Genomic DNA, 56,330 nt, shown 5'->3' on the forward strand with positions numbered 1-56,330 from the left:
GAGTAGCTGGAGAGCGCAGTTAAAAGTGATGGAAACAGAAGGTAGGAGAGCCCTGCTCAATGGAGCGAACAATCTAAAGGGAGGGGAAGACAGACAGACACATGGATGTGACGGAGAGACGGGGGAGACGGAGACGGAGTCGAGGAAGGGGGAGAAGGGAAGAAGGGATGAGAAAGAGAGGTAGCCGACCGGTGGGAGTTTAGGCATGAGACTGGAAGGCTTTAAGGAAAAGGTGGGTTTTTAATGTTCGTTTGAAAGAGGACAGATTAGGGGAAGTTCTGATGGAGCGGGGGAGCTTGTTCCAATGGAGGGGAGCGGCGCGGGAGAATTCTTGGATACGTGCGTGAGAGGAGGTAATCAGAGGGGAAGAGAGGCGACGATCGTTGGACGATCGCAGTGAGCTATTGGTCCTCTATGATTCACAAAAGAGAGGTTGGCCTGTATCTAAGCAGACTATTGCTAGGTTGCTTGCCTCTGTAATTGCACAGTCATATATTGGAGGAGGGAAACTTGTTCCTAAAAATGTGAGGGCACATTCTACCAGGTCAGTGAGTGCCTCCTTGGTAGCACAACTCTGGGCCTCGGTTGAGTAGTTGTGACCCTACATTCACAAAATTTTCCATGTTCAATCTGTTTGCATCCTAAGAGGATAGATTTGGACTGAAGGATTTGTGCACAACAACTTCAGAGTGTATCCTCCAGTAGGGGCAGCTTCAGTATGTCCCCATGATTCCAGTGTTCCCCAATAGGATGTATGATAAATCAGGATTTTCATACCTAAATTAAATCTTTTCTCTTGAATTCATTAGGGGACACTAGATGCCCACTCTTTATGCTCTTGTTCTCCCCTTTCAAGTTCACTGTTGTAGGAGGACATGGTCTTCCTATCTTTTTGTTTGTCCCTGTATCTCTTCCCTTTCCTTTGGGGTTTGTTTAGTAAAGTAACTGATTCCCAGCAGTCTTGGAAATATAGAGGGAGAGGAGTTCAGACTTTGTGTGGTTTATTCTTAAAGTGCTCAACTCCTGGCTGAGCTTACATGGTTCCAATATTCCGCAATGTATTCATAGAAAGGGATTTAATGTAAGTATAATATCCTTTTGTTTTGGTGTTAATACAGTTCTTGCATTTTTCTAGTTGGCCTCGGGCAAATAAGAAGGAATTTGTTTGTTATATGGTTCAATATTAATATATTGTTCATATGTGTGTCTGTGTGTGTGTGTCCTGATACTAGAAGAGAACAAGCTGTTATTGCAACTAGTTAATTAGTTTCATTGTTTTAGTGAAAGTCTGACCATCCCCAACCATATAACCCCATATAGAAGCATTTATCAATAGAACTTTGATCCTGAAGTATGTAAATATAACAATAAAGAACAACACAACGCTTTATTACACTAGTTAAGATTTATTTCCCAAAGCTTGCGTGCTAGAAGTTGCAGTAGAGTTTCAGAGAGTACATTCTTCAGAGTCCAGTATAGTCTTGTGACTGTTTATTCTTATTCTTCTTCACGAACCTATATGTAAAATACACACTATGAAAACTTTGAGTACGTTTAAATGGCAGAAGACTTCTAGCACTTTTACATGTTCACTGGAGATCACATTACATTAATTTGTATAATGCATAGCCTATTAATAATAAAGATTAGACAAAATGTATGCCTGTGGCAGTATATTGTCAAGCTGCCAACAACAACATGTGAGGTAGGAGGCAAACATAAGATTGTAAAATTGTTTTGTGTTGGAAACAAACTTTATAAATTGATCAAATGTACCAATTTAATTGTAACCGCAAAGAGGAGTTGTCTGAAAAGTCAGGTATCCATATTTTTTTTTTAAACTATGGGCTATAACACAAAAAAACTGACACCATCTACTCTAACTAGTTATACTATACAGAAGGCATGTTACTGCTTTTTCTCAAGACTAAACAATTCATAGCTTTTAATGGTTTTAAAGTTTAAACCACTGTGAAAAGAAACTTTATGGGTACTAAATGTAAGAGAGGTCTGAGAAATACATATGATCTTAACTTTTATAGCTATGATGGTTTGAGGATGAAATCATGGTTAAAGTATTTTATTTGTATGAAACTACTTGATGAAATCTTAAATGATGAGATAATAAAAATAATGGTCTGATTTAGAGTTTAACATAAAGATGCTCCTTTTGAGTATGAGCAAATTAACATATAGCAAATAGATGTGCTTGGAGCAAAGAAGGCACAATCAACATAATCAATGCATCTCAAGGGGGCGTACTTAACTTGCGTCTGCGCCTCTTTACTGTACTGTACCTGTACAATGCCCATGATCCCCTTCTCCAAGACAAAGGGGTCATAAGTGCAAGATAAGTGAAACTCTTAATATAAACAAAAGCTGTGCACATGTGCAGAATATAAATTTTGCACCAAGACATTCTTTACATTGCACAAATGCAATTATGTGCAACTCTAAATCAGACTCTTTGTGGGCAATACATTGAAATTGACAATGGTATGACTTAGTAATGGTTCAGTGTGAGTTCTCATCCCTGGTCCTTTGTGGCAATTAACAACCCAGATTTGAGGTCAATTCCGAATTGTGCTGTATAGAATTTGTGACCTGTAATATCTGTTGAGCTGAAAATAGGGGGATACTTAAAATCTGGCTTGTTTGTGAAAACCACTTAGAGCCATTTTTGCTGTTTACATCTACATTTCTGTTTTTTTCATGTGAATACTTCTGAAAGCAACCACATAAAAATGCATCAAGTGAAATTTGTGTTTTATTAAATTAATTTAAAATGTGTGTTACCAGATACAAATTCACCACTTTTAAGTTAACACCACACACATTATACTATAAATGCAAGACTACCGCTAAAGAAACATGTTCAATGTTTCATGTAGGTTTAATACAAAACAGGTGGCAGTGATATATATATATATATATATATAAGTGAAACAAGTATTGAACACATCAACATTTTTCTCAGTAAATATATATTTAATGTGGCTATTCTAATGAAATTTACTCCAAATGTCAGCAACAACCCTTGCAATCCACACATGCAAAGAAATCAAACTATAGATGACCACAGTTTAAGTTCTGTGTAATAATGTGAAATGACACAGAGAAAAAGTATTGAACACGCTTCCTAAAATTTATTTAATACTTTGTACAAAAGCCTTTGTTGGTAATGACAGCTTCAAGATGGCTCCTGTATGGAGAAACTAGTCGCATGCATAGCTTAGGTGTGATTTTGCCCTATTCTTCAACGCGAATAGTCTCAAATCTTGAAGGTTCCGTGGGCTTCTTCTATGAACTCTGATTTTTAGTTCTTTCCATAGATATTCAATTGGATTCAAGTCAGGTGATTGGCTGGACCATTCTAGCAGCTTTATTTTCTTTCTCTGAAACCAATTGAGAGTGTCCTTGGCTGTGTGTTTGGGATCATTGTCTTGCTGAAATGTCCACCCTCGTTTCATCTTCAGCATCCTGGTAAATGGCAGTAGATTTTTATCAAGAATATATTGGTACATTTTTCCATTCTTCCTTCCTTCAATGATATGCAATATGCCAGTACTACGTGCAGAAAAAAAGCCCCACACCATGATGTTCCCACCTCCAAACTTCACTGTTGGTATGGTGTTTTTGGGGTGATGTGCAGTGCCATTTTTCCTCCAAACATGGTATGTGTTATGGCATCTAAATTGTTCAATTTTGTTTTCATCTAACCACACTATATTCTCCCAGTATTTCACAGGCTTGTCCAAATGTTGTGCAGCAAACTTTAAACGAGCTTCAACATGTTTTTTCTTCAGCAAAAGAGTTTTGCGTGGTGAGCATGCATACAGGCCATGGCGGTTGAGTGCATTACTTATTGTTTTCTTTGAAACAATTGTACCTGCTAATTCCAGGTATTTTTGAAGCTCTTCACAAGTGGTCCTTAGTTCTTGGACAACTCTTCTGATAATTCTTTTCACTCCTTTGTCAGAAATCTTGCGAGGTGCACCTGGCCATGTCTGGTTTATGGTGAAATGATGTTCTTTCCACTTCCGGATTATGGTCCTAACAGTGCTCACTGAAACATTCAGCAGTTTAGAGATTCTTCTGTAACCAATGCCATCAGTATGTTTTGCAACATTAAGGTAGCGAAGGTCTTGAGAGAGCTCTTTGCTTTTACCCATCATGAGATGTTTCTTGTGTGACACCTTCGTAATGAGACACTTGTTTATAGATCATCAGTTGTGGCTGAACCAGCTGGAAGGATTGCTTTCTAATTACTGATAGATTTCAGCTGGTGTCTTGGCTTTCCGTTCCTTTTTGCACCTCCCTTTCTTCATGTGTTCAATACTTTTCCCCTGTGTCATTTCACATTATTACACAAAACTTAAATTATGGACATCTATGGTTTGATTTCTTTGCATGTTTGGACTGCAAGGGTTATTGCTGACATTTGGCGTAACTTTCATTAATATATATACATTATATATATAATGTATATACAAGCACAAACAAATGCCAACTTATATTAAATTCAATATCCTATATCCACAAATATGGATTATCTCAAAAGTTATGGATGCGTATTTTAATCACATTTTCCATGGTGCTTTCATACGTTGCACTTTTACAACTACAATCTGTAATCTGGAAGCACACATGACGGTAGGAATGATGTGCTGCATTTTAAAAGCAACATTAATATTTTAGAACACAATGGTGTGAACAGAACCATTGACTCTTATTTGGCCTTATTGTAAAGTGCTTTTCATGCATTTATTAGTGTGTGAAAAGCACAATAAATATAAATGTGAATGAGCTCTTAATCTAGACATACTACAGAGTTTGAAAGTATACTGAAGTAATAGGCCACAAGACAATGTTCTCCTACCTTCCCACCATCTCTTGTTTTGCTCCGTAACTTGTTCACTTGAGATTCAGCAATATCAGCCCTTTCATGGGCATCATCAAGTTCATGCTGCAATTTCTTGTATTTTGTTAAGTACTGATTGGCTTGTTCCTCCTGTGGAAGACAGCAGATTGCTCAACTTCATAATATTTATCAAATACAAAGAAAAACATTTTTGCTCATTTGCATGAATAACTTATGACTAAATATCCATGGTCCAAGATGAAGGCTATAAACTGCTGACAGCTGTTTTACCTCTTGAGCAAAATTGTCTACAGCGATTGCTCTCTACCTCCATATTTCCAAATTCCCTAAATTAGTTATTTTATTTTTTCCTGAATTGTACTTCAATAATTACTTTTCTAACACATTAACTGCCATTTGTGGTAAGTCTGTTAAAACTGCACACACCCAACCTCACCTGTGGACCCTGGAAAAGGAATATTAAAGGGTTAAAACAACTAGATGATCACATTACTTTATCAATTAATCCCACCCCAAATCAACATTTTAACTAGCATCCCCCTCCCCCCAGACTAGCTGTACTCTGGGGTACGAACCAGTAAGCGTTACAAATCAAGAGACTTTACGCCAATCGATTATTCTCCCCCACAGATGAGAGGTGCCAAGAGCGCTGTTAGCGTCTAACACAGACATTAACTGCGCAGAGCCACTCTTCTGTCCAAACAACTCCTATTCCAGAAGCTAATACAGTGTGCCAGGGCAAAATATGTTGCAGTGCTAGCGGGATGAGTATTACTGAACTGCAGGAGTCCTGGATATGGATTACATACAATTCTGCTAGATGGGGGTATAGAGATGTTAATTAAAAATGTGTTTATGGATGGGATTAGTCTCTTATATATATAATATATGTGTGTGTGTGGCCTTTTTATTAGTCTTAAGTGCAGAAATTTGATTATATATAGACATTGTAAAACACTCACAGCTTCTTCAGCTTGATGCTTATAACTCTTGACTTTCATTTGCAACTTATCGATCAAGTCTTGCATTCGAATCAGATTTTTCTTGTCTTCTTCTGCCTTTAGAAATAAGAGAAAAATAGCATATTGCAGAAAATACTTAAATATTTCAAGCTAGAGCAGAATAGTTTCCACAATTTAGCTAATAAATGATACACTACATTGGGTTTCTGCATAGTATACTGGTTATTTAAATAGTGTTCCACATTGTATTTTGGTGATCAGACATGGGCTCTCTATTGTTTGCTGATTTTCAGAATGGAAATTCCTTTTTTATACTGGTCACCAGTAGGTCAATCATCCAGATCTAGATTTCTGTCTGACCAATCTAATTCTAACTAAATAAACAACAACTAAGGATTTTAGTTGGCTCTTCTTTTATATCCTTTAACATTATACATTTCATAAATCCGCCTAACAATTTTAGTATATTTAGCCTCTTTCCTTATATTCACCAAAATACCTGATACGTTAGCTCCTTGATGCGCCGTTCAAACTTGCGGACTCCCTTCAGTGACTCTGAATTGCGACGCTGCTCTCCTTCCAATTCATTTTCCAATTCACGCACCTACAGCCAAATCATTTTTATTAATATAGAATATCACGGAAAACAGAATACTGAATTTATAATGGTTAGATGTTTGAATGCATAGATATTATAAGGTATTGTTCCATGCATGTTGTATCTACAGTCAGCAGACTGAAAGTCTCCAGTTCAGAGTATGTTTTTTGTTATCTTACAGTCGGTTTTGTTTGTTACCTCTCATGTTTCATAGAAATGTAGTATATTAAATGAGCATGTATTAATAGACTAAAATACAGTACCCTGGACTCCAGCTTTTGAATCTGCTTTTTGCCTCCTTTTAGTGCAATCTGCTCTGCTTCGTCCAGCCTCTTCTGTAGGTCTTTAATGGTCTGCTCCATATTCTTTTTCATTCTCTCCAAGTGAGAACTGGTATCTTGCTCTTTCTTTAGCTCCTCTGCCATCATGGCAGCCTTAAATTAAATAAAATATCATTGCTCGCTTAGTGCACAATGCAAGCAATATGGCAGTTCCCACTAAAATATTCAGAAAAGCATAGTTGTCTGTAAAATAGTGTGCGATCCTAAATATTTTACATAAATAAAAGGTGACAATTAATTTCACGATTAAAATGAGAAAATAATATAAATAGTAATTCAAGAGCAATTGCTTACTGATTAATGGGAAAAGCTACCCAGAAATATTTTTTTTTTTTTTGCTGCTCTTAAAATAACTGCTCCAAACATGCCTTCTGGTTTATGAAGTTACTGAGCTGTCTTAAGAGGTTTGAATTCTCTTTATGAGGATGGGCAATGTTTGCAGGTAACACATCACCAGTGCCAGTTTACTAGATCCCCTTTTGCATTAAATAGGAAAAGTGAGGTTCATTACAAGTAGATTTTTGTTTGGCTTCTCATTTCTTGTGACTCAACCCTGTGTTGCAATAGTTTCATTTTTATTTTTTCCTTGTTTACTTGTGCTGTGTTTATGATTTGCCTACAAATCAGATCCAAGTGTAAGTAACTTTTAATGAGTAATTTATACAGATATTTGTTTTAGGATTTTAGTTATTTTTGCTCTATCTAGAAATACATTTATTTGAAACCACAAAGCACATGGGGCTAGATTTACTAAACTGCGGGTTTGAAAAAGTGGAGATGTTGCCTATAGCAACCAATCAGATTGTAGTTATCATTTATTCAGCACATTCTACAAAATGACAGCTAGAATCTGATTGGTTGCTACAGGCATCATCTCCACTTTCTCAAACCAGCAGTTTAGTAAATATACCTAATGACTCCTATTCAAAAGACAAGAGAAAATAATGTGCTTGTGCCATTTGCATGAAGAAAGCAATAACCTTGATGTCAGCTAGAACTATATAAGAAAAAAGCAGAGTCTGAAAAGAAAAAGTGTACAAAAAAGGTGGATAAAGATTATATACAGTATCAGTGATCGAAGTGTAAATTGAGAAGTGGTGGTATGAAAATTGCCATGGCAATGTAAATGAAAGGAATGTGATAGTTTTACAATTAAGTCAGTAGAAGAAGTGGCAGTATGGCACACCAACGTATACACCCCCACTTCCACCACTGTGCAGTATTATCTACTGAAACTGTTGTCGTTAGATTAACAGACAAATCTTATTTTACTGGGTGACCTGTTTCTTGTGCATTCCTGAATAAAAGTCTACATTTGCTAATATTGAAAACTTCTTGACAATATAGGGCTATAGGGCTGAACCACTCTTCCATAGACATAAATCATAGGGAGTTCATATGTCTATTAAGCAAGAAAGGTGCTCCAAGACAATGTGAAAGATGAAAAACGCTGATGTAAACAATCTACATGTCTCTAGCAATCTCTAGCATGTGGCCCAGACTCACATCTGTGATGGCTTTCTTAGCTTTATCTTCTGCATTTCGGCACTCCTGAATGGCCTCCTCTACTTCATTCTGCATATGTGACAAGTCACTCTCCAACTTCTTCTTCTGGTTGATTAGGCTTGTGTTCTGTGCAGAGATGAAAACCATAATGTATTGTACCAATGCAGTAGTTTTTCAATTGTACAAAGCTAGGCGTAATGCTAAAGTCTTACAAATAATTTCAAAGTAGTCAGTCTATTGAACATTTTTACATTGGTACCACAGAACATCTAAGGTGCTTTACAAAATGGGGCGCATGTGGCTTAAGACGAATTGAAAGCCAAAATGTTCAGCTATTTTCAGTGTGTTAAAATTAAATGAAGAAATGTCCATGAATACTTGTAACTAAAGATAAAAAAAGTTCCGATTTACATCAGTGGAAAATTATGGTACATGTTTCTCAACTAGGGCTGGAAGCTACGTGAAACCATGTCCTAAAACCAATCCTGAGCATTGAAAATTGGTTTATTGTGAGAACTTAAAGTAATTTTGTACACTTATAATAAAAGTAATTATTTTTAAATCAGTCTCTGCAAAACACACAGTACAAAAATATCTATAATTTTGATAGAAAAACAATGATTTTTAACCTGTGAATGAAGCAAGTTGACCCTTTCTGTAGCTTCTAGAAGTTCCTGCTCAGCCAATTTCCGAGCGCGTTCTGTTTGGTCCAAGGCTCCCCTCAGCTCTTCAAGCTCAGACTGAAGCAGATTGCTCCTTCTCTCATTGACTGCAGACTGTTCCTTCAGGTCCTCACTAAGGTGAATTGTATCATCCAGTTGGACTTGCAGATCCTACATACAACAAATGGCATAATTATTTGGTAAACATAATTAGGAAATGCAATATATAGGGGTTGTATATGCTCTATAGTATCTAGAGAGTTCTCTATATTTTTAGTTTGTTTTATTCTCACAGATATGTTAGCTGTTCATCTCTACAGCAGTTATTTATCAGCTATTTCAATTGCCAATGTAACTATATTTCAAAGGAAACCAAAGTATGTAACTTCCATGACCGCAGTACTAAAACATTGTACAAATGTAAATGTATGAACAGATGCTGGTGATACAATGCAGAACTAAAGCCATTTTAAACCTCAAATGATGATATATTATATCATGACACACATTGTACAACATACACAGCATGTGATAAGAAAACATGAACATCAGCTAGCTTGCATTGATAAGCTGAAGAACATCCACAAATTGGAGATAAGCCAGTGATATTATAGGCAGGAATGCTAGTTGCCTGCATCAGCCAATCATTTGATATTATTTTCTTAGTAAACATACTTAAGAATCTGTGTATTGATGACCAAAACCATTATCTTGTCTCATATCACCATGCTCTCAATACACAACCTGCAATTTCAGCAATACCTTGATGTGTGCCTGTAGGTTCCGCATGGCTTTAGTTGCATCTGTAGCTTGTCGTGTAGCGTGACTTAATTGAATTTCCATCTCATTTAGGTCTCCTTCCATTTTTTTCTTCAACCGGATGGCCTCATTTCTGCTCTTGGCTTCAGTGTCCAAGTTAGATTGCAGTGATTCAATAAGGCGCTGTTGGTTTCTCCTAATTTTTGACAAATTAAAAAAAAATCTTCACAATAAATGTAACACTTTACATATATACATATATTATATTTGCTAACTTTAGTTATATCCCCTCCAGGATCTCCCAGAGGGGAGGGGGGGGGGCAAATTACAAGAGTGCAGGGGCCCCCTTTTTGGCCCCACTCCTGCGATGAAATGACACATGGGGCAGGACCAAAATAACCCGAATTGCATAATCGAGGCCCTCATCCCACAGGAAGCGGGAGAATGGCTTGCTCTTCTGGGAGTCTGGGAGACTATTCTGGAATTCGGGAGTCTCCCGAACATTCCGGGTGAGTGGTGAGTATGATATAGAGCTAATACTGTCATTTTGACTTATGCTGATAGGTAGTATTACTAGATGGGAAAAACATTTTCCTACAGAAGCTAGGTCAGTGCAGGGATCAAAGAGTATAGCAGATTATTTGGGAGGTTGAGGAATGGAATAGGCAGATGAAGGCCCTATGTGGAGTTGATAAATGGGGAATATAGACAGTTGTATCAATTTTTGTTCAATCATGACAGCTACTCTGATCTTTGCAATATTGTCCACAAAAGGCTCAGCAGCAACAGAGGCAGACTTATATTTAGGAAGACATATGAATCATGGACCTCAGTAAAATAAGATGTAGTAGTTAACTACAATAGTTTCAGTAGATAATACCGTATATTTTCTGTCTCTTCATCTTTTTCAGACAGTTTTCTTTCAAATTCAGCTTTTATTTGAGATAGTTCCAGTTGAAATCGGAGGGTTTTGCTTTCTTCATGCTCAAGGGCACCCTTATGTGAATGAAAAGAAGGGAAATAAAATAAACCTTTTGTTGTTTCTAACTTATATTGGTCTACTTACAACACTGTATCATATGTTTTGTAGTTTCAAATAATTTTTATTCTATTTCAAGAATCCCATGTTAGAAGTGCTGCCCTGTCATAAAAATCAAGACAGAAGTATAGTGCTATTTGCAGCATACCTCTTCTTCGTGAGTAGTGAGGACACAATGACATCACAAGATGTCACTGACTGATAACTTAAATAGTTAAGAAATTATAAGCAGTCTAAATGCAAAAGAATTGTGAGAATGTTGTGAGACAATAGCATTTACTGAAGTGATAAAATGTATATATGCAAAAAGAGGAGGAGACACTTGGGCCCACAAATGTGTATAAGTGTATCACTCACACAGTATAGGCAGCAATATTGTGGCTGAACAAATATTTATATATATTTATGCAACAAATCTTTTCACTAGAATTAACTAAATGCTTCTGTGCACTACTATCTGTAAGTGATGGGCAAACTTAAGTTAGAGGCAGCAGCAAAACTACCGCAGTAGCTGAGAGTGTCACTGCTACCATTCCTACAGATGCCCCCCTATTAAAGCCCTTTGCAGCATCAGTGGGGCTGCAAACATGGTCTTACATTGTCCAGCTTTCTGAAGCTATCTAGTGATCCAGACATGGCAGGTATTATAGTAACCAAAAGAAAGTCTGCAAATTCCCACATTCCAAAAACATACTGGTAGGTTAATTGGCTGCTATCAAATTGACCCTAGTCTCTCTCTGTCTGTGTGTATGTTAGGGAATTTAGACTGTAAACTCCAATGGGGCAGGAACTGATGTGAGTGAGTTCTCTGTACAGCGCTGCGGAATTAGTGGCGTTATATAAATAGCTGCTGATGATGATGATGAATTAGTTACTAGTGTAGGCTGATTTCTATTGGTTACTATAACAGCAGCCACAGACTGATCGTTAGAGGAAGCTTCAGAGGAGGGGAGTCTATTTATGACCCAACACAAAATTTCCATCTCTTATCGACACCTTTCTTAGCAATAAGGGATGAATTACTTCGGCCATTTAGAAAAAAGTCATGCCAAGACAGCGCATTTACAACAACTCAGATTTCTGACCTGGAGTATTTACTGCACATGTGCGGCCATAGACAACGCAGGGGAGAGCACGAAGCCTGCGGAAAGGGATCTGAATATGGCGTTAGCCATCGGGGGTCAAGTTCCAACAAGCTGAGTTTTTCGGGGCTTGATAAATTGGCCCAGATTGAGAATTATGGGGACTGTGGAGATCTGTGATACTTAGCATAATGCAGGTGATATCTCTGATTAGGGGTATATTTACTAAACTGCGGGTTTGAAAAAGTGGAGATGTTGCCTATAGTAACCAATCAGATTCTAGCTGTCATTTTGTAGAATGTACTAAATAAATGATAACTAGAATCTGATTGGTTGCTATAGGCAACATCTCTACTTTTCAAACCTGCAGTTTAGTAAATCTAGCCCTGGGTGTTTCTTAAATTGGTAGGATAAATAAATATGCCTATACCATGCGGAAACAGGTTAGGGGACTTTTCATTGTTTAGGTATCTTTTGAATGGTACAGAAATGTAACAACAGCTATCATTTCATATATAGTTGAGTCAGTACCACTAAATTCTATATATTTATGATATTTGAATGATAAATTAAATAAGCTAAAATTTCAAATTCACTGTGTACTTTCATATTCATGATACTGTAAACTTTATTTCATTTACCACATAACAATAAAGTAGTGTTTTGTTGATGTGTAATGCACCATCTAGTGTATAGTTATGTGTTCATACCATTGTTCTAAGTATACTTAAATATTTATTCCATATCAGTTAGTGTGATATAATTTAGTGAATTTGTCAGTTAGGTGGTGTCCTCACCTCTGCTTCTTCCAGGGCCATCTGCACCTCGGACTTCTCCTGTTCCACTTGTTTCTTTACTTTCTCTATTTCATGTAAACTCTTATTTCCCTCACTGACCTGGTCTGTCAGATCTGAAATCTCCTCTGAAAAGCAACATATCTTTAGTTATATTCTTCATATATGATCAACCTGTCAATCAAGTTAGGACAGTACAACGTACAATTAAATCAATGACTTTGAAAAAAATAGCTGAAATTAGATAAGATAAAGAAGCAAAGACACAACAATGCAGATGATTATAACAAATTACTTTCCAATTGTATTTTATATATAATCATGGGATGCATAGAAGCAATTGGTTACAACAAGCCCTGCATGTATGGTAGTCTTTGGACAGTTGTCTAAGGTAGCTTTAGGAGACAATAATGCAGCAAGATAGTTCTTTTTAAGAAAAAGCCAATTAAGGCGAAAGTATTATGCCTACAAAATGTGTTATAGGGAGATATATAATTTATAGCAAGCTTCGAACAAACAGTTTTTCATGTGATTTTCTAAACATGGAATGACATCACTATTTACTGTCAGCTGCAATTCATTCCTGTACTAGGTTACATACCTTGCAGGTTCTTGTTCTCCCTCTTTAAAGTTTCTAAATTATCCAACACTTCTTCGTAGGCATTCCTCAACTTGAACAGCTCTGTGCTCAGGCCACGAGCCTCCTTCTGTGAGGCTTCAAGTTCAGCCTGGGCCTCCTCATACTTCTGCTTCCAGTCAGCTATAGCTTTGTCAAAGTTCCGTTGCTTCTTGTCCATGGCAGCAGCGGAAGCATTAGACCTCTCCAAGTCAACCATCATGTCTTCTAGCTCACTCTGCAGACGATGTTTGGTCTTCTCCAGAGAGGCACACTTAGCATTAGCTGCCTCAACTGCTTCTTCAGCCTCCTGAAGCCGTATAGCTAGCTTTTTCCTATGGATAGTAGGATGCAAATAGGTAAATTAAAGCACTTGAAAGTATCAATTCTATTTGTTACTTTTGTTATTGTTATGTAAGTCTTTATATAAAAGTTATGAACCATATGCTTATATCGCCAATGCATAGTGAATTGCAAATCGCAAAACTTAGCACATACAGGTGCTAGGTCATTAGTTTACAGTTTCTATTGTAACTCAGTTAAATGTGAGTTATGTTAAGAGCCACCCGTCTCCCCTCAATTGGCCATTCTACCAGCGCAACCAAGACACATACTAAAATTTAAAGTTCTACCAACCTTTAGCAGGAGAACTAACTGCTTCAAAAGAACCAGTATTCCAGGAACAGTGGGGGATGCTTAATGGGTTGAGTTAGTAGCTGTTGTGGCTGGAATTCTACTTTAGTCAGACTTATACTACCACTGAATTCATCAGTTGCTGATACCTGATGTACCGTGTAAGTGAAAACTGGGAAAAAATAGCTGTATGTGAGATAGTGAATATGACATTATCGCACAGGCTGGCTATCAAGTACGTGTACTGCATACTTTGCTTCCTCTAATTCCTCTGTCCTCTGAATAGCATCAGTTTCATATTTGTTTCTCCACAGAGCCACCTCAGCATTGCACTTGGACAGACTCCTCTGCAGTTCAGCTTTAGCTTCTTGTTCTTCATCAAATTGTTCACGGAGGAGCTCACAGTCATGTCTGGCAGACTGCAGGGCATGGGCCAGTGCATTTTTGGCCTGTGGAACAAAATCAGTAGCTTATTTACATGAGGCCCAGTAGAAGGAAACATAACCACCTGTACATTCCACCTAGCAGTCGGCCAAATGAACATTCTCATTCTTTAAAGCCGTGTCAACATTATAGATAACATATATATCATTGTAAGTGTATTACACTACCAATATTCCATGACACACACTAAGCACTTTATAAAAAGTGTGTAAACAAACAGTTCAATCTGCAATTTGATACACATGTGCAATATCTAGATTGTACCATTTTTATTATCACCATATTTCTTTAGAAGATTTATGTTCCTGTAATTTAGAATAGTAAATGAGAAAGTTGATGAGTAGAAAAGTCAGAGTATATTACAAGCTTGTGTGTTCATGTAGTTCTGATTTACACCCATTAAAGGCTTTATTTCTGATGCCATTTTCATGTTTTGGTTTAAATGAATAGAATAATGAATTTGTTGTTATGACACCTGTTGAGTACTGAACACAAAAGGATTGTTAGCTTATTTCCACAGTCATGTTATCTTTTTATAATGGTATGGTATAAAGTAGTACAGTACAAATAACCTAGCATGTTTGTGTTGTATGAAAATAAATACTGTTCTCCATATATCACCTTTGTTTCTTCTTCAAGTTGTCTCCTCAGTTCCTCTACTTGTTGAGTAAATGAAGATTTTCCTCGAGATAATTGACTTATTAATGATTCCTTCTCTTCAAGAAGTCTTGCAAATTCTCCTGTTTGTACAAAAAAAGTTCATCATTTAGTTTCCATAATAATATTCAAGAAGATTTATAAAAATGCTAGACAAATTAACCATTGCTCAATATGTGAAGTACCTGGGCTTGTCCTTTGCAGTGGTACGTTCAAGTAGGCCATGGCAGAAAAAATGGACTGTCTGCATATGTTTGCACTTACATTTATTTAGGGGACATATTTACAGTTAACACTTCCTTAGACATTGTAAGTGAATATGTCCTCAGTTCGTAATTATGCACGCCACATGCTCATGCTTCTGTATCCAAAGAAGCATGAGCACCCCTGATTTCATTATTTTTATTGGGTAAATGTGCATTTGATTAAAGTCAAAAGTAGCAGGAAAATAAAATTAGAAGCATGAAATGATGTTTATTCTGCTCCATTTGCCTACTTAAATTGTATAGTAAATACAGTTCTTCCTGTATAGCAGCCATACCTATAGCAGCTGTACCTTTTGAAGAATGGCAATATGCTGGTGCTAAGTGTGGTGGGTGATACACGCTTTACATAAATCCACTGCAAACTCCTAAGGCCTAGAAATGCCATCTTTTTGTATAAGCATAACTTTATCTATTTTACACCACACACTTTATTATTCTTACAGTAATCTCATCTCTATACACACTATTTATCCACTGACTGTGTCAACATTTATACTGGTATGGGATCTATTTTCTAGAACCTTGGGACTTAGTAATTTCTGGATAAGGGGTTTTACATCATTTGAAGCACTATGTCTAAAATAATTAAACATGACATTTAAAATGACTCCTGTCTTTGTGCAGCATGGTGGCTTAGTGGTTAGCACTTCTGCCTCACAGCACTGGCATCATGAGTTCGATTACTGACCATGGCCTTATCTGTGTGGAGTTTGTATAGTCTCCCTGTGTTTGTGTGGGTTTCCTCATGGCGCTCCGGTTTCTTCCCACAATCATGGCTGCTATCAAATTACCCTAGTCTGTCTGTGTGTGTGTGTTAGGGAATTTAGACTGTAAGCTCTATCGGGGCAGGGACTGATGTGAGTGCGTTCTCTGTACAGCGCTGCGGAATTAATGGCGCTATATAAATAAATGATGATGATAATGATGCACATTTTTCCTGGTAGTCACATTACCATTAAGTCACTCAGCAGTGCTCCTCACAGTGACTCTAAGGGGCATATTCAATTGTTTGAATATCTCGCGGCGTTAAAACTATTACCGTTAAGCCAGATTTCAGCTCGCAGCTCCCTGAAAAGCGAGAAAAGTACCGTAATACCGGTATTTACACGCACTATTACCGTAATAACGGTAATAGTGCGTGCGCCGCGAGATTTTTGGCTATAACACCAACAATTGAATATGCCCCTAAAAGGCACACACTGATTAGGTCTTATTACTGAACAGCAGCAATTATTTAGTTTTTTTTTTTACCTTTTTGGTTTACACAACTTTCTGTATAATGGGTCTGGTATGATTCATCCCATACCTTTACTTGCATCTAAACTATACTTCATAACAATTACACCTGCTAAATCGGGAAAAAGAAAACCCCATCGCCAATCCCACAAAGAAACAACTACTTTTGAGTGAAACACAGCCCAGCTTTGTGCAGGCACATCACTTTCATTGTCTGCAAATCGGGACTGTCATGCCGAAATTGGGAGGTTGGGTGGTATGTCTAAGCATGTAATGTTTAATTATAAACAAAAGGCAGCTATTTTCATATACCTCTAAGATCTTTTTCTACCAATTTAATTCATTTTAGAATAATTCAAAATTGTCAAATAATTACTTTAGTGTACAAGACCAAAATATATTTATTACAGCTCTCCCACCATTTTCAGTCTGAAGTCTTCCTTTTTGAGTGGTGAGGTCAATCATTTGACGGGTCATCTCGTCCACTTTGGCCTTTGCTTCATTAAGTTGGTCTTCATATGTGCGGCACAGTTTCTCTGATATGGCCTGTAACAAAATCATAAAGGTTCACAGTACTATAAACCTTATTTTCTATAAAAGTTTTGTTGTCACTGTTCTGTATACTGAAACTAAAAATAGTATTTTTTCTTAAGATACAAGTGTCATAAAGACAGGTTACATATTTGCATATCCTAGTTGTAGAAGTAAAATGTAATTGTAAGAGACTGTACTGCACTTAAATAGGAGGCAATTTACAAAATTTTAAGATCCATCACTAGACATACAGTGCTCTTCCTCACTGATGTGCAATATTCATGTTAAAAGGGATTTCTGTACTTATTATTAAATACCTTTCTCTGAGGCAGTAGGGTTATGATTCACTCATAAAAGGCACTGGAATAATAAATGACTCCTCCTTCCTTCCTATAACCATCCTGTAATTCGGAACCCCCTTAGTTTACAGTTAGCCCAACAAGAACACAATGAAGGTAGCATGTAGAAAAAGTAGAAAATAGACCATGCATTCCTGGCTGTTTGTTCTGTATCCCCCATACAGCCTTGAAGATAGGGATTTAATGATAAGTAAAAAAAAATCCAGTATGCAATTACAATCTTATGGCCATTCTACAAGCCTAGTTTGACAACTCCCTGTGGTGTACTGCCCAAGAATGGCTGTTCCGTTAGCCCAGAGTTAACCTATATCTCCTCCACCACCACAGCATGGCTCAGCCAGATTGCCGTACTGAACCAGCCAGAGAAAGAGCACAAGCATGGAATTTTCAACTTCTGGCTCATTTGACAATCAGAGACAACATTGGCACAAGGAAAGATGCCGTACAAAGGACTGCCTAGTTTTTGTGGAAAACCAGGTAGGAAAACCTATGGGAAACAGTTGCAAGCTCACTGAGACAAAACAATAAGTAGGAGAAAAATGACCTTGCAGAAAAAAAATCGTAAGGGAATATAGTGAAGTGGCTCAAAGTGAGTAATTTGTAGGATCTTCAGATCACGTTTCAAGTCCCATAGAGAAAAAGGAGAGTGGAATGGTGCCAAACGTTGCCTTTTTGCCTTTAAAGCCATTGTCGCTTTAACTTTACCATGCATAGTCACCGGATATCGGCGATTTGCAGAAATCGCAATTTGATACATTTACCACTTGGAGTGCTCCTAGAAATGTACTCACCGATGGAGGCCTATACTTTTAAAGGAACTTGGTTGGCAGAAAAGCATATTTGTAGGTGCACTCACTAACTCTAAATACCCCAGTGCTACAGAGCCAGGGCTGGTTTCTACTATAACTGGACCAGGGCCTCTTTAGCAAAAAGGAGCATACACTCCACTGCCAGCGGCTATCATAGATCTTAAAATCACTGGGCTATGGGGGCCAAAGTAATTAACAAAACTGAGACCCCTGGAGTGCCATCTTTGCCACTCCAGTGGTCCTAGTATCATAGACAGGGGTTCCCAAGACCCCTACCTATTATACTAAAAGTGTAAAAAAAAACAAAAAAAACACACATACAATATTCATATAATATTTACTTTTGGCAGGGCATGCTGGAACTTGTTGATCGTGATTATGTATAATGCATACAGTATGTATCTCTGATATATGCAATAAGTCAATTGTAGACTAGAGAGATCTCTGTGTAATAGGTAATATACAAGTGTCCACTCCCGGTACAGCCTAACTTTTGTAACTGTAAAAAAGGGTGACAGCAGCAAGCAGGTGACATCAAGTCTCTAAATCTGCGAGCCAATCCTAGGTGGCACAACTATATGTGCTCACTCTACCTACTCCTATTTAGAGAGGAGCTTCAGTCAGTATTCAGCCCTAAAGGTTCTTGTCGTGTCACTTGAGTGTGTGATAGACAGCTTCAGGACTTCTCTTTGGACATATCCAACGTTTTTCACACTATTGCTTCTTGAAGGCCGATGGGCCAGCAGTAGATAAAAAATAAATTAAATGAATTACAATGTCACAACAATTGCGGCTGCTCTAAAAATCCCTACTATGATCTGCCAGTGGGCCAGAGCTGTAGGCTCCCCTACTGGTTTTGGCCACAAGTGGTTGCACCATCTGCCTCTATTATAATCTGTCACTGGTGCCACCACTGAATTAGCACTTGCAAAAGCCCCTAATCCACAGTGTGGCCACTATTCCTGGTGGCCTCCACTTGAAGTGCCATATTTGCGTACTCAAATCTAGAAGAATACCCCCCATTTAGCAGGAGAAGTGCATCTGTCAATCCACCCTCTCTTCCCCTGACACTGCAGTAACCAATTTGGGAGGTCCAACCATGCTGGAGAGACCCACAGCTTCGACTAGACCCTCCTCAACCTAAAAAGGTGGGAGCTGAGGGTCTTCAACTATGCAAGTGAGTTAATGACAGGGAAGAAAAAAAAAACACTCCAACCATTTTCTGAGAAAAAAGCCTAATTTCCACCTCCTTTGTAGAGTAATGGGAAAAATTATCATGGGAACAGAGGGTTTATAGGGAGGAGGAGGAGTCAGTTCTTTTATCCAGTGTTCTGCCTACTAGGAGTGAAATATAAGCCACCATCGGTGTCACCATACTGCTAAAAGAGAAAATATCTTCCTTTTTGTTTTTGTAAATTGCTCTATTTACAAGGCTCACAGCATTTTGGTAAAGTGTAAAACAAAATCTTAATTAGTATTCATAAAATGTTTTCATTCCAGGAATTATTTTTCTTAATGTGTTTTATTAATTTCTCAATGAAGCAGTAAAACAATTCTTTGTGACATAATGCACTTGTTCCTAAATGTAAATTACCTTAGATTTGGCCAGTTGTTCTATATTCGATGACAGATCATCTGCTTCCAACTTGAGCTCACTCTTTTCCTTCTCGAGTTTTTGTTTCACTCTTTGGAGATTGTCGATCTGTTCCCCGAGTTCTGACACGCTGTCTGCATGCTTCTTCCTCAGAGCTGCCGCAGTAGCCTCGTGATGTAAAGTAGCTTCTTCTAAGTCTCTGCGCATCTTCAGATACTCTGCTTCCCGTTTCTTGTTCATTTCCAGCTGGGCAGATGTTGCTCCCCCGGCCTCTTCCAGTCTCTCACTTAATTCTTCCAACTCTCTTGAGAGATCTGACCTCTGTTTTTCTACCTTGGCTCGTGCTGCTCGTTCAGCTTCCAGTTCCTCTTCTAACTCTTCTATACGAGCCTGAATGATAATATAGACAGCATTATATTTAAGCAACAATAACAGTATATGAAACATATAGTTTCAATTGTCAATTATGAAATATTATCGAAATATATTGAGTAGTTAACCTATTACATTCAAACCTACACACTACATTGTGCCATGCTGCTGTAAATATGGATACTTTACCTCATCACAGGTAAGTTTATTTACATGGCCATTCATTTATTAAAATACATTACTGTCAAACTATTACAATTATCTGCTTACTTGAAGTTCCTTTATTTTCTTCTGTAGCTGAATGACAATGGCTTGTTCATCCTCAATTTTTGAAGTCAACTGATTGATTTCAAAATCCTTCCTGTTGAATTGAGAAAATAAAAACTATAATGGACAAGGGTTACTGTTTATATGGTTATATTATTATTATTTTAATATGTATATTTTTATCCTGGATCTCAAGCGTGCAAAATATCACTTAATGCGCACGTGTGAACAAACATCCAAAAGCGGAATTTAGAGGTGCACCTATGTATGTAGATGGTGGACAAACAAGTCCATTTTTGCATAAGAATTATGTGCTGGTCTCGTTTTTTTTCTTGATCCGTAACCAACCCACATTGTATTTGTTTATCTAGTATGCAGGTGTGGTCCTGGAATAAGAACCTTACTTCTTTATTTTCTCCTCCATCTGTTGCTTATCATTTTCAGCATCCATTAGACTTTCTTGTGTCAGCTTCAGATCCCCCTCTAGCTTGCGTTTCACCCTTTCCAAATCCATCCTGACTTTCTTTTCTTGCTCTAGAGAACCCTCAAGCTGACAAATAGGGAGAAAGATTTATTGACTATTGCATTGTACATGGCTTTGTGCTAAAATCACATGAACAAGGGACAAGGGAAATACAGAATTATCACATCTAATCCCAGTGTACATATTTCACTGCAATTATTTCCCCCCGAAAATTTTATTAACAGATCTTCAGAGTTTACAACATCATAATGAAATATGCAGGAGGTTATAATATTTGACAACTATGCTACATTATTTTAGCAACTTAGTTAACACACAAGAATTTTGGAAATCTTACATCATCCACTTGCTGTTCCAGTTTTGCTTTAAGTTTGGTCAAAGAGTTGACTTTGTCCTCCTCTGCTTGAAGGTCATCCAGAGTTTGCTGATGTGCCTCTTGTAAAGCTTTTTTCTCTCTTGTTAACTTAGTAATAGTCTCATCAAGAGCTGCCATTTCTTCTGTTAAGTTTTTGACCTGAAGGTGAGTTGAGGAATTAAATATATTAGCTATGTGGATGCACAAACATATACCTGTACAGTAAAGCAAATTTAAAAAAAGAAAACATTATGTCAAAGAGGCAAATTAAACAAAACCTAAATTGTGTTTAAGGAACTTTAATTTACTGTATACAGAATTGAGCGTGTGTTAAGGCTATGCCTTAAGAAAAAAGTCCATGGTAAAATAAACATAACGGTAGTATAGATTATAAAGTCTTATCTAAAACATTATATTCAACATGGAACTTAGATTTTATTATTCCCTCAAAAACTTTAAATGTAACTGATGGAGATTTGACTGCTACATTCTATATAGCGCAGGTTATCTTTTCTGTGACAGGTACTAATTATTTGGCATTATGCCATAATAAATGAAGTCCAGTAAAAGAACTGTTTTTATAGTCTGATGCGGATATCGGGTTTAACTTAAATTATTACATTTTTTCTTATATCCAGAACATATCATACTTTATTAACTTATTCATAAGAGCGCTTAATAAGAATTTTTTTGTGTTCAGATTTAAGAGAAGGGATTAAGGCAGGTAAGGAAATATAGGAAGGAAATTCATACATCTGCAAAAACAGCAGCAATAACTTGGGGCACAGAAACTTCACATTTACTACTTCACTGGACACTGAGGCTTATGAGAGTGTGCCAAGAGTATTCTCACCATTGGTCTTTAGTGGGTCTGAGTTAGCAAAGAGCATTTTCTAAGTGTCATCTAATGCTTCTCTGAAACCATAATGTACAGCCACATCCTTCCCCTTGTAGGACTGAGGACCATTTGTGAGTTCATTGATGGACTTGGTATTAGAATGCACCAACATGTACCTTATTTTCAGTTGCATGCTTTTCTTTCTCTGCTTTTGCTAATGTTATTTCCAGATCATCAATGTCTTTCTTAAGTTCAGAGCACTCGTCCTCAAGTTTTCTTTTCTTAGAAGTGAGCTCTGAGTTCATCTCTTCCTCATCTTCCATGCGCTCTGTGAGGTCTTTAATTTTAGCTTCCATTTGGATCTTAGATTTAATTAATAGATCACATCGTTCTTCTGCATCTGCCAGTGTGTCTTGCTCCTATGATAAAGTTTACATACATTGTTTTAGCATTTTTTACTAGTCATACAGATTGTGTGATGTATAACATCACTACTTTTATGTAGGATATATTGTATAACTTTATACCAGAATTGGATACATTTGCACAACTTGGATATTTATCTATTAATATTTTGTAATGTAATTATTGTTATTGTTACCAATGAGTTAATTTGTCTTAAGTGTATAACTATATTTTTTCAATGTATAAGACGAATTTAGGCATGTTGAGTGAAACATAGATTCCGGAATTATTAGTTTCACATTAACTACATGGATTTATCAAAGGTACAGTCATTTTCTACCTGCATATAATTAATTCCTGACAGGTAAAAATATATAACACCAATAAGACTCTGTAACTATATTGAGAGGAACTGGTGTAATAAGTCTAACATGCACTAAGCGGAGCAACATATTATGTGAACCTTAAATATGAAATAAGCAATACCTGTAGATAGAATAATCTACTGCAAACTTTAGGGCATGAATTACTGAATAGTTTTAAATCTCCGCTGCTTTGTAATCAAGATTTACTGCCAAAATATTACCTTTCTATACTTCACCAGTGTGTAACATGGCCAAACACTGCTTTTTAATATACACTTACACATATATTGCATGAGTAGAGCGCAAACTATAATTTGCATACACCGGAGTTCATGCAGAGTTGGGTGCACATTCATTTGCTTAGCATAAAACAAGCAAATTTGTACTGAGCATAACCACACAAAAAAGTGTACACCTACATCCTTATGCAGACATGACACTTGCACCTCTTTCCACTTGGAGAGGCAGAATGAGTGAGGGAAGGGTCGTACAAATGCAGTCTGAGTACAGTAAGGGCATGTCTGCATAATTGCTGAGGCAGACCTGTACGGAGATGCAGATATACCTGTCAATAGCATTATCACTTGCGGGTACCTGAGGGCTGGTGCAAATACACAATGATGGTAAGGACTAGCTAGTCGCTTATCCGAAGTTGATAGTGCTGTCTTCATTGTTCGTGCTTATATTATATTTTGTGGGGGGAATTGAATTTGGAAGGTTTTTAGTTTTTTTTATTTAAATCAAGCCTAATAGAGAAAGTGTGTCTTGCTGTCAAAGCAAATGTTAAAAAACGTTTCTTGTTCTTTTGCCCTGGTTGGGTTACGTGTATTTGACATAGACCTGACGTGTATACTACTGGTGCAGAGCTGAGATACCACTGGCTTGGCTTAATGGCATTTGAATTGAGTATTTTTTAAAACACGTATGCATCCTATTAGGCATCAGACTCATTGTGTACAAGATTTGTGTATTCTCACCGCTTGTAACTGAAGGGTCAGATCATTTTTCTCTTGCACTAAAGTGACTTGCTTTTCTTCAAGTTCTTTCCTTCTGGCTTCAGATTTTTCAAGCGCTTCCTTAAGCTTGAGGAACTCCTCCTTCATATTTGCCATTTCCTTCTCAGTTTCTGCAGACTTTAACAGAGGCTTAATCTTGAAGAAAAGCTTCATCCAAGGCCAGTTTTTGACAGCCATAAAAGCACGAATGTTCCACTGGATAACTAGCAGTGCATCCCTAACAAAGAACACAGCAAAAATAATATACGTATGAATAATATATGTATAAATACTGTATATTGAAAGTCAGTGCAGACACATGGGGGTATATTTACTAAACTGCGGGTTTGAAAAAGTGGAGCTGTTGCCTATAGCAACCAATCAGATTCTAGCTGTCATTTTGTAGAATGTACTAAACAAATAACAGCTAGAATCTGATTGGTTGCTAAAGGCAACAGCTCCACTTTTTTAAACCCGCAGTTTAGTAAATCTAGCCCCTGGACTGATATTTGCACACAACAACAATGGACTACAGCAAATTAATTGGAAAGAAACAGTATGCACAAAGGATCCCGTTTGTTTCCATTTGCCATCGGTTTCCAATGTGGCCTTATGCACATTTCCTAATGTGTACCTCTATAGACTCAAATTAGTTTACTGACAGATACATGCAGAGGAGGCAGACGTTTTGTGGCTAAACTAATATTGATGAGATTGCAGCCTATTAATTAATTAAGAAACTATGACATCACTGAGGTACGTGATGATCAATATTAATGAGACACTGGTTTCCAGTGAATAAGATACATTTTTATCAATATTGGTGCAGCCCAGAAAATGGCTGCTTCCATCATATGTAGAACAAAAGTGCTCTTACAAGAAGTTACATTAAATGCATTTTGGGATTTACCTGTGCTTGAGTTTGGCAGTTAATTGCTAACATATTTCATAGGTCAAATCTGTTTGGCTAAATAAAATTACATATTTGCTTTTCACTAAGTATAATTTTAATACTACAATAGTAGTATTAAATTTTATTTCTGTATAAAATAATAAAAGTTGTAATGGGGCTTACAAACAACATGTGGAGTATCCTAAACCCACTGGCAGTACATATCAACCTATCAGATACAGTATAAGATTTAGATCTAGTGCAGACTAAATTAGGTAAAGCAATAATTTGATTTCTTTATGTTATATTTGTGCTATTTGTAAGATGTTTCTTATTTTTGGTGAACAGATCAAATTGTGAAATACATAATTGTGTTTCAGTACTTTCTTTTTACCTTCTTTCCAAAATCTTTTGGAATTCAATTCTCATTAGTTTTCCCCGGGCTCTTGCTTGGATTAGTGTGAGAATCTTAGATAATCTTTCGTCTCGCATTTCTTCCAGATGTCCTAAGAGACCAGCCTTGAAAAACACCTAGTGCATACACAAACACACTCTACAACATGTAAAGGAATTCTTGTGCTATTTCATTGTTTCTTCATGCCATCCAGTGGAAGGTACTACAACTAGCACAAACAGTGTTCAACAGAAAAGGGAATTCTTATTGACTATGTAAAAAATTAGAACCTTCTCCATTCTGTAAACAGACCTGTCTTGGTCAGAATTAGATTTTCATTCCAATCTTGAGCTTTAGGGATTGCTGAAGATTAAATAATTTTGTGTACTTTGTAGATATGTATAGTACTAATTTGTATGACATTAACTAGATGTAATCCAATCCAATTGAGTAGCTGGGCAATCCTCCCAATCACTATTGTAACACACTTTACAAGAAACAAACATTAATTGCTGGCGCTATATAAATAAATGTTGATGATGATTGCTCCAACATTCCAGTTCTAGAGCAGGTCTTTGGTATGCTGCACAGATAACCTGCATAGGACTGTGAGAGAACAGAACTGAATGCTGGAGGAAACCAGCCAGAGAACAACCACTTAGGAGCAAGATGTTGATAACAGGGGTATTAACTGCACATTATAAAGACAAGCGATTTTAAGTTCATGTGTATTTGCCAGCCACACAGTAAAATAAGCCATTTTTGGGACTGAACTATTATTCATGAGAATACAACATTTCACTCCGCAAGATAATAATGACTTCAACAATGTGCTGTATTTGGCCTGTACCAGCATACACAAGAATTCAGCCAGGAGACTGAATTTTCACAAATTCAGTTCACATTCATAATATAGCTGTTGCCATTCTGTGCAGGCGCCAGGTGCACATTAACAGAGCTACAGCATTGTTATTACACATACATAACATTTGAGTTTTATTACAAATGCTAAAAACATATCTGACCCTTTCATTAAAATGTGCAGAATAAAACATAAATTACATTAAGAATAACCAAGAAATGGTTTAGTTATATAAAGTATATACTGATCAACTGGATGATTTGATAGTTATCAACTTGAATGTTAATTACCTTTGTATGTCCAAATCGATACTGAGTAATATCAATGTCCAAAGTCCCCAAGAGTTTTTCAGATGCTTTTCTGCTGTCTACAAACTTGTCCTCTGGGATAGCGCTGGGATTCAGGATACGGTACCTGCCAAAACAAATCAGGATATTAGGCAGATGTGATAAAGCTTAGTGGAGCTTTCAGTGATTTTTGATAAGTGAATTGATGTGATGTGGTTATTTCTTAGTGCTGCTAACATAAAAAATTATGTTTTATGTCATGAAAATAGAGATCCTTTTTTAAATGGCTATTACTTATTTTGCATACTGGACACTTTACATACCATATATTGTGTTATATAGTGTTATAAAGTTCTTGTGTATAATGACCATAAAAGTCCATCTCACAAATATTAATAGCTAACCAAATAGCATAGGTAAATTCAAATATTTTATTACCTCTGTTTAAAGTCAGCATACAGAACTCTATTTGGAAAGCCTTTACGGCAAATACGAATTCCCTCCAAGACGCCATTGCAACGAAGCTGATGAAGAACCAGGAAAGGATCCATTGCACCTGGAAGCAAAAATAACCAAAAAATATATTCACTAGCCCAAAACTCTAACTGATCTATCAATCTTTGGAAGATTAAAATATCCTTTACTCAATAAGCTGATTTAAATATTGCTTAATAACGTATGGCCTAAAGTAAGAAACACCTCTAATGCTTTTCTTCTCATGCCATCTATCACAGGATTGAATACTAAAAAGTCCATTTCCTTTTCTAAAGCATCATTAATATTCTACTTGTTCCTTATCATAGAATTCAGTTACATTTGTAATAGCAACATTTGTCTGATGGAGATAGTTAGCGCTAACCATATAATAAAATAATTATAATAAGACTTGATAAAAGCAGACTTGGCCACATTGTCACAAAAGCTAAGTAAAGTGATATTGTTTTTGTCTCCGCTGCATAATACCCTTATCTTCCTCCAAAGCCTTCATGTCAATATTATTAATGTGTAATTATCCTAACACAATGCCATAGCAGGGGGCGTGGCCTAGTGACAGTGGATGGGTGTGCCACAATTGCAGGAGAAAGTACAACATTATTGGTGGACTTAAGTGTGTTTATTCAGTGTTCTATAGGATATGTTGGAGTCCCAAATGTTCTTCAGCACCATCATCTGATGCTGATATATTAAATGTTATACACAAGATTTGATAAGATCTGGAATAATTACCTGGAGTTTTGGTTTCATTGGGAATAATGCAGCGTACAAAGTGAGGTGCTGTTGATCTAAGATTAGTCATTAACTTATTCAGATTTTCCTGAAATTAAGCAAACAACATGAGTGATATTAAAAAAACTGCAAGCCAAATAATAAATCCAATATGACGAAACTATTTACTTTCTGGGTTTAATGTTTTACAATTCAAATCTAACAATTATAATACCTGAAATAATATCATGGTAGAGTAACAGAGATGTGAATCGTGGAGTACTCCTGAAATGATACTCAGGATATCCTAATAATAATATAGACATACCATTGAAATGATTTTGGACCTGATCTATCTTCAAATGCAACCTGCGCGCAAGTTGCGTTTTTCAAATAAGCACGGAATTTGAGCATGCGTGAGCCTGTATTCCAATCCAAGCGGATCTCAAGATATACGTTTTAATTGGAATCTGGGTATTAGTACATTCTACCTAAACAGTACTTGTCATATGTTAACAGACAGAATAGACTGCGGATACGCACATGCTTATGTGCAATATCAAGTCCCATCAGGGCACATAAACAACTTATTAAAATAAATTACCAATAATACTATAATCATTTATAAAAAATATGTGTTTTAAAATAAATATATATATATATATATATATTTACATTAAATACCATAATCAGGATGGTCTTAATGCATGCTGTATATAAAATCTTTTTTGATAGTTCCTCTTACTTGCATACACGTGTTCTGCGCTATCTAGTGGCAGGAATGCATGTAGTTTTTAATAGAAAGATATTGCCATGACAGTCATCACTATCAGTCGGAAGGGGGTTATCCATAAGTGTAGTCTATATTGCTAACTGAACTTTTCCCAAAATAGTAGATTTAAGTAAAAAGAAAGAAGTACAATTACTTTGTGCATAGATGACACAGTTTGGAACGAAGCTCCTTTCTTGCGCTTTTTTTCTCCACCTTGGTCAGCTGTCAACAAGTAAACATTTGATCAAACAATCACCGTCTGATGTGAGCCCCAACTTTGAACAAAAATATAGTTCATAAATCCTTCCCATTAGTGCTGATTCTTCCATTTCGACAGTCTATTTTTTTGAGTTATGGATAATGTTCTTTATTTCACCAGTTAAGTCCTCCCTAGTTTGCAAGGCATATTTGAAACAATATTAGGTTAAAGTTTAAAGAATTTTGCAGTTGTTGGGAGTATACCCTCACTTAGCTGGCTTCAGAAATAGCTTCATCTGGCATTCTTGCTTTCTCAGTGGTCTGCAACTTTCTCACTGAAGAGTCTCGCACACAGACATTTGTATTTTTTTAGGCCCATCAAGCTGTTCTCACAAAGATATAGTTCAATATCAACACAAATATTGTATCTGTTATAGTCAAATATACTCTGTAAAATCTTATGGTTTAAAGTGTTGTGCTCAGTTACCTGTCAATCACTCCAAGTGGTAAATGTATCAAGCTGAGAGTTTTCCAGTGGGTTTGAAAAGTGGAGATGTTGCCTATAGCAACCAATCAGATTCTAGCTATCATTTTGTAGAATGTACTAAATAAATGATAGCTAGAATCTGATTGGTTTTTCAAACCCTCCAGAAAACTCTCAGCTTGATGCATTTACCCCCAAGTGTTTATATTAGGGATGTGCACCGGCCACTTTTCGCATTTTGGGTTCTGGGTTCTGATTACCATCAGGTTTTGGGTTCTAATGGGTTTTGCCAAAACACCACCCTCAAGGTTTTGGGTTCTGATTTTTTTTTTTAAAAAAAGCATAAAAACTGCTAAAATCCAGATTTATTTTTATTTTTTTTCACTCCTACGCTATTATTAACCTCAATGACATTCATTGCCACTCATTTCCAGTCTATTCTGAACACCTCACACCACACAATATTGTTTTTAGGCCAAAAGGTTGCACCGAGATAGCTGGATGCTAAGCAACAAAAGTGGGCGGCACAAACATGTGGCCCATCTAGGAGTGGCACTGCAGTGGCAGACAGGATGGCAGTTTGAAAAACTAGGCCTCAAAGAGCACATAATGCCAAAAAAAGAGGTGCAAGATGGAATTGTCCTTGGGCCCTCCCACCCACCCTTATGTTGGGGAAATAGGACATGCGCACTTTAACAAACCAATCATATCAGCGACGGGGCCTACAAAACTGTGGCTGAAATGATTGGTTCGTTTGGACCCCCACAAAACGAGCTGGCAAAGAAAAAAAAGAGGTGCAAGATGGAATTGTCCTTGGGCCCTCCCACCCACCCTTATGTTGCGGAAAAAGGACATGCACACTTTAACAAACCAATCATTTCAGCGACAGGGCCTACCAAACAACTGTGGCTGAAATGATTGGTTTGTTTGGGCCCCCACACAAAAAAAGCAATTCATCTCTCCCTGTACAAAGTAAACTGGCTCTACTGAGGCAAGATGTCGTCCTCATCCTCATCCTCTGATTCCTCGCCCCCTTCAGTGTGTACTTCCTCATCCTCACACATTATCAATTCGTCCCCGCTGGACTCCACAATCACAGGTCCCTCTGTAGTCTCTGGAGGCCATTGCTGGTCTTCATTGAAGAATTCATAATTCATTTTGATGATCATCTTCTCCACATTTTGCGGAAGCAACCTCCTTCGCCGCTCACTGACCAGGTTCCCCGCTGCACTAAAAACTCTTTCTGAGTACACACTGGAGGGGGGACAACTCAGGTAAAATAGAGCCAGTTTGTACAGGGGCTTCCAAACTGCCTTTTTTTCCTGCCAGTACAAGTAAGGACTGTCTGACATGTCTACTTGGATGCTGTCACCAAAGTAATCCTCCACCATTTTTTCAATGGTGACAGCATCCAATGCAGCGACAGTAGACATGTCAGCAATCGTTGGCAGGTCCTTCAGTCCGGAACAGATGTTCAAATTCGCTGGAGTTATACGGCTGTACCACTGGACTTATACGGCAGGATCAGTGGACTTATACAGCAGTACCACTGGACTTATACGGCAGGATCAGTGGACTTATACGGCAGTACCACTGGACTGGATTTAAGCAGCACAGGACAGAATCACTGGACTTATGCAGTACAGAACACCACCACTGGACTTTTGCAGCACAGGACAGCACCATTGGATTTATATGGCTGTACCACTGGACTGGACTTAAGCAGCACAGGACAGCACCACTGGATTTAAATGGCTGTACCACTGGACTGGACACAGGACAGCACCACTGGACTGGACTTAAGCAGCACAGGACAACACAGGACAGCACCACTGGAATTATGGCAGCACCACCACTGGACTGAGCAGGACAGAGCACAGGACAGCACTACTGGACTGAGCAGGACAGCACCACTGGACTGAGCAGGACAGAGCACAGGACAGCACCACTGGACTGAGCAGGACACAGCACCGGACAGCACCACTGGACTGAGCAGGACAGAGGACACCACCACACACCCTCCCTCTTCCCTCTCCAATGCCCGAGTGAAGATGGCGGCGGGAAGCGGGGAATAATATGAATCCGGATCTCGCGAGATCCGACTGCGGCATGATGACGTTTTGCCTCGTTCTGAGTTTTGCGTCGAGCGGGAATCCCCGAACAGTGCTCTGATCCGGGCTCGGATCGGCACTGTTCGGGGGTGTTCGGATTTCAAAAATCCGAACCCGCTCACCCCTAGTTTATATGCGATAGTTTAACTCACCTCTGTAATTGAGCTGTGCATTCTAAATATAACTGGGAGGAAACTATAAAGCAGAATAAAAGATTAGGAAAGAGTCTACATTTTGCTCTAACTAGCTTTGGTAACTTTGAATCATGAGCTAAACTGCTTTCATTAGTAATGGTTACTTAATAAAAAAATCTATATATGTTCTCTCTAATTACTGCAAAACACAGTTTATATAAAAACATTTTTTAGCAACAGTAAACATTATGTATAGCAAGTCTACATGTTATCATTATACTAACCACTGTCTGCACTGATATAGCTTTCAAACAGGCAAGCCAGAAGTTTGTTGGCTGACTTTTGGAAGAGTCCCACCACTGTTTCGTTAAGTGGATCCTTGTTCTTCTCCAACCAGCCAACAATGTTGTATGGAACCTACAGTAGAAAGCATATACATAGAATACCACTTCATAGAAAGCATGGACACTTACTTAAGGGGACCTATATGTACTAGGTCACTTACCACTCCAGCATAGTGGACAAGTTCAAAATGAGCTTCATATTTTCTCTTCTTGTCAATCCTTGGTTTTTGGAGGTTGGGTGATTTTCCAAGATGATTGTCATAAAGCTTGGACTTAAAAGACATGTCTGTAGCCTTAGGGAACATGCACTCCTCTTCAAGGATTGACATAATCCCCATAGGCTATTGAACAAAATATGTACAATGCTAGACACATATAAATCAATATATTAGTGTAAAAACAAAATCATTTATTTAATATCCCCCACTGAGGTATAATGAAATACTAATTTTACCTTTTCAATTAGGTCAATGCAAGCCTGCAAGTCTAGCCCAAAGTCAATGAACTCCCAGTCAATGCCTTCTTTCTTGTATTCTTCTTGTTCCAGCACAAACATGTGATGGTTGAAAAACTGTTGCAGCTTTTCATTCGTGAAATTGATGCAAAGTTGTTCAAAGCTGTTATACTGAATAGAACAAACTATAGGTGAGTCACAACACATTTTATTTGCACCTACTTATAAAATAATTGCCACTATTTGTATATTTGAATAGTTTTACCAATCAGGTTTATGATATCACCACATTTTCGCTCTGGATTTGTTAAATATCTCACTACATTTTTTCTATCAACCACTAGAACAGTAATGGAAATGAATCAAATTCTGAAATGTTGTTATTTAAGTCATGTTTTAAGTTTAGAATATGTAACATAATATAGGTATCCACTGGCTGATAACTATCTAAACTGGAAACTTCAAATAAAAACTATGCATTGCTATGTAATTTCTACAGTAATTGATTTGAACTGAAAATGCAACAAGTATACAGAATAATCCAGTAGAAATTCATTTAAATTCCTGTCAGTCTTTCATTTGCCTATGAATAAATGTATATAAAACATGAGACATGCTATTTGCTATCACATATTCTCTGAAGTACTTGTAATTCTGAGCAGCTCTGGAAAATCATGACTTACATCAAAAATTTCAAATCCAGCGATATCAAGCACGCCAATAAAGAACTGTCTGGGTAGCTTTGTATCCAGTGTCTTGTTAATACGAACCACAAGCCATTTGAACATTCGGTCATAGATGCCTTTGGCCAATGCACCAACTGCATAGACAACCTGCATAGACATAAAGATTTTTACAAAAAATAACTCAAACCACACTAGTATTTAAGATGTAAAGCATACATGGTAAAGCAGTATTAGAACATCACAGCACTTTACTGGATTGTGAGAAATCTATTGACATTCACCATATGAATATGAGCTCATGAGATTGGCCACTGAAATTACTTATTTCTTTCAATGTTCTCTGAAAGGGAGACAAAAACATTCACTGTTGCTGATAAGATGGGAAGTTTTGGTTGCAATTTTAAAAGCAAATGTTAAAAATAATAATATATCAAATCAAAATTGATACTTTTCATAATATTCAAGTATTATTGTATATTATATATACAATATATAATATTATACTGATTTGCTGGAATACATAAATATATCTAATCTCAGTTATTATTACAATGGACCAATCGCTTACTGCACTTCCAAATGGTGGTCTTACCTGTTCTACAGTTTGACCTTTGGTCACATATTCATTGCCCACTTTCACTCTGGGATGCATCAGACCTTTCACCAATTCAGAGGAACTAACCCCCATCAAATAAGCAGCCTTATCTGTGCCTAATAAAAAAACAATGTTAAATAAAAAATATCAATGCCACAAACTACTAGTTTACAATATTCAAAGTACCCCATTGAATACCAAAAATATGCACAAAATAATATTACAACATAGTTACTATATTAAATGGTAAGACACAATATATTTATTATGTGAACCAATCTTAATGTCATGATGACCTTTGTTGCGGGTTCTAGTGTGTATTGGATATATGAAACTATTTTCTTATCCATTGTGCACGAGACATCTTTTCTTTACCATGTCGTATTTTTAAATACAATAACATTTATATGTTGTCTACTGAATAACTCATATATTCATATTGCATACAATTATTTAAGCTAAGAATTGGGTTCTCTACATAATAGAATATAAGCACTATAAAGTATTAGAACAATCTATATAATAAATCTGATTCATTCGAAACCAAATCAGTGTATACTAGCATCTTATCCTTTACCAACAGGAATGCATATTTTTTATAGCCCCCTGTTCTACATATTCATAATAATGCTACATGTGCATACTAATCTAATAAATCAATAACATGGTAGTTCAAATATTAAACCTTTGCTTCTGCCAATTGTGACTTCACACAATCCTGGTCTGAATTATCTCAAGTATCTCAAACACATTTAATAAGGAGAATAACATTTTCAAACCTGTATATATTTTTTACACTATACATTTATGCATGAAAAAAAAATCTTAGGTTGTTTAGGTTGATATATTTATTATATAATAGCTAATAATATGTCATAAAAGTCTAATAAAACATGATTTCCCCAAGCAGTCCATCACAGTGAATGAAAATAATTAAATACCGGTAATTTGTTTTATTTCCATGTAATATTGCTAAATATTAATTGGTATATAAATAATTCTAGTTCTCTAGAACTATACACATGAAAACATTACACGTTCAGTTAGTAAATGATAGACTTACTTTCAGTGCCATCAGGCTCTGCTTGTTCTTCTCTTTGTTTTTGTTTAAATTTCATATTTCCAAAATGCATTATCGCACCTGTCAATTTGTAAGCACCATATTTTTCGTCAGAAATAAACCCCAATATATCAAACGCTTGCTGTGGAAAAGGGAGTGAAAACATCCAGTCAAATACCAAGCTGTTTCTACACTTTGCTGGTTAGGGCTGTGTTATTTCTGGACAGTCAGTACTTACATCGGTTGCCATTAATTCTTCACAATCATCTAAGTTGTCCACTGTCACAACGCCTTGTGAGCTAAAGTGGAAATCATAAGGGTTTGTGCTCACTAAGAGCATATCTGCAAGCAAACAAAATACACAGGACATTATTAGTGTAATTTAGCATTTATATACAGGTGCATGGGGGGAGGATTCATAGAGTGGATACAGGAACTCTCGGATTAAGTGAATGTCTGTTTTCATAGCTGTGACTTTTTATGTAACCATGGACGAACATGCTGAAAAATCATAATCATAATTGTTCAATTTGCATGTTATTATGGCTATTAACATTTATGTAGTTAGTGCCAGCATATTCCATAGTGCTTTACATTTGGGAGAGGTAAGAGCATCCCACTTGCGCGCTTACAATCTACAGGACAAGGTTACTGAGGTTAAGTTCCAAATATTACGTAATGGTTCGACCATACTGCAATGTTAAAAAGTGCTAAGTGGGGCAATGTTATCCAGTCACACGACAATGTTGATCCGGGGGTCAGAGTTGAAACATAGAAAGAGAACACATGTAAGGTTTGTGTGAACTGTGTAGAGGGGTGGTAATTGGCTAGGTTGAGAGAGTGGTTTGGGAATTTAATACGTTTGTCTGAAGAGGTGGGTTTTCTGGGAATGCTTAAAGGTTTGGAGGATAGAGGAAAGTCTTGTTGTGTGAGGAAGGTATTCCACAGAGTAAGTGGCTAGATGTGGTCTTCCAAAGAAATTTTCTGTTTCCCTGACAACCTCAGTAAACTCCATGGCAAGACATTGGGCTAGATTTACTAAAGGGCGGTTTGCTCATTTTTTAAAACCACCACTTTACAAACCACCATCCCTATTCTAACAATGGTAGACATACAAACATCCGGATTTACTAAGCTGGGATTTTCAAAACCGCCGCAAAACAGCCATTCAAATGGCCAAAATAAAAGAGGTGGTTGTGAATGACGAGATTAATCAAACAGCGTGCTGTTTGAGCTATTTTGCCATTCAGAACATAAGAGGAAGCAGCATTGACATTTAAATTATTTGGGCAATCATCATTTTTTGATTAAGGGGCAAACTTAATTTAATATTAACTTATAAGGGAAATTTTTTTTTATATTTTTTTAAGGGGACACTAATATATATTTATATTATGTGGGAAATGTCAATATATAATATTATTAACTGATTGTTAATGGTGGATATAATTATTTATGTTGCACAATTTGTCAATACATATTGCCCGAATAATATAATAATTAAATAATTTTATTCCCTTAATATAATGAAAATTTTTTCCCCATCATAAGTTAATAATAAATAAATTTTGCCCCTTAATAAATAATGATTTAAATGTCAATGGTGCCTCCTCTTATGTTCTGAATGGCGTAATAGTTCAAACAGCATGTTTAAGCTATCAAGCCATTCTGAAGCAGATATTAAAACTGTCCTGTCCTCTCTTTTGGATGGCGGTTTTGATGGCAGTTTGGACAAAACCGTTTGCGGTTTAGCTTTTTCAATCCGCCATACATTGCGATTCATCTTAAATTGAAGCCTCAAACTGCTCTATAGTAAATGTGGCAGTTTGGACCATTAAACTACCGGAAAACTCGATTCTTAGTAAATCTAACCCATTATTTTTTAATAGAATTTAGCCTTTGACTCTTTGTAATAACATATACAGTGAATGGCTCATAAAAAAAACTTGGAGAGCACGCCATAAACTATAGTTTGTCAGGATCATTGAGTAGCTGGTACAAACCAGTTGACCAATAAATAACATTATAATGCGAAAAACTGTAAAAATTCACATGAGCAATGTCATCTTGCCAATATATGGAGATGAATCTCTCAAAGTTTGATTGACAGAATGATTTGCAATATCGCTCTATTTCCAGAAATAACAATCCAAAAATACTTTAAAAAATGATTTTAATTTATAAAATATGTTTTACATTTTTTACAATTGTTTTTTTTGGTTAAAAAACATTGTGAAAAATAGTTTTGTTTCAAATATTTTATCAACTAAGCCTTCATGATATGTTTTACTTAATACCAAATACTGAAATCCATAGATGCTCAAGCTTTGTGGAATAATTTTGTTCATCTCTATTTCTATGGTACACAGATGTGACAAAAGAACTGTAATATACATTGGGGTCAATAACATTTGCTTTCCAAGTTTAACTTAAGCTGGGTACACACTACAGAACATTTCTCCCAATGAGATATCTGTAATGATTTTATCAACGATTGAAAGTCCGGATGAGCATGCCGATTCATGTGTACGCACTTACATGATTTACCATCAGATCTGTGCTCCTCATCTGTCATAACCATCTGCTGAAAAGATCATGACTCCGTAGAGATCTGCCTATACTGGTGGTAAAGAGTGCATGCACACTTCAGAATTTGCCCGACATCATTCCATCGTTGATAGTGATTTTTAGTCTGTTTATAAAATCCAATCAAACGATATGATGGGCTTTGGTACGATAAAAAATGATTGTGGGAGCGTACACACTAATGCGATATCGGACCTAACAGTCATTTACCGTGTGATTGGCATAATAATTGGGTGCAAACCTGTAGAGTGTACCGAGCTTTAATCTTGATCAACACAAATTGATGATTGATTACTACAGGTTACTGCACTTCTGGAAATAATCCCACTACCTGAAAGGTAATGGAAAAAATAAAACATATTTTGTTCCAGTGAGTAACTTTACAATTTTAGGTTGTGAAAAACTAAATAAAGTTACTTCGTAACCAGGGCTTCTACTTTTAACAGAAACAAAGATACTACTTTGTCCTTCTGGGTGCCAAATGCAGTTACACAGTTATTATCACTAACCATGTTAATCTACCAGAACTCAAGTTTCTTAAGAATATAGGTGGCAAAAATGGAATTGTGCCCACATCATATGATGTTCCAGTGCAGTATAAGATCTACAGAACTAGAACACTGATAAGAACACATACAATTCTATACTGATAAGAGTATTACATTTCATTACAAGCTACATACAGTCACATGTTGCCTTTGTGTCCTATACAGTACTTAGATCAGGATTGTGAGTTGATTGTTCAACCTTTAATGTTCTTTAATATATTTTACATCACAATATTTCACTTGTGAACAAAAATGCAAAACCAAGGATACTGGGATGCTATTTTAGTGTTCATTAGTTTTGTCTCACCTATTAGCTCACTCTTTTGACCACTGGTTATTTGGTAAAATATATGATAGCTTCTTTCTCCGGGCTGTTGAAAAATGACTCTTGATTTTTCCAATAAGTCTAAGAAAGACAAAAGGGTATGAAAATCATCCTTTTTAATATAAGTTGTCAAACAATGAAATTGACTGAACTCATTTGCTAAGTGATGCTTTATTGACAATTCAGCACTAACATCATCAATTTTATGTATATGCAAAATGCATTCTGTTGTTAAATAGTTGTTTATGTTTAAGCTTGTGGAAAAAAAAAAACCATATTGCTAAATCTTCAGGTTCAGCATTTTCCTGTATTATGGTTAATGTTTATCGCCTATAAGTTCAGAGAGTCATGAAGATAAGATAACCAGTATGACCGCAGACATAACTGTGTGATATACATTGTTAATTAGTGTGGTGTGCAGTAAACAGAGTAAAAGAAATGTTGCATTTAAGTTTGGTATTAATAAACACAGGACAACATGACCCTTTCATCAGCAAGGCATTTGTTTGGTCCTTTACTTCCCATCAAAATAAATTAGACAAAATTAATTATTCGTTGTAAAGACTTATTTATACTAATTTATCAATTAAATCCAGGTTAATTCAGTCAAATAGAGGAAAATATTTGATCAGGCAAATGTCTCCTTGATTACATTAATCTTATTGACATGTGTGTTAATATAATTCCCTGTTTGTAAGTTTATTCCATTTTGATTGTACCCTCATTGCAATATAGGGCATATGTGGATAAAGGCTTATTCATGTTGTGCTCCGAGCAGAATGCAAAGTGTGAAAAAATAGCTGCATTTACTGTCCAAACCCTTGGGTGGATGAGCCCTAATTGTGCAATATCAAAATCTAATTAAAGAACATTTTCAAGGTTTATATTATGCCTGAAGCTACAGTAATGTCAGTGGACACACCAAGGTAACTAACCTTGTTATATACATGAAGCTATCAGTTGATAGCTGCAAAGACAATCTATTTATATGCCTTCCTAAAGTGGAGATACCCTTTAAGTTATGTGGTTTTAATAATAATTAATACTGTTAGTTTCAGATGCAATAGTCATCCCTGATGAAGGAGCAAAATAGTGAACAAATGGTGGCAGGCAACCGTAAGCAAGGATGTTAAAGTAGAATGTCATGGGAGATAGGTGTGTAGAACTGGAGATTCTCATGGGTATGAGGTGTTTTTGTGGGAATATGCAACTCTCCTCAGGTTATAGAAGAGTTAATGTTCTGTGTGGGTTTGATGCAGTATGAAAGAATTATGTTATAGTGTATAGTGACCTCTCTGCTGCATTTGACACTGATTTACCTCCCTTGTTGTATGTTATACAGTGTGTCCTTACAAACCCTGAGCTGTCTCCCAACTGACTGTAATACCAAGGAATAAGTTATGCTCCACTTATTACATTATCAAATATCCATCTATCTATCTATCTATGTATATATATATATATATATATATATATATATATATATATATATATATATATATATATATATGTAATTACATATATACAAATTATTGGCTGTATATATCTAATGGACTGCTATGTAGATGGTATTATCCAGAAGTATGTTTTTCTGTGTAGTGGATTTCTGGAGTTTAATTTGTAAGTATAGATTGCTCTCTTATTGTTATTTTTTTAGGCCAAATGCATGGTACAATGTGCAGACAAGGGCAAAATCCAAGATTTGTAAACTTACAAATTTCAATATCAGCAGACGACAACTTGCCGGTAGTACCAAAGTGAATCCGTATGAATTTACCCTGAAGTAAGCAAAAGTGAACAATATGCTTTTTGTTTTGTAGAACATATTCTGATACATGTACTGTAACTATTACATAATTATAATTTAATGAAATATAACAATGAACACACAATCTATCAGTATTTTGGAAGCAATGATACACAACTGGTTGTTTAATTGCTCCAATGTGATTTTGACTTAATAAGTCACCAACAATAAAAGGTATAAAAAAAAATATCTAGATAATGCTGTTTAGAGAACACAGTATAAATGAGCATGGTACAACATACATTTTGAGAGGAATAGTAATATTTGCATAGAAGGACTAATTATTCAGGATTTATGTGAGGTTGTATGGCAGAAGTGCACATATCATAAAACAAGTCATAAAAGGATAGTAAATCAAGCAGGACAATTTCATCTTATCGAATAAATGAACAAATATGTTACATGCGCTGGTAGTAAGCTGATGGTGCTTGATGTATTGTCAACATTACAGGCAGGGCAGACTGTAATGGGGGGCAGGCTGGTATGGGTGGGCACGCTGGACTGGGGGGGGGGTGGTGCCAGGGGCCCTTGACCCGGTCACTGGGCCACCTGAATTTTTTTCCATTAAAATGTCATTAATAGGCTGCTGAGTCAAGTCTTGTCCCCCGGGCTAAAATTTGTCAGCCCTCCCATGATTACAGGTATAAAAAGCATCCATCATTTACTGAGATTGTTCTCCTGTTTAAAGATCATGTGATTTTACATTCTGTAACCAGCAACTAAAGAGAAACAACAAACTTACAAAACGGGAGGAATTGTCATTTCTTAGGGTTTTGGCATTTCCAAAGGCTTCTAGGGCAGGATTTGCCTGGATGATTTGATCTTCCAGGGTTCCCTACAACAAAATATAAACATGTGAATATATACATAAATATTTGCATAGAATTAAAATATAATATTTAGAAAAGTAGATGTTGCATTCATTTAGTGATGGAAATCATGAAATCTGCAAATGGGAAACTTTTTGTTTGTCTTAGGGAGACTGGAAAAACTACTAGAAATGTAATCTTTTTTTTCCCAAGCATAATATTTTATATTTTATGTGACCGACTACTACAAAAAATGTGTAGTCTTGGCTTGGTGAATGTAGGACATTAGTTAATTCACTGCATGCTGTTTATGAATTTGTATAGCCACGCAGGTTGTTTTTTGCAAATTGTACGTGTTGGAAGCAGGGGGTGAATTTTTGATATGAAAGTTGACTTTTTTCATATATAATTACCAATAGAACCAGACTTTGAATGGTCTTTTGGGCATCTTTGTTAATAGGAACAGTGTTGTTAACTCAATGACCTCCATGACAATCGCCCTTGTTTCCAAGTGCAGTAAAATAATGATAACATCTATTCGTATTAAGTCTGGTAAAACAGAGGTAAAATTACAAATACAAAATAAATTTAATATTGGAGCTGTAATTGAGTGGGTGATGCACTATGTAAGAGTACAGCACTATTACGATAACATGTCGGCGTGATGGTTGCTAACAGTCAGTACATTTACTGACAGTCAATGAAATTTATCAAATCTTTGCCTCTCCGTAAGAAATAAATAGAGGTCAGTAAAAATGTGACAAGATCTGACAGGAGTAAATTTCTCATAGCACGCACTTAGCACCTAACATGCTTTTGGGTCAGAACAGAGTTATGAGCCCACTTATCTCAGACCCCGTATTCTATTATCCTCCAAATGCTACTATTTAACGTTGTAGATACATTTTAGAATTACATAAACCATCTCTTCGCAAAAATATTATGTCAGTAAATTGGCAGTGAAGAACGGTAAAGAATAAATTACAATTAGAAGTAGGTATTGAAGAGGTACTATTCCAGTCTATAGATTTAGCAGTTAATTTAAAACAAAGTATAGATAAAATATAGAAAAGCTGCATAAATTTGGTGCACTTACTCCAGTCTTTGTTGCTGGTTGCTGTAAAGAAAACAAAACAGGATTAAATTGTCATCCTTTGTCAAGTTACTACAGCTAAATGTTCCAGAATGTATATCTGTTTTATAAGCAAAGTATACACTCTGTCTTACAAGGAAGCATACCCAATACATCACTACAAAACATAAGGATCACCTTGCAAATGTACCCCAAATGGCGAGTGAACCGATTTTTCTCAAGAGAGGAGAGAACAATATAAGACTGAAAATCAGGTTTTCTTTATGCTTATACTGGCACAAATTATGCTGTATTAGGGTGATGTCTGAGGTGACAGATAAGAGGACACTTTTCTTTATGGATCTCCTATCTTACTAGGGCACAAAGGTACTGAGGTGGATATCTCTTGGTAATGAATGTATCATCTTGCGATTTATGCAAGTCGCCGGAAATCGGCGACTTTGCAGTAAAATTTAAAGCGGCGATGGATTGCAAAGGCAAGCTTACCTTCACAATCCATCGCCACTTTAAATTTTTACTGCAAAGTTGCCAATTTCCAGGGACTTGCATAAATCGCAAGATGATACATTTACCCCCAATAGTGTCTCTTCTTTCCATGCTCCATTATGAAGAACCCACAATATCCCTGTAAAATATGCACTGGTGTCAGTCTGCTATTAGTTTACTACATAAAAGGCCAAATATCTTCAGAGTAAAAGGCAGAAGGTTGGTTACAATTTATATTCTGCTGCATTATAGATCTGTTACCTTCTACTTTAATTATAAACTACCAGGAAGGCTGGAAAATGTGCATGACAATTTACCCCCCAGGATACAGGCTGTAAGCCACCCCCGGTGTACTGAATATGTAAAATTCCAAATGAACCTGTGCACAAGAAGAGGTTACAATACCTACAATAGTACTTACATTCTTTTTACCAGAGGGGTCACCAATTGCAGCAACTGTTGCAAAGTACTGAATGACACGTTTCGTGTTGACAGTCTTGCCAGCACCAGATTCTCCGCTAAGAACAGGTTAGAATAAACAGATTCATCACCATTCAATTTGTATTTCTCCAGAAAGGGAAATAATAATAAGACAGTGCTAAAAACCATGTTAAAAAGAAAAACAAAAAGTGCTGAAAATAAGATTAGTAAAACCTCATTATCTTAACTTATCTTCTAACTAAACGAAATTGGAACGTGATAAATCAATGCCCCGAGATAAACAAAAAATATCTATCAAACTATCATCAAGCAGTATCAATCCAATAACATAGGTGAAAATACATATTTTAAAAAAAAAATAGTGTAAAAATGTTAAAAGCATTTATTGATATATGTTTATTGGTTAAATTTGCAAGATAACAAAGCCCATATGGGCAGCAGGCAGTGAAATCAAGTGCAAGTTGGACAACAACAGACACAGACTCAGAACTGTAACGTTCTAGGCTTCTCCTCCACTAGATGTCTCTTGCGACACCTTCCTGATCTAACCAAGGGTTCTGCATGAGGTTAAGGAAGGCTCTCCTGTTAATAGAGGCATTAGCTGTAATAACAGATTCTTCCAATACTACAGGAGAATTGGAGGAGAGACCTGGGATATATTATAGGTCTGTGAACCTTTCAACTGTTGTTGTTAAGCGTGCACTTGATTTTGTTGCCAGCTGCCCAGATGGGCTTTGTTCTCTTGGGTTTCTATGTATAATTTCTAATAATTTATTTTCCGTGTATTGATACTTATATTTGAGGGGTTTTGTGCATTGATATGTCAGGCTCACTTTAGAACACAAAACTGACCATATGCACAATACGAACACTATCAATAAAGGTACTATAGAATCCAATAAAAGTTTGATATGGAAAAATATTGCAGCAAAAGAAGACTTTACACATAAGTTTTACAAAAATCACAGCAAACTGCAACTTGTATTGTGTGATTTTATGGTTTGAAATTGACTTTGATAACTTTGGAAAACTTATAGGTGGTAATGAGTGTAAAAAAAAGTAAACAATTAAGAATTAAACCAAACAGTAAAGACAGAAGTTGGCATGAAAAGGGGCAAGTTGAAAAGTATAATTTAAAAGGCATATTTGTGTATAAAGATAAATTGTGCCAGGTTTTTTTTAAAAGTTACTTACGTGATTAACATTGACTGGTTTTCTCGATCTAACAAATACAGTTAAACAGAATAGCAGTTAGATATTCTCACGTTTGTAACACAAGAGGCTAGAACAAATATTCAGAGACACAGACATTGACACTAGCACTAACTGGATAATCATGGACATTCTAGTTCATGAAAAATATGGAAAATATAATTTTATGTAATTTAGTCAGTTTTACGAAGGATAGTCAGATAATTGTATCTACAGCAGGAACATATGAAATCATCTGAGAATTAATTTTACATTGATTTTATCTGTCAGATTTATGAAAACTAATACGGGAGTGAATATCAATATTTTTAGTTATAGTCTGTATTTAACATTGATTTGCGATAATAATCATATGATCAAGGAATCATTTTCTCAGAAATACTGTTTGATTAGTTTTTGTTTTGCTCAGCAATTCAACAACATAAAAATCTGATATTAGCATAAAGCTCCCATTCAAAATGTGCCTGTGAATAGTTTACAAGGTGGCAGCAATATAAGAATATACTTACTGCGCAACATGTCATGGTAAGCATTGTCCGCAATGGAAAAGATGTGAGGAGGGGCTTCAGAGCGTCTCTTGCCCTTATAGGCAGTAACCACTTCAGTCTTGTAGACTGGAAGCGCTTTATAGGGGTTCACGGTTACACAGAAAAGCCCAGAATAGGTCTGAAGAGTACAAAAACAAATAATATCATCTTAATCAGAAAGTAGTGGATTACCGATCAAGTCAGTAGTGGTTGTCACGTCATTAAATCATGTTGTCGCAGATGATGTTATATAACATTTTGATGGACAATAAAACTAACCAAAGCGCCAAAGAAAAAAAATAAAAGACATTTGAGCAAACTGAGGATTTTTACATGTAAGGCAAAAAGACATAATACAAAGACCACTTTCTTTAATAGAAAAGGAATTTTTAACAAATACACAACAAAAGTGTTGCCATGTGTGGTCAGCTTTAGGGTGGTAGATCCGTGGCACACAGTCCCAGAAGTCATATTGGCTAACATAATAAAAGAGATGCAAAATGTAAGTAACAAATCTAAGGCCATTTAAAGGACTTACTTTTAAATAAAAGAATTTAGAAGGCATGAACTGAGCAAAAGAAGTAGAGGAATAATGTAAAAAGAATGATCCCGCTTACTCACATAGATCATCCAGTTAGCGTAGCGTTTACGTAGATTAAACAGCACAGAGGCTTCATTCAGATGGGTTAACATGGCCATGTCTTCAATCATGTCAAACTTTGGAGGATTCATCTGTTGAACATCTCCCTCTTTTACTACAACAGTCTAACGAAAAGGGTACAAATAGGCAACATTTTACATTTATATCATATACACTTAATAACTCTAACAAATGGCATCATTTTATTGCAGTGTTTCAGTGCTATTGTAGGAATAATTGAAGCATGGAAATAAGAATGGGCGACATTGCCTTAAGCAAAATGTGCTACTAATGCTGCTCCAGATTGTAGTCAGATGGTAGGATCATCTTAGAAATAGTTACCATATATTTTCTAAATTGAAACCTTTTATTATATAAACTATAGTTATATTAATTTTGGCTGATTAAAATGTTGTGATAAAAGCCAACATTATTGAAGATATGTAATATTGCAATATGGCTTCTCCCTGCAGGTTTATTTCAGTGGCTTTTGAATGCACCTGATGATTGGTCAGTTGTTACAGGCTGCAGCATGATTTTACTATTTGTACCATGCTATGAAATTAACCTTTTCATATTGAACAAATTTTATATTTCACCTTTGCACCAGCAACTTCAACGGTAACTTTTCCTCCAGCCGTCTCTTTAATCTCAGCTTCCAGATAAGCTTCTTTGTCATCGGGTATCCAGCATTTTTTCTTTCCTGTTGATTAAATCATATATTTTACATTACACCAATGTTATTTAAAAATTGTGGTCATCAATATTCAAGGATGCTTTTACTATATCATACATAGTAATATGAACACAGGATACTACAAGTAGATATTACCAAATCTTTCAGGATTTTTTTCAGGTCTAAAATTTTGTTTATAAGGAAACTGCATAGTATGCCTTTGTTAAATCTCTCTCTACATATATGTATATATAAATACTAGCCGGGTCACCCAGCATTACTCGGGTCCGATTTGTAGAGGTTTTTATATATTAGCAAATTATTTGGTTAATAGACCAAAAATAAAAAATGCTATTTAGAAAATATGATTTGTTGCTGTATCATGTTTCGTTATGTCGTGTTGTGGCGAGGTTTCCTTCCAGTAGTCAAACAATTGTTTAAAACCCAAAAATTATGTTTTCAATATTTGTCGCTCTGTCCCATTGTCGCTATGTGGTCTGATAGTTATTTAGTATTAAAAAAGTAACCTATGTAAGATTTGGCAGCTTTACCTTGAGAGCTGTGGAAGATATTCGTCAACAAACAAACTTTTTCTTTATATATATATATATAGATGACTCACCAGGAACGTCTTGAAAAAGAGACCATATAGATCTCGAAACATTACTACTATTTATGGAATAAATTATCCTCAATTTTATACATTCTCCGAGTGCTGTCCGTTTTTTTTTCACTCTCCATTATCCTATACTCACCTCTAACAAAAATATCAATTATTCACGAAGGTTCTGTAAAATTGGCAATATTAAAGATGTAGTCAAAAGTAACAATAAAAAATAAAACTGTCCCAGCATATCAAGGAAAATTGCCTTTGAGGCTAAAAGATTCACTCTGTATACTTTCAAAACTACTGCTCGCTCTCACTTGGAATAAAAACAGCTCCAATAACTTGTAAAACTTTTGTACATTTTTGTAATGATTTTAAAAAGTCATACAAATGCAGATAACGTCTTCAATAAAAACGGTATTAAAGAGCAAACTTGCCTTCAAAAGCCACTGTCTGCTGTATCATTAACTCTTTATCACTCTTCCTTAGGAAGGGCGCTGCGTCCCCAAAATCCGACATGTCCATCATCTTGACAGATTGCAATGATCTACAGAATCAGTCACTGCGAAAAAAACTAAAGTTATTTTACAAACGCAAATATAAAATAGCTATATAATACAAACTATAATATACATAGAAATACGTGAATGTAAAGTCTAAGGATCTGTACATACCCTGTTAAGTAAATGATTCAATAACCCGTGCTTGATGACTCCTGGCTTTTATATGAGGTCTCCAAGGTCAGCAAGCCACAGTACCTTTTGCTTGATTCTAAATTAGTCTGTTGGGTGCTGGTAGATTGGTGACATTAAACATACAGATCTGGGGGGAGTGGTTTATCTGGCTCTTGTTTGTCTCTTCACTTCATTGTTGGTACATAGTTGATAAATGACCTAATGGAATGGAGAAATTGTTTTCCTAATCACATGCCACAAAAACATGTGATAAAATATGTGCTTCATAGCTCCAAAAATCTTTTCTTATCACAGTCCATTTCAATGTTAATAGCAAAGTAAAGGACTGGAATGTCTATTTGCTTAAGAGTGCTATACTAATATACAGTGCAATCATATAATATAATTCATCTACAAACATGAACATTACTTTTTTTGCATAATAACAAAATAAAAAATCAGAGCAGCATAAGCTGAAAAAAATGAACTACATTGAGTGCTTTAATCTGAGCATATGCTAGTACTGCAGGCATATCATTTGTAACATAAACTGCCATACTGGACCAGTTAAATGGAATAATAACCATATTAATTCTAGTTTTAAACATTGCTGCATATACTACATAGAATTAATGTTATGTTCTTATGTGGATGATCTATTGCTCAAAACATGCACTTGTGCTGTTTGTATCAATACCTTATTTCCCATTGCATTGTAAGCTCTTGCAAAAGGGCCCTCATTCCATATGAAAGAATGCTTGACATTTTGGGGAATATTGTAAGTTAGAAAGCACTTAAAAGGATATTTTAAAATTAAATAAAGACTTCTAAATAAAATATGGTGTAAAATTGTATAGCTTCCCATTGAGGATAGTTTTCAGAGCATTGTAAAATTCCTCCACATTTTTATAGAATACCAACCTTTGAGAAGATACCAAAAAAAAATGCAGGATAGTAATAAATAATCCACAAATCTCCGAATGGTTCGCCGTATATTTCAATGTATAAAAACCACGTAAACATATATCAACCAATTTAATGTGATAGGGTAGGCAACCACCGCTGCTGTATAAAGGATATTCTATAGACTAATAGAAAAAAGGGGAAAAGAAATACAGCACTGGAAAAAATATATCTTAATATAATACCACTTTCATACTGCCGCCCTGGCAATATCCCGGGTTGTTAACCCGGGATATTGCCGGGGCACAGGGCAGTATAGATAAGAAGATTCCCGGGTCGGGCGGGTTCATACTGCACCTGCCCGACCCGGGTTTTAGAAAAAAAAAAGTGTGAAAAAATGTTTTAATTAAAAAAAAATACATAACAAATGTTTACTTAACTTATTTTCAGCCAGCGGTGTCTCCGGTGCGTTTCCGGCTGTCAGGGGGACCTCTGGGTACTAAAATGACGTCATTTCTAGTCCATTAGAAATTACGTCATTTTAGTACCCAGAGGTCCCCCTGACAGCCGGAAACGCACCGGAGACACCGCTGGCTGAAAATAAGTTAAGTAAACATTTGTTATGTATTTTTTATTAATTAAAATCATTTTTTTTCACTTTGCCATTTTTTTTCTTTACAGTATGAATGGTGAGACCCGGGAATTACCCGGGTTGCACCATTCATACTGCAGGCGAGCGGGGTCCAACCCGGGAATTACCCCTTGCAAAATCCCGGGTCTAAGTCCCGGGATTTTAGACCCGGGATTTTGTGGTTGGACTATTCATACTGCACCAAGACCCGGGTTTTTCAGCGTGCCTCTGCAAAAACCAGGGTTTTTGGTGCAGTATGAATGGGGTGTTATTTAACAATATTAAAAACATATAACAACAGTAATAATAAACGCTGTCACTCCTTAATACAACTAGTCATATCAATATGCCGGTATGTAAAACATAAACCTATATCAAACGATTAATTGCTAGATTGCTGCTGATACTGCAAAACAAAACATCAGCATTCGAATCATTGATTGATTATTAGATAGACAGAGGCCATAGAACTAAAGAGCAGCATATACTTTACATCAAAGCCATCTGTTAGGGAAAATGCTTTTAACAATCAAAGTATTCAGACACTGTAACTAGCTGATTAGCCTCCTTAGAAATAGTGCCAATTTTCAACAACTTGTAGTTATCTCTGCCCAAAAACCATAGACTGTGAGCAGATGATGACACATAGTGATGATAAGATTACGCAATCCGGGGAACCTCAGATCCACTCAGATACAGAGTATGTTATTGTTCCCCCTTTTTTAATCCAGCGACTGGAACAGGTGTCCAATCTATCACTATGCCTGTCTCTTACAAACTGTTAGTAACCTCACATATGGCAATGTTCATTGGAAACCATATACATATGTCTGAACTTATTAATCCACAGATGATTGTGAATACTCATTGTAAAATTATTAAAATATTGGAGTAGTCTGTCGGCTCAGTCTCAGACACCATAAAGCAAGATATTTACCATTCAATCTGGTCACAGACACAGCTATTCAGTATATTTCAAGTATTGTGTGATCTAAATAATAACATCTGCATAATCACATATCTGAGCAGTCTCTTGGGTTACATTTTAATATTTGTTTGAGTGCTAAACACATGATAAATATATGATTGCAACACTACTTAAAAATGTTTGTATGTGCACATTCATAGGTAGTCTTTTCAGTTAGCTTGATCTCGAAAGTGTAAATTGGAGGGAATAGTTTGAACGACTGCCTTCTCGTCTGATATTTCTAATATTATATAGTAATACCTATCTTTTGTCATTTATACTACACTAAAATAACTGGAGCATGATTTAAGCTGCCCCGATGGGCAGCAGAATGTGTATATTCACTTATTTTGGCAGGGGCATGTTGTAATAAATAACAGGAAACTGTTAGAAGCTAATGTTTCATTACTTTTGGGGTGACTATTAAAATCATTATGAGTGAAAACTTTTTTTTTTTCTATTTTGTAATTGATAGAAGCCACAAGGGTTTGGAGTCAAGCAATATTAATTAAGGTAATGGAGATTATAGTTAAATATTTGGTTTGTTCACATTAGAAAAAAAATGCAGTTTATATCACACTAATATTTGTATGGATTTATTAATATTTCCAAAGCCAATACAAGGATTTGTCTAATGAACTTTTCTTATCCAGGACTGTGCAAATGACAAGGGGAGGCAGATGAGCATAGAAACCCATTGTACTGGTTGTTAGACTGTGGAGTTCTCTACCAAAGAAAGTGGATTGGATATACCTTATAACATTTAAATGTGCAATATATGATCCACCCCTTTTGGGGTCTATGAATATGGACTACTTTGTTACATGGAATATTATCTTTACCGATAATTATTAGGTGGCATTTTGGAGAATGTAATGCAGGGAATTTATCGGATTGCCATTCATGGAATAATTATTTTTTTATACATTATCTCTGGTTTCAATTGGGTGGGGTTTGCCTTTCTCTCTATTAACAAGCTAGTATTTACAGTATATAGATATAATAAAATGTAGACATATAAATATCACATAACATTGCTTGCTGCATATTTGACAAAAACTGTCCTCAGCTATATTGTTCAATTACACAAATAGGAGCCCGAACGCAAGCAAAGTAGCTATTCTGTTATTTAAATAGCTAAAGTGTGGTGTGGATTATTTTCAATTGCCATTATGCAGAGTATGTTCATGTCTGCAGAATTATTTTTAAAATTATATTGCTTGATAAATAAAACACACACTTAATAATTTTATCCTTAAGACAGCTACTCTATCATACAGTAATGTCACTATACCTTGCTGGTCCATGTACATAAAACATGTGACCATGGAGACAATTCATTTTTGAAAAGGACTGATGACAGTTTAATCTTGGATGTAGCCACATCATTAAGAAGCTTTGAATAACTCTGCAAGACTTCAATAGAACAGCCTGTCATTTGACATGCATTCTGCAACACTGCCTCATATAAAAGTATGGCAGATAATACCAGAGTATACATTAATCTAATGAATATAGCAATACATAGAGATTTCCCCAATTTCTAAACACATGTCTGCTATGACAGTGCTGAACAGAATATTTTACTGCAGCAACATTACTAAATGAGTTTCATTTGTGACAAGCATTTCAAGAAAACAAACACATAAACATAATAGTCTGAATTTTGCCATAGAGGTTACATAAATATGCCCCATTTCTCATTTTCTGCACTTATCTCTTCAAAAAGTTCATATTTTTATACGTGTCTGGTGACTTGAAGTCTTTAGTTTACTCTTTTGTTCATTCTGTCTGACTTTATCTGACTTACTATGGAAGAATATATAATCAACATTTATTTATATAGCGCCAGCAAATTCCGTAGCGCTTTACAATTGGGAACAAACATTAATAAGACAATACTGGATAATACATACAGACAGAGAGGTAAGAGAACCCTGCTCGCAAGCTTACAATCTATAGGACAATGGGAGTTAGAAACACAAGGGCATGTGCTACGTCATATTGCACAATGGACCAGCTAGAATGCAAAGGTAAAAGTACTGAGTGGGCTATGTGTGTTGCAATGTTGGTCAGAGGGTTGTTGTCTTGCGTTAGCAGTGTAGAGGATGGTAATAGGGTAATCTAGGGAAATTAAGATGGTGGTTGAGGAATATCATAACCTTGTCTGAAGAGGTGGGTTTTCAGTGAACACTTGAAGGTTTGAAGACTAGAGGAAAGTCTTACTTTGCGCGGGAGGGAATTCCACAAAGTGGGTGCAGCCCGGAAAAAATCCTGTAACAGAGAATGGGAGGATGTGATGAGAGTGGAAGAGTATATCTTGTGCAGAACGGAGGTGTCGAGTAGGGAGATAGTTTGAGACAAGTGAGGAAATGTATGTCGGTGGAATTTTGTTGATGGCCTTATATGTTAGTAGAAGAATTTTATATTGGATTTGTTTAAATGCAGGCAGCCAATGTAGAGACTGACAGAGTGGCTCAGCAGAGGAATAACGGTTTGTAAGGAAAATCAATCTAGCCGCTGCGTGCAAAATAGATTGTAGGGCTTCAAGTCTGACTTTGGGAAGACCAGTACGGAGGAAATTGCAATAGTCGATTCGGGAGATGACTGCATGAATTAATGTTTTTGCAGTGTCTTGTGTAAGATATGTGCGTATTCTGGAACTGTTCTTTAGGTGTATGTAACATGATAGAGTTAATGTGGGGAATAAACGACAGTTGTGAATCAAGGATTACACCTAGGCAACGAGCTTGCGGGGTGGGATTTATGGTCATGTTATCAACAGAAATAGAAATGTCAGGCAGGAAGCTTCTGTTTTTGGGTGGGAATATTATTAATTCAGTTTTTGAAAGATTGAGTTTGAGCGAGAGGACATCCAAGATGAAATGGCAGAAAGACAGTCAGTAACGCGAGACAACACAGATGGTGAAAGATCAGGAGAGGATAGATAAATTTGTGTATCATCCGCATATAGATTTTAAGTTACCGTAGGTAGATTTTGGAATTAACCAATTATGTAAGCCTCTGAAAAAAGGATGGCAGCTTTCAAAATGTAGCGTTATTAACTCTGTAGTCTACAACCACCCCTGCCCACACCTCAAAAATTATCTTTGTAATACAATTTGTCAGGTGAAAAAAATAGAACTGTGATGAAATGAGAAATCAGTGAAAGCTAGGTGCACTCCTGTAAATGAATAAAATGTGTACAAAATCATTTGAGAAAGTGCTGCCAGGACAATCAGGACAATTAAGACCACTCATCTGGCGCTCTGAAACAAACGATTTATAAATCACTATGTGTCAACATATACATAAGTAGGCGAATGTTATGCTTAATATAGCTGTATTTGGATAAGTTTATCTGTCAATGTCAAAGCATCTCCTATAGGTGAGTCCCCAGTCTGTTTAGCCACAAGTGTCTCCACTTTCAAAGTTTGCAGCACTTATGAGGGGAAGGGTCTGACTCCCAAAAAAAAAAAGAAGATAAAATCAGTGAAACTAACGGGTGCTCCTTTAAATAAATAATATAAAATGTGTACAAGTAAACAAATTAATTTGATAAAGTACTGCTAGGACAATTACGATTCAGAGAAAAGACAACATTGTCGGCTGAATCACCAGGGGAACGCACTGGTGCCTGTGCGTTACATTGAAATCCGGAAGTTCGGCATTTAAAATGCAAGCTGCATTCCAACACCTAAGCAGGAAGCTGCTCAGGCCATCACTACACAGAAAACAACGCTGACCACCACTGAAGTGCAGACTAAAGTAAATTATACCCAATTGCTCTTCTCAGAGCCCTTCTACACAGCAGACACAACAATTTTATATCTCACTAACACCTACACTTTATTGTAACACGCTTTCCATCCTATTCACCCTCTACATCCAGCCCATATAACGGCAGCACACCCACCTACTTTAAACTCATACATTAGCATATTAACTCGTCTACCTAGATACAGCATTTAGAGCCACACAACCACCTTTTTCCTTTACCTATTCAGACTTTGCTTTCTTTTTATTCATTTATATTTTCTTTCTAATAAATACATTTACTTATATTTGTATCCTTTATTATTGAGTTTATTTTATTTGCATATTTAATTTTTATATTTCATTCTCATTCTGTTATACTTTTTATTCATTTGTATGTATTCATTTGCATTTTATCCCATATTTTTATTTTCTTTATTTTATTACATCAATTTATCTATTTTTTTCTTTTCTTTCTCAATTTTAATTTTTTCATTTATTTATTTATTTTTCCAATATCTCAATCTCTTTTTTGCCATTTTTTTCCTTAACACCAAGTATCACGGGCAATCCGAGCCACATACATTAAAATCCATGACCATTCGAAAAGAGCTGCTTGTTTTCACCCAAGACTCACAGACTTTTCAAGCTATATACATTAATACTGTGCGCTATTAACATTCAAAGAGCTATTTAGCACAAAAGACCTGAATTACATCTGCTCACTATTACCTTCAACAGCAAAATACCAATGTTTTCCCTAGATTACCCTATTGCCATCCTCTACACTGCTAATGCAAGACAACAACCTTCTGACCAACATTGCAACACACACAGCCCACTCAGTTCTTTTACCTTTACAGTCTGGCTGGTCCATTGTGCAATATGATGTAGCACATGCCCTTATGTTTCTAACTCCCATTGTCCTATAGATTGTAAGCTTTCGAGCAGGGTTCTCTTACCTCTCTGTCTGTATGTATTACCCAGTATTGTCTTATTAATGTTTGTTCCCAATTGTAAAGCGCTACGGAATTTGCTGGCGCTATATAAATAAATGATGATGATGATGATGATGATGATGAAATACCCAATACAAAAGAGCTATAATAATTCCTTTTATACAAAGAGCTAATGACATAGCAACCGGGTACTTTGCAACTGCCAAAGACCACAAAAGTTGAGCATCTTTCCCCTCTCTACACAGAACTCTACCAACACCAGCAGCAGGAATTCTGAACTAACCAATATCAGCCTCTACTCACAGGATAAACCCAGGAATATCAACCCACTGAAAAAACGATACCAACAATACCAATTACATCACATGCTGCCTGAAGGGCTTAAGAGGGCAGCTCAACTTGGTAATTGCTGGGAAACGCCGGAGACCTCAGGAGCAAGAGCATATGGCATTTTGTAGATGGTGCACTTGGCTTGGTGAGGTGTGAGTGCTACAGCCTTGTAGTATCAGCAAATCAGGGGTTTAACAGGTCAGTGTAAGCAGTTCCTGTGATAGATCTTGTGGCAACATATAGCACCACCTTCCTTCTCCAGTTGTTCCCTGCTACGTGGAAGAAGTTAAATGGAGGTAGCAAAAATCAAGAGCTGTTCCAGTACAGGCACACAGGGCTTCACTGCCAGGACAGGTATGGTGAAGGAAAGAAGGCAGGACCCTCAATTTGTGGCAGTAAGTGGCTGGGACACATAATAGGCATCTCCACTGAATGCTCTGCAGGTGAGGGAGCCAATCCCGTTGGGTCATGAGTTGGGTTAGCTCACTGATGCAACAGGCTAAAACGTACTTCACATGCAGAACAGGACTAGTACAAATGGACAAAGTACACAGGGAAATGGCATGATGTTGTTTTCTGTTACACATCTTTATCTAAAAAACAAAACAAAACAAATTTACTATTGCAGCCAAAGATGTTTCACTTAAAAAAAAAAAAAAAAAAAAAAAAAAAGAGGAAGTGTTGCAACATGGAAACTAATGCTGTGACCTACCAGATAACCGATTGCAATCTACTGTTTTGCCACCTCTGCAGTGGAGCATCTCCTGTAAAGACTGCATCAGTCGCATCCTTCTACAAATGTGCACACAGTGGCAGCTCTTGCCCCTACATAATTTGCCAGCTGCCTAACATATAATGGAAGTACCGATTCATTCAGAGTGCTGGATCCCACAAAAAGACTGCACAGGGTTAATTCAGGGAGGTTACCACAGCTATCTACATATCAACTGATTTGTTGATATCGAGCGTGTGTTTTAATCTCCAGACTTTGTGGAACCAGTCGGCAGGGGTCCAGGATAGAGAAGCATAGAGTCTTCGTCCGTATGCAGCCCCAGATTATGGCCACAAACTGGGTAGCCAAGAGACCGCTTCCTGTCGGTACCCAGAAGCCATAACTGTGGGAATCAGAGCAAGGATATATAGGCAAGCCCAGAGACCACAGTTGAGACTTAAGAAAATTGAGATGCTACAAATCTTGAAAACCAGACTAGCTAGGGCTTTTGATTCCTTCTGGACTGTCAACGATCAGAAGCAACATAGGACTGTGAGGACTATACATTCTCTTTCATTATACCCAATGTATGCTGGTCTTCTGACATGTACTCACATTTGCGTAGGCCTGCTGCCTTCCTGGCTCTACGCATACAGACAGTGCAGGAAAGCCCAGAGATTGGCTTAGGGACCAGTATTTGTATTGTTCATATTCCCCCATATATTGTGTTATAGTTTTATCAACTGTTCTTAAAAGTGCTATAGTGAACATGTTCATTAAACATTTTTTTCTTCAGATCTTGCCTGGGTGTGAAAATACCTACCGCACCCAGTGCTGGGGCAAGTGATAATAAAAGGTAGTCCGGTAAAGACGGACTTTGAGCGGGAGTCATCGCTGATTAACTCCAGGTATACTCTCTGCTGGTTGGTGAAGATATAAAAATGACTGTGACAATAGTGCAGCATCTACAGGCTATGTATTTTATTTGCAACAGACATTGTCAGGCACTAATCAAAGATATCCAACCTTTAAAGGGACAATCTCCAGCAAAATTAGGTGTTTATTTAACATAAAACTCTAGTTATCTGTAAAAAGACATACTTGTGTTAATTTTCCTTTGAGTTGATTCAATCTGCTATTATTTCGAATTTGCTCATTGTCATATAATTACCATGGCAACCAGTCACATGGAATGTGATGTACTGAACAGATAGGATTTTGAGCACATCTTTTCTTCAGCAGTCTCCCAAGACTATTTCCTCACATATTTTATTTTTTAAAATGGATATTTGTGCAATGTTGGCTCAG

The 56,330-nt window shown here is 36.5% G+C and overlaps 1 protein-coding gene across 1 annotated transcript; it reads right to left on the reverse strand.

The window, feature by feature from the left end:
• Positions 1 to 1,392: 1,392 nt before the first annotated feature.
• On the reverse strand, positions 1,393 to 46,630 carry MYH15 (myosin heavy chain 15). The gene is made up of 42 exons (XM_075198068.1): positions 46,528 to 46,630; positions 45,407 to 45,510; positions 44,789 to 44,932; positions 44,150 to 44,306; positions 43,623 to 43,650; positions 42,409 to 42,505; positions 41,505 to 41,525; positions 40,342 to 40,434; positions 39,507 to 39,570; positions 37,775 to 37,873; positions 34,572 to 34,675; positions 34,337 to 34,475; positions 33,271 to 33,389; positions 32,676 to 32,825; positions 31,993 to 32,163; positions 31,700 to 31,879; positions 31,479 to 31,611; positions 28,422 to 28,489; positions 27,517 to 27,604; positions 26,728 to 26,845; positions 26,293 to 26,416; positions 25,141 to 25,277; positions 23,837 to 24,092; positions 22,266 to 22,508; positions 21,234 to 21,410; positions 20,817 to 20,962; positions 20,416 to 20,506; positions 19,774 to 20,163; positions 16,897 to 17,023; positions 14,940 to 15,058; positions 14,127 to 14,323; positions 13,227 to 13,576; positions 12,629 to 12,753; positions 10,591 to 10,706; positions 9,714 to 9,906; positions 8,919 to 9,122; positions 8,290 to 8,415; positions 6,706 to 6,876; positions 6,344 to 6,448; positions 5,845 to 5,940; positions 4,880 to 5,011; positions 1,393 to 1,515 (listed from the first exon to the last, which is right to left on the reverse strand). The coding sequence occupies exons 1-42, from the start codon at positions 46,616 to 46,618 to the stop codon at positions 1,498 to 1,500; spliced, it is 5,811 nt and encodes a 1,936-aa protein (XP_075054169.1). The 5' UTR covers positions 46,619 to 46,630; the 3' UTR covers positions 1,393 to 1,497.
• Between the last annotated feature and the right edge of the window lie 9,700 nt (positions 46,631 to 56,330).

Source organism: Mixophyes fleayi, chromosome 2, assembly GCF_038048845.1.
Source record: "Mixophyes fleayi isolate aMixFle1 chromosome 2, aMixFle1.hap1, whole genome shotgun sequence".
In the NCBI taxonomy this organism is placed as follows: Eukaryota; Metazoa; Chordata; class Amphibia; order Anura; family Limnodynastidae; genus Mixophyes; species Mixophyes fleayi.

Bases quoted from the DNA above. Each gene is read 5' to 3' on its own strand.
- MYH15 (XM_075198068.1), bottom strand. From the start codon at position 46,618: ATGATGGACATGTCGGATTTTGGGGACGCAGCGCCCTTCCTAAGGAAG. The intron at 37,874-39,506 runs GTAAGTTTACAA...TGTCTTTCTTAG, and splicing joins GTCTGCTGATATTGAAATTT to ACTTATTGGAAAAATCAAGA. The intron at 13,577-14,126 runs GTATGCAGTACA...TACTATCCATAG, and splicing joins GAGGAATTAGAGGAAGCAAA to GAAAAAGCTAGCTATACGGC.